The following is a 55,844-nucleotide window of genomic DNA, read 5'->3' on the forward strand; positions in this document are numbered from 1 at the left end:
TGCAGCAGCTCCAGTGTGCAATTTCCAGATCCATGAGTGTCTAGTGGAATGGGTGGCAGAGGGAGTGGAGGTGGCATCTGATCCCTGGATTACAGCTGTGGTGGTGAATTCTCAAACCAAGCCGCCTCACCAGTAGCCTCCTGCTTATGGAGGAGTTACAGTTGCCCTGGAAGGTCACTTTTGTGATACTCTGGTAACTCAGTCCAAGAGGGAGCTCAGTTCCCAATCCTTGTGATAATTGTAAAATTATTAATTTCCTTTTTGATTAAAATATCTTGGGTAGCTCTTGTTTCCTGCTCTGAACTTTGACTTCTGCAGCAAGAGACATGAAAGGGTAGCTTTTCAGCAAATAGACCCTCAAAAAAAATATTCTTATGGTTGGCACCCAAACTATGATGAATTACAGGGGGGGTCTGGAATCACCCATCTCTTAGTTCATTTTCCTAGGATAATGTTCCCAAAGTGTGACACATATACCTCTAGGAGTACATGGGAGGATTTTAGATAGTACATGAATGAACACTGATGCAATTTCAGTAAGTGTTGAACTTATTGAATAAGTGTGTACTAGGAAAAAATTTATAGGTAGCATATCAGACCTGATTTCATGAATCAGCGACTTCATGGATATTGTTATTTATGGCAAGGCTAAAGTGGACAGTGATTACTCCAGCAAAAACATGTTAATTAATGTAATGAAAAATATTAAATAAAGAACAGATGGATGGCATGCAGACTTGGCAAAAATTATGAGGACAGTATTCAAATGACTGAAGTTTGGGAAATTCTTTCCTAGTTACTCATTCTTACAAGTCCCCTCACTGTAGAAACAGGGAGGTGCAAGTTGGGACCATAATTCCTGTTCTCCCACCTGTACCAGACCCCCACTCCCAAAGACCATCATGCTTTTTAACTCCAGCTATTACTGAAAAGTCAACACTCTTCTGCAGTGTCCTGGAGAGAACACCCAGAACCTGCAGGTTGTCACATGCCGAGGCTGGATGAGCCCAGCAGCAGGGTGGAGATGGGAGGAGAAAATGTAACACGAGCTTGGCTCCAGGAACAGCGTGTATTCAGCACACAGCCATAAGTTCAGAAACACCAGACTTGGGTGTGTTTGTTATGGAGACTTACTATACTGAAAGGGAGGATAAGAACCCAGGGTTATTGTCCTCAGGGGAAAAGCTGACAAAGTCATCTCCCGAGAGTCCTTGTCAAAAGCCACAAGCCCCAGACACACTAACAAAATAAGGGGACAGCTAGCAGCCACCATACCTCTCTGTCCTTGTTTTCATCCCAAAGACCTCAGAAGAGATCCTGCAGATACATGACTCTAAATGTAATGAGTACAAATTACAAGTACTCAAAAGCTATTCTTTGCTAATGCTTCACTGAGACAGCAGAGAGATAAGACAAGAAACTGGACTAGAGGACATTCGGAAAGAAAAGGTCTAATGGGTCAGTGGTTTCCAAATGCCCGTCTACAGACCAGTGTCCAGCTGGCTACAGAATAATCACCTCTATGGAGGATAGCTGTGTGTTTTAAAATGATAGTGTCCCAGTCACCACCCACAGAAGATTCTGGTGCAGGTTGGAGCTGGACTCCTTGGATCAGATGGTTCTAATGCTACTTGCAAACTACTTTTCGGGCCGTTGTGCCACATGTCTAGTTGCTTCCTTCCATTCCCTGCCAGCCCAGCCTGGTTCATTCTCTCCATGCTGGTTGACTCTAACAGCTTCCTAACACATCTCCTGCCTGCCCCCTTCTCTTTAAACACTGCAGCCAAACCAATGCTTCTAAAGGACAGGAAAATCATATAATAAAAAGAAACAGGACTTAGTGTCCAAAGAGAGTTTTACTTCTTAGGAAAAGTCGTTAAACCTCTCAAAACTTCAATTTCCTCATCTTCAAAAATAAGGGTTAATAAATGTGCCCACATCACCGGGGTGTTGTAAGGATCAAACAAGACTATTGATCCAAGCACCTAGTGACATATGACCTAAGCTAATCACATCAATTCTGTGCTCAGAAATGTCCAGTAGCTACTAGAGCAGATATGTCATGTCTGTCTGGCTAGCATCTGTTCCTCCGGAATCTGTCTCCCCTTCTCTGTTGTGCAGAATTCTGGAGGACAGTGAGTCCCAGGTCCTAAGAGGGGAGTACATGACCCAAGCTAAGCCAATCAGACTCTCCCCTGGGAATCTGAAATTTGAACAGGGATGAGAGGTTTGAAGGTGAGTCATGAGTTCCCCTGGAGATCCCCTCTTGCTTGGTCAGTTCTTCCTCCATTTCTGTAAACTCCCCAATATCCTTCCAACAGATTGTCTCTTCTTTTTTCTGTTAACCTGGAATTGGTTCCTGTCTCCTGAAACCATAGAACCCTAATTGATATATCTCCCCATTGTCCCTAGAAGGAAACATACGAAGTTCTCATCTTGTATTACAGATTCTCACATTCTGTTTATATCTCATTTAATGCCTCTGCCCTAACTAAGCTGTAAGTTCCTATATGATAATCCCCTGTGAGCTAGCTATTAGACTGTTTGCTTTGTATAGGCAAGGAGGATATCTAACTCATTTCTATAAGCCCTCGAGGTCCCGTGCTAGATGGCTTATATGTTTCAATCAGATCTAATTAAGAACTGGCTGTGACATTTAAAAATAAGAAAAGGCATCTGCCATTTTTCAAGGTTGCCAGAGACTAAGATTACAGACAACCTGAGTGTAAAATAAGTTCTGGGGGTATTTTTAAAAGTATATTCTGAAGAGTATTTTCTATTCCTTTGGCTAGATATGGAAGTTTAAGATAGAGGGTCCAAACTACCAGCCCACTGACTCTCAATGAATCCAAACCCCTCTGGGTTGTGCACTGTGGTGTTCAGAAAGGTTATGTGTACCCTTGGGACATCCTAATGACCCAGGAAATCTTACAGGTGCTACATTCTGGGAACTTAAGTCAAGCAGACTATATGTATTTGCAAAAAGGAGTGAAAATTCTTAACTGAACACAAATAAAATGAAGAAACAAGGTTGATTTTAGATTGATGGCAAGACTATTAGTAAATTCTCTTTCCTTTCCTTATCTGCCCAGCTTCCTCTGCCAATGTTATTAGCTCTAGTTGCCAATTAGCCATTGATATCTGGGGCCACATTCACCAGAGGTTTTTTATTCCCTGATAGTGGAGAGAGATAATGATTAAGGTAATTTCCCCTTCAAGAATGATGCAATGAACAAGATGGCCTTAGAGTCCAATAAACTCAAGTCTATATCCTGCTCTGGCACTCATTAGTAGTTTAACTTCAGGCAAGTTATTTGTTCTCTCTAATCTCCGTTTCTTTATCTGTAGAATGGGGACAATACTGCCGGCCCCCCATCCCCAAGATTCTGATTCTGTTGGGCCATGGTGGCTTGGATCCCTGGACTCTTGTTTACAGTGGCCAGTGGGTTGTTGTGAGGATCAAGTGCATGAAAAGCTCTAGAATAGTGACTCAGTGCCAAGGCTCAGTCAGCGTTCCTTTCCCTTCTCCTTCCATGCCTTATTCCCTAGAACCATCTGTCCATTTCCACTCCTGTCCTCTAATCATATTATACCAGGTATATGTATATGCCTGTGTACACAAAAACACATAATTTTAATATACAAACATTCCATGTATATATTCACTCATTTGTTCAGTAGCTAGTTATTAAAAATTCACGTGTGTCAGGCACTGTGACAAACCAGTTAGACAACTTCCCTGTTCTCACGGAACTTGTTTTCTAGCAAGAAGTATTCCAGGTGATGTGAAGGGGAGGGGAGGGGGAAGGAGTGCCGGGTGGACTAGGCAGGTGAGGGAAAGCTTCTCTGGAAAGGAGGCCTCTGAGATCTGGAGGATGAGGAAGCGCCAGCCATGAACTAGGCTGGGAAAGAATACCCAGGCAGAGGGCACAGCAGGTGCAAAGGCCCCGGGGCAAGAACAGCTGGGTATGTTTCAGGAACAGAAAGGTTCTAGCGGTGGGAGGGGTAAGGACAGGGGTCAAGGGTAAGGGAGACTGAGGTCACACAGCATCCTGTTGCCGTGGTGACAGCAATGGGGACTGCAGTGTGGCACACTAAAGATGCTGAGGTGGGGAGGGGATGGGATCCGATTTGTGTTGAAAGGCATCACTCTGGCTGCTGTGCCTCAAAGAGAGGATGGCAAGGGGCCAGGATGGAAGCAAGTCCATGTGGTTACAACACACACATCATACCAGACACGTGGACTCCTACAGCAACAACAGCACAGAGGAGCTCTGGTCTCGAGGCACAGGGATGCCTGGGGAACACTGGTCCTCACTCATCCGCCTCTGCACAACGTGGTCACCTGGGGCATGGTTAACAAAATCCCAACAATCTACACCTACCACGAACCAACAGAACCAGGATCTTCTAGATGGGGGCCAGGCTAATGGTATTTTTACAAAACTCCTGGGATATTTTATGTGTGTCCAGAGTGGAGAACCATAGTGTCCAGGTGGACCGTCCAGGGGCCAGTCTCCCACTGCTGCCTGAGACACCTTTCCAGTGTGGGACATCCCATTACTACAACGTCCTTTCCCAGAGTGGGCGGAAGTCAGCCTCCCTGTACCTTTTCTGCAAACACACTCTTGTGGAGCCAGACAGCTCCACAAGGGGAGGAGGGAATGAGGACACAGGGAACTTGGATGGAGAAGGGAGGAGCTGCCAGGCTTCTGGGCATCCCCTCTAACATGCCTGTATCTGGCAGGACACTGGCACGTGCTTGCTCAGAGAGTGCAGCCTCGCAGTGGCAGTGGCCACCAAGTCCCTAGGAGGTGAACTGGCTGTCTTCTCCCCCCCAGTCTACTCGTATTACCAGAGATTTTTAGAACTTTAGGGACTTTAGCATAAACAGTTTCATTCTAATTTAACCATAGGCTGGTGGGGGAAGGAGCCAGACACTAAATATAGTCAGTCCTGTATTTCTGGGGCATTCCTGGAAGCTGGAGTGTGGGGAAGGGAGCTTGATCACCTACATTCTGGCAGGCTCTGTGTTATATAATTTACAGTCCTCACAAACTCATAAACAGATGTTTCACAACATTTATGAAACAGATGTTGCTCTACTCACTTAGAGATCAGGCAACTGTGGCTCAGAGAGGTAAAGTAATTTGACCCAGGTCACACAGCAAGTCAGTGCCAAGGGCCCCGTGAAAACCAAGGGTACCTCGCACCAAAGCTCACGCTCGGTCTGGTGCTCTGCTCCCTCTGGGCGTCCTTCACTGGAATCTTCCTTCAGTAGAGGGATAATCAATGTTACCTCTTTCCCCATGTTGTCCCATTTGTGGCCCAGTGGGCAGCTGGCCCAGACCTACAATTCCTGCTACCCCCTTGCCCGTCACTCTGCGCCCCTATCCCCACTCCCCGGTGCCTTTTACCATTGCCCACTCCCTTCCTGCCCTCTTCATTCCTGTGTTTCCTACAAACCCGGGCCAGAGCACAAAAGAACCCTAAAGTATTAAGAAAGAAACAAACACTAGGCCGGGGCACAATGGCTCATGCCTGTAACCCTAGCACTCTGGGAGGCCGAGGCAGGCGGATCGTTTGAGCTCAGGAGTTCAAGACCAGCCTGAGCAAGAGCAAGACCCCGTCTCTACTCAAAATAGAAAGAAATTATATGAACAACTAAAAATATACACAGAAAAAATTAGCCAGACATGGTGGCGTATGCCTGTAGTCCCAGCTATTCAGGAGGCTGAGGCAGGAGGATTACTTGAGCCCAGGAGTTTGAGGTTGCTGTGAGCTAAGCTGACACCATGGCACTCTAGCCAGGGCAGCAGAATGAGACTCTGTCTCAAAAAAATAAATAAAATAAAATTAAAGAAAAAAAAGAAGCAAACACTAGGTTTAAAGGGTGTCCCTTTTGGTTGCTTGTTTTGACGGAAGGGCAGAGGGAGGGAACTGCGGTTATTCTCTGTGTCTTGATATGTCGATGATTGCTTTGCCTGGGTTGCTGTGATTTTGCATGCTGACTCCTCAGCAGTGAGAAATTTCCCAACTACTCCAGGCCTGCAGTGAGCTCTGCTTTTTAGGCTGTGCAAACAGAACTAGCATTTACCTAGGAAAACGAGTCCCATAATGTTCTTTTGTTGTATATGGATATATTACAACTAACCACCCTCCCATCACCCACTCACCCCAGTTAAATTAAAGGGTTAGGTTGTATACTTCATTTGTGATCCTCACATTATCCAATACAGTGCCCAATACTTCAATTTTTAATGCATTCTTGTTGACTGACTGATGGGCTGACCCTGTGGTTCACAGGACCACTCAATTTCTACATATGAGGTGGCGCCATATCTACTCTTGGCTCCTAGAGCTATTGTCCCTATCTCAGGCGCTCTGCTACGCCCTTTATGGATCTTATCTTAGTTAATCCTCACAGCAAACCTAGATAGCATTATTGCCATTTCATAGCTAAGGAAATTTAAGACGATAAAGGGTAAGTAACTTGCTCCCAGGTGAGACAGTAAGTAAACAGCAGAAATGGGATTAGGATGCAGTGTGTGCGGCCATAAGGCACAGGGCATCTGACACTCACTGTGTGCTTCATCTCTACCAGACTTGAGTCGCCTCAAGGTGGAGACCAGGTTTAGGTTCCCTCCAGGCCTTAGCACAGAACCCTACACCGGGCAGTTGCATGGTGAATGTTTGCTTGGTAAATTGTCAGAGGAAGTTTACCCTGATTACCAATTGTGAATTGGAGAAAGAGGAAGTGTTTGCACTGTGATAAGGGCCATGTGCCTGATGGCACACCCCATGCCTGCGCCAGTAACAAGAGTGAGATGCATGCCCTGCCGGGGCAGAGGGAAGGACTGGGGTGGCCAAGAGACCTGGGCATTAGTGGGGATGGGAGAGGCATCCCGAAAGTTGACTGATGTTGGCTTCCCTGGCATCTAGGCCTTCAGGTTTCTCTCACCAGAAGGAACTACAGAGACAGGAAAGTAAGAGGGAGGCGGCCTCTCAACAGACCCAGGGTCACCTGGGGGCTGTGGGGGAAGCCAGCCAGAGCGGCTGTGTGGGAGGGGAGGACTCTGTACGGTGGGGGGGGGGGGGGAGGTGCAAGGGGGAAGGATTTGGGTTGGGGAGACCCTTGGGTAGATGTAGGATTTAAAGGAGCTCTACAGGAAAATGGAGAACTATGGTTTGATTTAACACCTAGAAGAAGAGCACATTTTCTTGGAGCGCCCAGATCAAGAAGGTAATGGAAAAGCATAGTTTCAAAGGATCAGAAAAGACGGAACTTGATGTGACAGAGCTGTGTGAGGGGAGGTTTAGGAAGCTGGTTCAGAGAGATGGCTGGGCCAGATGACAGTACAGGGGGTGCCTTCAGGGAGACTCAGAAGTGCAGAAGAGCAGCAAAGGTGAGGACCAAGGTGAAAGTACACATCCCACCTCCTGCCTGCTGACTGTAGGACTTTGGGCAAATTCCTTAACCTGTACCCTCAGTTCTCCTATTCATAACATGGGAGATAATAATATCGTATGCCTTATACTATTGTAAGGATGAAACAGGGATAAGGCAGAAACCAGAAGGCCTAGATGTCAGGAAGCCAACAGCAGCCAACCCTCAGGATGCCTCTCCATCCCCACTAAATCCCAGGTCTCTTAGCCTGTACTGAGGTTATTACAGTGCCTGGAAGACAAAAAGATCCCATCAATGTTAGCAAAAATTAATGATGGTAGAAAGATCAGGGTATATTCCCAAAAGGGAGGGATCTAGGAATATAGCGAATAATAATAATAGTGAAAAAATAAGCCACTGCCAACCTGTTGTGTTTCATGACAGCTTAAATCTACTGGGTGCATCCCACGTGACAGATGCTGTTCTAAGCATTTTACATGCTTTATTTCATTTAATCCTCACCACAGCCTTGCAAAGTAGGCACTGTAATTATCCTCATTTACACGAGGAGGCAGAGACACAGCACAGAGAGTTCAGGTAACTAGCCTGAAGTCACACAGTTAGTGAATAGCAGAGCTTGGATTTGGTTGTGTCTTAGTCCATATTGTGTCGCTATAGCAAAATACCACATGCTGGGTAATTTATAATGAACAGAAATTTATTGGGCTCATGGTGCTGGAGGCCAGGAAGTCCAAGAGTGTGCCACCAGCCTCTAATGAGGGCTTTCCTGCTGCGTCTTCCCATGGCAGAAGGCGGAAGGTGGAAGGGCAAGCAAGGGTGAGAGAGCGAGAGACAGAGAGGGCCAAACTCACTTTTTTAACAACCCACTTATGACAATAAACCCACTTCTATGATAACAACATTAATCCAGTCATGAGGGTAAAGCCCTCATGGCCTAATCACCTCTTAGCAGTCCTATCTCTGCCCACCATCACAATAGCAATTAAATTTCAACATGAGCTTTGGAGAGGACATTCCAACCATAGCATTCTGCCCCTGGCCCCCCAAAACTCATGTCTTTCTCACATACAAAGTACACTCATTTCATCCCTGTACCCGCCAACGTCTTAACTCACTCCAGCACCAGCTCAAAAGTTCACAGTCCAAAGTCTCACCTGGATCAGATATAGGGGAGATGCAAGGAACAATTTATCCCAAGGCAAATTCCTCACCAGTTATGAGCCTGTGAAATTAACAAGTTATGTGTTTCCAAAATATAGTGATGAAACAAGAATAGGATAGACATTCCATTCCAAAAGGGAGAAATAAAGAAGAAGAAATTTGTGCCAAGTAAATCCAAAACCTGTAATCCTAGCACTCTGAGAGGCCGAGGTGGGAAGATCGCTTGCGGTCAGGAGTTCAAATCCAGCTTCAACAAGAGTGAAACCCTGTCTCTCTTAAAAAAAAAAAAAAAAAAAACGTAGCCACACAGCTCCTTCAATATTTTGCTTAGAAAGTTCTTCTGCCAGACATCCTAGTTCATTGCTCTTAAATTCCACCTCCTATAAAGCCCTCAGGCACGGCCACAATTCAGCCAAGTTCTTTGCCATTTCATAACAAGGATGGCCTTTACTCCAGTTTCCAATACCTTATTCCTCATTTCCATCTGAGACCTCATCAGAATGGCCTTTGTCCATATGTCTACCAACATTCTGATTATAACCACGTAAGTCATCTCTTAAGAAGTTCCAGACCTTCCCTACAACTTTCCTATTCTTCTAAGCCCTCACCCAGAGTTGCCCTTAATACTCCATTTATGACAATCTAGGCTTTTTCTATTTTGTTCCTCCAGCCTCTACCCATTTCCCAGGTCCAAATCTGCTTCCACATTTTCAGACACTTTTTATGGCAACAGTCCTTTTCAGTACCAGTTTTCTGTCTTAGTCTGTTGTGTGTTACCATAACAAAATATCACAGACTGAGTAATTTATAAAGAAAAGAAATTTATTTCTTACGGCTCCAGAGATTGTGAAGTCCAGAGTCAAGGGGGTGGCATCTGGCCTTCTTGCTACAACATCTGATGGTGGAAGGGAGAGGGGCAAGAGAGGGGTGAGGGCATGAGAGCAAGAGGGGGCTGACCTCACTTTTCTAACAAACCCCCACTCCCACCATAATAACATCAATCCACTCATGAGGGCAGAGCCTGCCTGACCTAATCACTTCTTTTCTTTTGTTTAATACAAAGTGGGGGGAGTGAGGAGGGGATTCAGTTTCTTTTTTTTTTTTATCTTTTTTTTTTTTGAGACACAGTATCACTCTGTTATGCTGGGCTAGAGTACGGTGGGGTCATCATAGCTCACAGCAACTTCAAACTCCTGGGCTCAAGCCATCCTCCTGCCTTAGCCTCTTGACTAGCTGGGACTACAGGTTCATGCCACGATGTCCTGCTAATTTTTCTATGTTTAGTGAGACAGGTTTCTCACTCTTGCTCAGGCTGGTCTCAAATTCCTGAGCTCCAGCAATCCTCCTGCCTTCCCCTCCCAGAGTGCTAGGATGACAGGTGTGAGCTAGTGCACCTGGCCCCTACCTAATCACTTCTTATCAGGCCTCACCTTTCAATACCTGCATTGGGGATTAAGTGTCCAACACATGAACTTTGGGGAACATATTCAAACCATAGCAGGCTGATAGCATGACCCAGGCATCCTGACTCCAAGGCTACACACTTAAATCCTGCCTCCTATCAACTCGAATAACTGTAAGACATCTAAGGATACAGCAGAAAACCAGTCACTGAGTCCACAGCATGGCATAGTGGTACTGAAGAGTCAGGTGCATCAGAGTCTCCCAGGGAGATGATTTAAAATGCACACTATTGGTCCCTGTGCCCGGAAAGCCTGATTCATTGGCAGCAGTGACAGTGGGGACTAGGGAATGAAGGACAGAAATTTGCATTTCTAACCAGCTCCTGAGGTAATTCTGATGCAGGTGGCCCAGAGGTAGAGGGAGAAGAAGATCTGGACGGTACAAGAGTAACTAGATGGTCTGGTGGAAGATTTCGGGTCTGTGAGGCGTGACGTGGCAAGGCCTCCTGCAAGTGGTAGCATTTGGCATAAACTGGCAAGGCTTCCTGGGCATCCCCCTACCGTTTTCCATTTGAAGGCTATATCGGGTTGAACTGTGACCCACAAAAAGACGTAGTGAAGTCCTAACTCCTAGAACCTGTGGCAAAGTTTCCTAGAATCTGGAAAAAGGGTCCTTGTGGAGGTAACTAAGTTAAGGATGTTGAGACCACCCTGGATTACCTGAGTGGGTCTAACTCGTCATTGGATGAGACACACAGAGAAGAGAGAAGGCCGTGGGAAAACGGAAGCAGAGATTGGGGTGACGCGGCCACAAGCCAAGGCATGCCTGGAGCCCCCAGAAGCTGGAAGAGGCCAGGAAGGATTCTCCCCATGACCTTCAGAGGGAGTGTGGCCCTGCCAATGCCTGGATTTCAGACTTCTGGCCTCCAGGACTGGGAGACAATAAATTTCTGTTGTTCCAATTGTCGCTGCAGCTCTAGGAAACTAATACAAAGGCTTTCATCCTAGTCACAAAGGCTGCTCTGGGGAGGTCTTTGTGATTAGACTCTGAGCGGTGGAGGTCATAGCCCACAGACAGTTCGGCTGCACTTGTGAAATCCCCCGCAGGGACACTAGGCTCTGAAGGAGGATGGTGAGGCACAACTGTTGGTGATGCAGTATCCTCGCCTTTGTGAACTTGCTGCTTCTCTACTTCTCTCTGGATGCAGGTTTGTAGGAAGTCAAAGAAAGGCTCTGCCATCAGGCGCTGGCTTCACCCTTTACAAGAGAGGAGGCCAATACCTCAAACATGTAAATAGCAGCCCAAGGTCACCCAGTGAGTGGGTGGCAGGGCAGAGCCAGGACCCCCAGCTAGAGTCCACATCTCCTGTGGGATTTCTAGTCAATGCCATTAAGCCCTGGTTGTGATAATGCTGTAATGATCCTTTAATTTTACTCCCCAAAAGTTGGATGCCTCTAATGCCTTTGCTTGGCGGTCCGTCTTCCTGCCCCTGACCAACATGTGGGTAGCGGCTTTTGACCTCTGGCTTAGAGACGTGAATGGTTCCCTTCCCCACAGTTGGGTCTTCTGCTTTAGGGATGCGAGCTGAGCTATCTTCAGAAGCCGTCATCCAAAATGCGGAAGTTGGCCATCTGTAGAACTGACAGCACTGATTGTGGTCTGTGAAACACCAAATGTTGGAGAAGTATGTCTTTAGAAAGTTTATTAATACTTCCTTTGTCCACGTGCCACATGATTTTCTGCAAGGGAGAAGAAAAATGCTCCCTCATATGCCTGTGCAGAGAGCTTCCTCCTCCTTTGAAGCCTTCACTTCCCATTCCTCCCTCTTTGCTAACGCTTGAGCTGGTAACACGTGGCCAGCGGGGAGGAATGGACCTGGTCCCCAAGCTGCTATTGCTGGTATCGCAGGAATTCTACTTACCAGAGTACACATTTCCTATTGTGTTCTAGGTGGAAGGGTGGCAGTGCTTCAGCAGGAAAACAAAGGATGCAAATCAAACTAAGAAAATATTTATTGACCCAACGCGGTGGCTCACACCTGTAATTCTAACATTCTAGGAGGGCTGAGAGGCCAAGGCGAGAGGATAGCTTGAGCTCAGGAGTTCGAGGCCAGCCTGAACTAGAGTGAGACCCCATCTCTACTAAAAATAGAAAAAAATAACCAGACATGGTGGCGCATGCCTGTAGTCCCAGCTACTCGGGAGGCTAAGGCAGGAGGATCACTTGAGCCCAGGAGTTTGAGGTTGCTGTGAGCTAGGCTGTCGTGGCACTCTAGCCCAGGCAATAGAGCAAGACTCTGCCTCAAACAAAAAGAAAAGAAAAAGAAAAGAAAAACAGAAATATTTATTGAGAGCATGCTACTCAGAAGGCATTGATATGTTAGGTGCTAGGTTAGGTTGGCATGTTGGTTTTCAACCCTGGATGCACATTGGACCACAGGGGAGTTTTCCTTTTCTTTCTTTCTTTCTTTCTCTCTCTCTCTCTTTCTTTCTTTCTTTCTTTCTTTCTTTCTTTCTTTCTTTCTTTCTTTCTTTCTTTCTTTCTTTCTCTCCCTTTTTCTTTCTTTCTTTCTTTCTTTCTCTCCCTCTTTCTTTCTCTCCCTCTTTCTTTCTTTCTTTCTTTCTTTCTTTCTTTCTTTCTTTCTTTCTTTCTTTCTTTCTTTCTTTCTTTTCTTTCTTTTGTAATAGCACTGACTTGCTTTAGTTGTTAGAAGTCACAGGGGAGTTCTTAAAAATTCTGATGCCCAGGTTGCATCACATGCCAATTACATCAGCATGTCTGGGAGTGGGAGCCAGACATCAGTATTTTCTAAAGATTCCAGATGATTCCAACGTGCAGCAAAGTTAGGGAATCACTAAAATATACTATTTCCAGGTGCCACACCCAGATACTCTGTTTTCATTCATGTAGGATGGTAGTTTTTTAAAAAAACTGCTCAGGTGATTCTTCTATGCAGAGGCTATTCCAGTAGATAATAAAGAAAAGCTGTCATACAGACATTATCAAAGTGTCTGCAGCTGGTGCTATTTTTCCACTTGTATGGTCCATTGCTCTCACACGATGGAGTTTTATTGAAGGAGAACGAGTTTGGGCAGACTTCAGAGATAGCCAGTGATAGTGGATGCCAGATACTGGCCAACTTAATGGCCTGGCAAGGAATATGCATTGGAGAGGACACCCAAAACTTGCTCAGAATCAGGAGTAAAGACCTATAACAGTGTAGTCCTCCACTCTAGGCCACCAACCCTTAAGATCTCAGAGCCCTTTTGAAGTAATCCCAAGCCCTCTGAGGATCTGCATGTGGGCAGGCTTCAGGCATGGCTGTGTCCAGGTACAGAGTATAGCTAATGTTTGGGGGTAGATGTCTTTTGATTCTTCATTAATTCTCCTTAAGAGGATCTTAACTCTGGGGCTACTTCATAAAGTTCCAAGCAATTTTTCTATTTCTTTCTTTCACAATGCTTTTTTTTTCCTTCTTTGTAGCATAAGTGGCTACGGACATCAACTGAACAACAGGCCCCTGCAGTTCCCATCTGCCCTCCCTGATCCTCTTTCTTTTTCCCCTAGAATCCCATCTTTACAATCCTTATGTTCTTCCTTTATGTCCCTTACCTCCTCCACTCCAACTGGTCCAGTGGATTTCTGTTTTTTTCATTTCTGTCTTGAGACATTGCCTTCCTGGCCTCGAGGACTTCACCTCTCTGCATCAGGACCTGGGGTGCAGAGCAAACAGTGCTTAAGGGGCAAAAGGGAGGCCTCCCCTATTCTAGTCCTGTCCTTTTCAACTTTGGTTTGTTCTAAAGGCTTGTGAGTAGTGATGATAGTTCCTGTGATGGTTCTTATGTTTCCTGAAATTTGCACTTTTGGTACACATTTTGTATCCTTTGCTTGCGTCATCTCTAAGATTCTTCCTAATAAATTTTTTTTTGTTAAATCCAGACTCTTAATGCTCTCTGCCCACATCTATCACTGGAAGAGCTTTGATCCTGGCAATCAGGACTTACAGGCTAGAGCATACAAGGCAGGGTCCTAATAGTTAATTGTGACAACGTTCTACAGAGAACATTGGTGATGGGCATTAAATGAGGAGCTGCAGAGAGCTTTATCTTTGCCACCTAAGAAGACAAAGATATAGCACCACGGGAATCTGAAAAGGAAGACAAATCTTGTTTCTTCAAGCAAAATAAATTGAGGGGAAATGCTAGTGTATTAACAAGTTTCAGTATCAACTAGTAACGTCTTCATGGATGTTCTGGAAAACTCAAATTCACTTATGAACCACAAAAGTTGTATTATGAATATAAGTGAGGATAGGGAAAGACTACCCAGGAATCTAAAATTTGTTAGTAGAGTAGGAGCTAAACAGATACCAGGTTTTATCAGATGAGAGGACAAAAACTGGTCTGCATTTAGGAGCTCTCAGTTCTATTTTCAGCTCTCACACTGACTCACTGTATGGCTTGAGGCAAGTCACTTAACAGTTTTGGACCTCAGCTTCTCCATACGAAAAATGGCAACTAAAATGCTGTGTTTACTAGATAGAGGAACTATCACTTATTGAGCAACTGCTCTATGTTCATCTTGCACTAGGCACTTTATATTACGTTACAGTATTTCGTTCAATCATTCAACAAATATTTGTTGAGCACCCGCTCTGTACAGGGTATTGTGCCTGGTCTCAGGGATCTATCAGGCAAAAACCAAAGTCCTTGCTCTTCTGGAGTTTAAATTCCAGTGGCATAGGGTGATGGTAATAAACAGGAAAAGAAATAGACGAGATACTCTCAAATAGTGGTAAGTACTATGTAGATAATGTGATACAAATAACCTGGGGATGGAGTTACTTATGTAGGGTGGAATCTCTGAACCTGACATTCAGCTGGGACCTGAATGGTGAGGAACAGTCTGCAGAGTCCAGAGTCCACGAGACAAGACCTGAGAAGGAGAGCTCCAGGTAGATAGTAAGTACAAAGCTTCTGATGCAGGTAGGAGCTTAAACTTTTTGGGAGGCCGGGTAAGTCATCATTGGGTAGGATGAGATTAAAGAGGTAGGCAAGAGTCAGACTGCCGTGGCCTTTTGGGCTGTGGTAAGGTGTTTGGGTTTTCTTCTAATTGATCTGATTTACATTTTTAAAAAAATCATTCTGCATGTATTAATGAGTATGGTTATTGTCAGGCAAGAATGAAAGCAGAGATACCAGTCAGGAGGCTGTTGTCTTCTTTGCTTAGTGAGAGAAGCAAACTTTTTCTGTGAAAGGTCGGATAGTAAATATTTCAGGCTTTGCAGCCCACATAAGCTCTCTGTCACACATTCTCCTCCTCTTTCTCCTGCGCCTGCTCCTCCTCTTTTTTTTAACAACCCTACAAAAAAATGTAAAAACCATTCTTAGCTCTCGGGCAATACAAAAACAGGAGGTTGCATGCCAGCTATGGCCTGCCTAGCTGAGCGGTAGTTTGTGGACCCCTAGTTTAGAGATAAGTAGAAACTGATCAGTGTATATTTTAGGACTCAGAACTGATAGGACTTGTTGATGAACTGGCTCTGTGTGGGGAGGGGATAAGAGAAAGAGGAAACAAAGATGGCCTCAGTGACTGGGTGGAAGGTGGTGCCATTGACTGAACTGGAGAAGAAGTAGATTTGGGAGTAGGGAGAGGAGTGTGGGGGGGAGAAAGGAGTTAAGTATGAGTTCACTGTTAGTCACCCAAGTGAAGATATCAAGTAGGAAGCTCGATTTAGACTCTGGAACTCAGGGGAGAGGTCAGGGCTGGAGATCCATGTTTGAGAGTTATTGGCCTAGGAATGCATTTAAAGTTGTGGGATTGGATGACATCACCTGGAATGCAGCACCAGTTTCCAGGATCAGGTCCTGGGGGACTCCAACATTTAGAGGACCCATTGAAGAGACCCTTGGAATCCTCTCTGGGTTAAAGAGTATAGCACAAGGTAAATACTGCCAAATTGCTTTCCGAAGGGGTCCTTTGTATCTTCACGGAACCCATCTTGTCTTAGCTATGTAAATACACACTGAGAGTGGGACGGTACACATGAATGGGCAGGGACACTGGAGTTAGGAATCCTTGATGGCTTTTGCTTTGGAGCTGGGGAGCCTCATGCCACACTGGAGGATCAGGCTGGTTAACGAAGGTGTCAGGAAGGTGCCCAAGCACTTCCAAGGACTCCCAACCACAAAATCACCCAGCAAGCTTGTTACAAATGCAGATTTTTAATAAGAGCTTCTGATTCACTGTCTGGGATGAGGTGTGTTTTAAATATCCTCCTTCCTATACAAAAGAAACCTGTGGCTGAAGGATAGACTGGGTAGAGGGAGTGTCCTCATGACATTTCTTCACCTCCAGAGGCTCCCACAGCTCAGGAATCTTAGGTGAGTCTGGCTGGGGAAGTTTCATGATGACGGGATGGCAGAAGATTACTGGCCAGGGAGCAGCATTTGCTCTAGTTATGGGACACTTTCCATCTGCTCTTCAATTCCAAACGAGACCTTTTCCCCGTAAAGATGTAAAATGGTACCTTCTTTAATGCAGGTGCAAGTTTAAAAGTTTCAGTTTCCTAGGAGCATCTACCCTGTCCTCCAGTTCCACAGCACAGAGAGAACTGCTGTGTTTTCTTTTCTGTGTCCTTATATGAAAACAAGAATACATTTTCCAATTTATGGATTAAGTTAATTTGTGTGAAAACAGCTAAAGAATAATGGAAGGAATTTGCTGTTAGGCCTTCTAAGGAAACAGTCTTATTACATTGAACAATTACTTATTTGATCTAAGTGCCAGGCACTTTTTTAGGTTTGGGAGATAAAGCAGTTAACAAAATAGACAAAAATCCCTGCCATCACAAAACACACATTCTAATTAGGGAGACAGATGAATAAACACAATAAATAAGTAAAATATATGCATATTAGAAAGTGGTGAGTGCTAAGGAGAAAACTATAAAGGAGGAAAGGGAGACAGCAGGTGTTGGAGGTTGCTGAAAAGTGAGACTACAGGACAAGAAAGGACTTGAGGGCTGTGACATAGGAAAGTAACTCAACTTCTCTAAGTCCCAGTTTCTTCATCTGTAAAATAAGAAATAATAGCACCTTCCTGAGGAAAGCTCATGCCTTCAGACTGCCTTTGTCACTTTTAAGATACGGGATTTGAGCTGTGTATGGTGGCACAAGCCTGTAGTCCTAGCTACTTGGGAGGCTGAGGCGTGAGGATGGCTTGAGCCCAGGAGTTCGAGACCAGCCTGGGCACTATAGTGAGACCCCCATCTCTTAAAAAAAAAAAAAAGATATGGGATTTGGGATACTAACAAAGATTCTCTCCTTGACCAAACTATATTCAGGCTATTCTGAAGTGTCTTCTAAACTAGCCCTTGACTTTTAGACTTCCTTGTCTCTGCATTGTCCAATTTTAGAAAGAATCCTGCTAAGTTAGTTTTGCCAGAATCTCCCCTTTCCCCCAACAGTTCCTCTTAGTAATTTTTTATCTACTGACTCTCATCCTGATCCTTGGCTATAAATTCCTACTTTTCTTTGTGTTCACAGTTGAGTCCAATCTCCCTCCCCTACTACGAAACCCCATTGTAGTAGTCCCCTGTATACCTATCTTGATGGTCTCCCTTGAATAAAGAAGGTCTGCTTTACAGTTCTCTGGCAGGTGTTATGAATAATTTTTTCTTTAACAGTACAAAAGTTCTTTGGCCTCTCAGAACCTCAGTTTCCTCATCTGTAAAATGAACAGACTTACCTAGACTATTTCACAGTGTTTTTGAAAACGTCAAATGAGATCATTCAGATGTGTAAAAGTATTTCAAAATACATGATCTATTATGCAAATGTAAAATGTAAGGTAGAACTTGTAAAGAAAACACAAGTTTTTGGTTTTGTTTTTGTCTTTTTTTAGAGACAGGGTCTCCCTCTATTGCCCACCCAGGCTGGAGTGCAGTGGCCTGACTATATCTCACTGTAACCTTGAACTTCTGGGCTCAAGTGGTCCTCTGGCCTCTGCCTCAAAAAGTGCTGGGATTACAGACATGAGCCACCACACCTGGCCTAATACACAGTTTTTTAATGGGCTGCAAAACTCTTGCTATTGGTCAACAGAGCCTCTGGAATGCAAGTAAACAATGAATTAGACAACTGCTTATACTGATTCCCTGCACTGGCAGGGAAAAGGCCAATGCAAATGATCAGGATGTACTGAGCAGACTAACAATCTTATCTTAGATGAGGGATAAAACAATCAAACTAAATGTTCCTAAGTGGACACCTCATAAAATAATTATTGTATGGCATTTATCAAAATTTTAATGTTCTATAGTTCTTGTTTTGTTTGTGGGACTTCAGTTCCAGGAAAAGAACTAGATGGACTGAAAGGAGTAATTAAAAAAAGAACAATCATTTAAATTACTAAGAGCAGACAGTCCATCTTTTGGGTACTTCTGTAGTTGCTCAATAAACATTAATCAAAGTATATAATGATTCCAAACATAGGCTGCTTTCCATGTTTATTTTCATATATTCTTCAGTTCTGAATATTTGATAGCCTCCCAATAATGGTTTGTTAAATCAATAAACATGTTGGTATACATGCAGTGTCTGGCACACAGTAGGTACTCAATAAATATTTGTTGAATGAATGCATGAATGATGACTGTGTGAATTTGCTTACTATAGATAGTCAATTGATCACTAAAGTGTGCATTTAAAACCTACAAATATTCGATTACCTAGTAAAGCCTTAATTATGGTCATCTCTCAGACTGGACCAAAACGTGGTATTTTATTCCACTTAAATCAATTCAAATTTAGTTTGAATATAACTTAGCATAGAAGATGCTCACTCTTTGCTAAAAAATAATAAGATGCACATTCAGAAAGCCAGTTATTCCAGCCCAAATACCCTAGTCGGGGGCACGAACTGGACGCCTGTGGTGTGATTGTCACAGCTTCTTCTGATCCACACTCGCTAATAACCATATTAAGATCTCTCCTCGAAATTTTCCTCTTGGGTGCCTCAATGTCACAACTGTCACCAAGGTGTCAAGGCGCTCTGCGTGGCTGCAAGATACTCCAGCCCGGGGAAACACAGACTCAACCTCCGCCTCCGCCCGCGCAGCCAGGCGGCCGGTGGGCGGGCCCAGTGAAAGGCCTTGTGGCTGTTTCCTATTGGGGCTTGGTTGCTATGGTGTCACCGACCTCAAAACTCGCGGGTACATCTTCCGGAAGTTAAAGGAGAATTACTTCCGGGGGTGCCCATACTTGCCATGGCCGACTCAATGGCCACTAACCTCAACAAAAATAAAACTTTTGCAATAATTTCCTAGAAAAATCTTATTTAACCACTTAAACTTGTGACATGGTGTCACATGCTTTCTTCCTTTTAAAAAGATTCGCTATATAGTCTGCTTCTATTTGCCAGACTCCAAAATGGCGTGGGCGGCAACAGTGGGTCAGAGGTGAGTCACGTGGGTCCTCCCGGTTCCGGCGCTGTAGAGGCCCAGGGAGGTGAACGAATCTCCAGCACCATGTCTGTTTTGACTGGCCCACTAGCCTGGAGTGGCCCTTGCCCGTTGGCGTTGCTACTTTTGTTCCTGCTCGGCCCCAGCTTGGTCTTCACCATCTCTTTCCATTTGCCCATTAACTCTCGCAAGTGCCTCCGCGAGGAGATCCACAAGGACCTGCTAGTGACCGGCGCGTACGAGATCTCCGACCAGTCTGGAGGCGCGGGCGGCCTGCGCAGCCACCTCAAGGTGCGGCACTGGGCGGCGTAGGGCCGGGAGGGAAGACCACAGGTTTAGGCGAGGGGAGGCCCGGGTACGGGGGAGTCGGGCAACGAAGGCCTGGGGGTTGGCCTGGCCTCCCCGGACGCGAAGGACGTGCGGTGGAGACCGCCCCCTCACCCCGTTCGTTACCATTCACGGGGCGGGGCTGGGCACCAATGCCTGGGAGCCCATAGAAAGGCCTTGAGGCCGTGGCGGATGTGATGACAGCGGAGCTGGGGTGGCCATTGTCAGGGTCCTGTACCTGTTTTGGTCTCAGGTACTTTGAACTTCTCCAAAGAAGTCTTTCGATGTTGAGTATTTATGGGGATTGGTGTCATAAGACACAACGCTACCTGTAGGAAAATAATGGAGACAGTAAAGCTGACAGTGATTAATAAAATCTGCTGTTTTGAGCATCTGCTGTGTCAGTTCCTGTGCTACTTTACATACATTACTATTTAGTTCGTGCATTATCCTTCGGAGTAGGTAGGTACTGTTAGCCCCATTTTACGAATGAAGAAACTGATGCTTAGAGAGGCAGCCTAAACTAGTAAGTGTCACACGTGGAACTGATTTCTTAGTTTGGTAGCTAAGTATGTTGAGAGAAAAGTACTGCAATCTCATTCTCTCCTCGTTTTAAATTTGTAATTCTTGCAATTGATTAAAGTTGATTATTGGTTACAGAAGGGTCTCAGTTTCTAGTTCCTTTTCCTTAGTATGCCATAGTCTGGACTTGGCCAAATTTTATGTAAATGTTAGCTATACTCTTGGATGGTGACAACTATTACCAGAATACCAGTTTGGTCCCATTTTGCAGTTAAAGAGTGGCCTTCTGGCCTGGTCTTTGAGACGTTAATATAGTTTTATATCAGTCAGGATTTGATTGCATTTTAGATAATCTTATTCAATCACAATAGGTCTGGTGGTGGTCTTTTTTTTTTTTTCTCTCTCGTTTTTAAGACAATGGTACTCTTTTTAGACTAAATGGGAAGAAACATTTTTACTTTTTTTTTTAAGACAGGGTCTCACTCTGTCACCCTGTCTAAAGTGCAGTGGTGTCATCATAGCTCACTGCCATCTTGGACTCCTGGGCTCAAGCAACCCTTCTGCCTCAGCCTCCCAAGTAGCTGGGACTACAGATGCGCACCACCATGCCTCAACAGTTTTTCTGTTTTTTGTAGAGATAGGGTCTCACTCTTCCTCAGGCTGGTCTAAAACTCCTTACCTCAAGCAGTCCTCCTACCTGGGCCTCCCAAAGTGCTAGGATTACAGGTGAGCCACCATGCTCGGCCATTTTTACTTTTTAATAAAGCTTCAGATATAATGGGACCATAACTTACATTTAAGGTACTGGAACTCACTAGTGGTAATAGATGTAATTTATTTCCACTTTTTTTGGAAGGTATAAACTATTTTCAGTGTATGTAGCATGGCCTTATGGGAATTATATTAGATCTATGGCTGCTGAAGGAACCTCAAGCAGGAGTTTGCATCTACACGTTAGCATTTTGCTATCACTCAGTTGTTCTTCCGTGTCTATTCTGTTCTCTTGCCTGCTAACCAGCTTAATCAAACAGGGTTCTAAACCCAAGTGCCAAGTAGGTAACATAAATGAATTGGGCCAGATGTTTAAAAAAAAAAATAATGATGATGATAAGTGTCCACTGTTCTAAATTATCCCCCATTTTGCCACATCTGATTTTTCAAATGAAGTCAGAAATCCAGATTTTGAGGTGAAAGCCCCAGATTTTTAAATGTCACCAGTTAGTTCCAATTGATTTTGGCATTGGTTTGTTTTCAGTGTTACAGAGAATAGTACAGTGAGTCTATCTTTGTACCCATTACCCAGATTTAGCAATTATCAAGATCTTCACGCTTGTGTCATCTTAACTGCTTCCCTCTTATCATTTTATGCTAAATTGTTTTAAAGTAAATCCCGATGTCATGGTATTTCAGTCCTGAATACTTCAGAATGCATCTCTTTTAAAATACGAACATAACCATAGTATTTTTTGGGTATAATCACACCTCACAAAATTGACAGTGATTTCTTTTTTTTTTTTTTTGAGTCAGAGTCTCACTGTGTTGCCCGGGCTAGAGTGAGTGCCGTGGCGTCAGCCTAGCTTACAGCAACCTCAAACTCCTGGGCTTAAGCGATCCTACTGCCTCAGCCTCCCCAGTAGCTAGGACTACAGGCATGTGCCACCATGCCCGGCTAATATTTTTCTCTCTATATATTTTTAGTTGTCCAGCTAATTTCTTTCTATTTTTAGTAGAGACGGGGTCTCCTCTTGCTGAGGCTGGTCTTGAACTCCTGACCTCGAGCAATCCACCTGCCTCGGCCTCCCAGAGTACTAGACAGTGATTTCTTGATATCATCTAATACTCAGTTCATATTCAGATTTTCCCACTTGTCTCAAAAATATCTATTTAAAATTAATTTTTTGTATTTCTCAAGTCTTTAATCAGTCTACTCTTTGACTCATCTTTTTTTTTTTTTTTGGCTTACAATTGAATTATTGGAGTCAATTGCCCTCAGAGAATGTCCTACATTTTGGATCTGTCTGTTTGCTTCCTAGAGGTGTCTTTTAACCAGTTCTTCTCCAATATTTCTTGTAAAAGGAATCAGCTATAAGATTGTAATTAGATTTAGGTTTATCTTTCTGTTGAGGGTACTCCATGTGGCATCACGGCAGGAACACACAGTACTTTTTGTGCCCCAGTAAGCTGCTAAGATTGAGCTGTGGGATCAGGTGTGTATTAGTGTCCTGCTGCTGTTAACAAATTACCACAAATTTAGTGGCTTAAAACAACAGACATTTATCTTAACGGTTCTGGAAGTCAGAAGTCCTAAAATCAAGGTGTCAGCAGGGCTGTGTTCTTTGTGGAAGCTGGGGTGCCGGTGGGGGTAGGAATCAGTGTTCTTGGTTTCCTAGCTTCTAGAGGCCACTTGCATTCTTTGCCTCATGTCCCCTTCCTCCATCTTCAAAGCCAGTAGCACAATGTCTTCAACTCTTCTCTCCCTTTCCCTCCTCTTTCCCCCTTACCTCTTCCGTCTCTGCCCTCTCTCTTCTTCCCTCCCTCCCTCCTCTGCTATCATCCATTTCATCTCATTCTCTTACTCTCCTGCCTCCTCCTTTCCCTTATAAGGACCCTAGTGATAATCTCCTCATCTCAAGACCATTAGTTTAATGTAATCACTTCAAAGTCCCTTTTGCCATGTAAAATTACAAAGTCATAGGTTCTGGGGATGTAGACATCTTGGGGTGGGGGTGTATTTTTCTGTCTAGCCAGGTAGTAAGAGCCTAAAGCTTCCATTGTAAAGCTTCCCATTAATCTTTCACTTATGAATCCCCTCATGACTACTGTATGAATTTATTATTTCATTAAAGTGGCAAAGTGATGATTTTCTAATTTTGTTATTCCTTCCATATTTATTAGCTAAAATTATTCTTAAGGAATTCATAAATTAAGACTAATTACCCTAAAATTTATAATTCATGTAGGCTGGATAAATGGAGAATTTATTTCTTCTGACAATTTTCAGTGTAAGGAATTGCTGCGTGTGTTATTTCTAGTGCAGTCCAATGAGGGTTTTTTTTTTTTTTAAGTATTACAGTGAATTCATTGCTTTGTTTCAGTTTTTAGATTCATTATGTTTTAGTCAGTTGTATCCATTCTTTATGCTCAATTTGTCCTTTTGGCTGCTTCATATTGGCTCCTGTATCCTTTGACACAATCCTGCTATGCTGTGATAGCCGCCTTGTTTTCTGGTGCACTGAGGTGGTGTTCTGGGCTTATCTTGTGTATGTCTATCCGCTGACCTCAGAGCAGCTATTTCCAAGGAGTTCTGATTCCTTTTTCTGTGGGGAATAGTATTTAGAGACCACAAGCTGGGTGTCATTTTTTAAAAATATAATATACTCTGCAGGCCACAGAACACGTTTGTGAGCTATGCAATCTTGTTCATAGTGTCTGTTCACTTCCGCTTTTTCTTATACTTTGACCACTCAGGCCTCAGACTCTGCCTCAAGGATTCTGTGCATCATTTTGGCTTCTGAAGTGCAACTGCTGAGTGCAAGAGCTCCTCTTTATATGCCAGGCCATATTTAGGTCTCTGATCAGCCTATGGATTGTCTTCTCTTTGGTCACATGTCTTCCCCTGATTCAAGCAGCTGTGGTTTGGTTTGAGGTAGAAAGAGAACTGGGGACTTTCTATAGTGCAAACCTGCCAGCAGGGCTTGGCATTTGGTGGTTGTAGTGAATGAGGTATTCTCTCTGAGAAGGATCTCTGAGTGTAGTGCCTTGATTAACCTGATTTCACCTTTTTGCCGTCTAGGAGAATCTTAATATCCAGTGAACACACCTGTGTTATCGTGTATCAGTCTGTTGCAAGTGTGTGTTTACCAATTTCCTGGGATAGACTATAAGCTCCTTGGCTATGTCTCATTCATCTTTGCAATGCTTGTCTAATATAGTGGTTGACACACAGTAGGACTTCATCATAAGCAATGAGTGAACAAAGGAATAGGCACTATCCTTGCCTCATCTCTGATCTTTCCCTCTTCCTCTTTATTTCCTTCCTTCCACTCTGACTCTAGCCATACTAAGCACCTTGCAGTTCTTTGAACATAATGTTCTCTTAACCTAGATCAGTCTCTGCTTTTTCCACACCTCTTATGTGCTTCCATCAATCCTTTTTTACATGGCATTTTTCATGTAGTGTAGTGCTTACTTTGTGAACTCTTTAGTGTCTTGTTCATATTTGTGACTTCAGTTTAACGTACACATTGTAGTACAACAGAGTTAAATATCGTAGTCTTCTTGAGAAGCCCTGTGCTGTAGTGGAAAGAGCCTAGATCTGGAGTCAGGTAGATTTGGTTCAAATCCCAGCAACTCCACCACTTAAAGGGTGTATGGTCTTGGAGGACTTATTTACCTTTCTCCTCTGGTCCTTTATCTGTAAGGTGGAGATGATAGAGCTCATAGAATTGTTAGAAGGACTGATTGAGATGGGTGAGTTCTTTATTGTGTAGGGTGCATTGTGGTGTTCTATAGATGTTAGTACTCTTTTCTTTCCTCTCTGTCAAATTAAAATTGAATTGCTGCCAGGTGTGGTGGCTCACATCTGTAATCCTAGTTCTGTGGGTGGATGACCTGATGTCAGGAGTTCAAGACCAGCCTGAGCAAAAGCGAGACACCCCCCCCACCCCCAATCTCTACAAAAAGTAGAAAAATTAGCTAGGTGTAGTGTTGTGCACCTGTAGTCCCAGCTACTTGGGAGGCTGAGGTAGGAGGATTGCTTGAGCCAAGGAGTTTGGGGTTGCAGTAAGCTATGATGGTGCTGCTGTACTCTAGACAGGTCGATCGAGCAAGACCGTGTCTCCAAAAAAAAATGCTAATCTGAGCCCCTTGCCCTCTATGTCATTGAAATAACCAGATATCGGCTGGCACGGTGGCTCACGCCTGTAATCCTAGCACTCTGGGAGGCTGAGGCGGGTGGATCGTTTGAGCTCAGGAGTTCGAGAACAGCCTGAGCAAGCTGAGCAAGTGCGAGACCCCGTCTCTACTAAAAATAGAAAGAAATTAGCTGGACAACTAAAAATATATAGAAAAAATTAGCTGGGCATGGTGGTGCATGCCTGTAGTCCCAGCTACTCAGGAGGCTGAGGCAGAAGGATTGCTTGAGCCCAGGAGTTTGAAGTTGCTGTGAGCTAGGCTGACGCCACGGCACTCTAGCCCAGGCAACAGAGTGAGACTCTGTCTCAAAAAAAAAGAAAAAAGAAAGAAAGAAATAATCAGATATGGAATATTTATGAGAGGAATTCTGAGTATTTTGTTTGTGATTCTTCATTCATTCAACAAATATTTAATATTTAGTATGTGCCAGCCCTGGCTAGGGATATAGGATGAACAGGGAACAAGGTTCTTGAGCTCTCTTGGGGAACAAAAACAAAAAACAAGTTAAAAAACACAAATTCAGGTAGTGATAAGTCCTTTAAGGAAAGATCAGGCGGAAGGGGTAGAGGGTGATTGATAGGGTTAAGAGTATTTGAGTGGTCAGGGGAAGTGTCTCTGAACAGACAGAAATGGATTGAAATGATGGATGGGCCTCTGCTGCAAAGATACCTGCTTTAGGCCTATATTGACATTTTGTGTTGAGATTTCCAGTTGAGTCTATCCCATACCCCTCTTCCCTACTCATTTCACAAGATGAGGCTAAATCCGGCTATATAGTATCAGATATAAAGACTTTGCTGCACAGAATTGAAGCAGGAAATATCAACTCATCATTCATAGTGAATATGGAAGTTTCCCCATTATTTCAGGTCCATAATAAAAGCCTGTTGGAAGGACTCAAAATTTTAAGTCATCTATAAACACCTTTTCAGCTTTTTCCAAATAATCTAATTGGTCTAACATTTTTTTGTTGTCATTTTTCAAGAGTGCTAATGCTAATTAACAATTTATTTTGCTAAATGAGATTTTCTAAAATTTGGATATTATACCCAGTTATAGTCTCAATCCTTCCCAGCTAGTTTATAGATAAGAAAGCCAAACAGATCATTTGAAGAGTTCAACCTTGAGTCATATAGTCCTACCAAACTTTAAGCCTAAAAATTATGAGGAAGCAACTTGGCAGTTGGGAAACCATTGTCTTATAATTTTTTTTCCCCTCACCAAAAGCTGTATGAAAATATACTATACATGCTATAGTTTTCAGATTATTTTATTTGGAATGATTATATTTCAGCTTTTTATAAATGGTATCTGTACTGAGGGCTGTTCTGTGCTGGAAAGGAGAAAGAATAGGATGCTTGTTGCTCATTCCTCAAACATAGCCATCCTTTTTTTAATCAATAACTATCCTATGGGCCTTACTTAGGCTGATCTTTTTCTATTGGGAAAAATATGACCGTTTCAATTTGTATTTAGCGGGACTAGTGTCCACTGTGTTAGCAACAGGTCAATAAGTAGATGGTTCAGTACAGGAGGCTAATTGGTATATTAGCTTTTATTTTTATTTTATTTTATTTTATTTTATTTTATCTTGAGACAGAGTCTTGCTCTGTTGCCCAGGCTAGAGTGCCATGGCATCAGCTTAGCTTACAGCAACCTTAAACTCCTGGGCTCAAGTGATTCCCCTGCCTCAGCCTCCCGAGTAGCTGGGCCTATAGGCTTGTGCCACCACACCTGGCTAATTTTTTATATTTTTAGTTGCCTGGCTTATTTCTTTATATTTTCAGTAGAGATGGGGTTTTGCTCTTGCTCAGGCTGGTCTCTAACTCCTGACCTCAAGCGATCCTCCTGCCTTGGCCACCCAGAATGCTAAGATTACAGGCGTGAGCCACCACGGCCAGCCTGGTACATTAGCTTTTAAAAGCATAAATCTAGATTCTTTTTGTATTATATATAAAATTTCTAGCTTTTTATTAAAACTTGACCTTGTGTTTCCTTCTCCATAGAAGTTGAGATATGTCACTTATTCAATAAACAGTTTTCTACAGTCTCCTCTGTTTTGAACTGATCTAAGGAAGGGAGCTAGTTAGAGTTTGAAATTGCCACACCATATCTTTATGATGACTTCTGAAGACAGTCTAGTTTTTAGGAAAATGGAACAAATTTTTAAAGGTAACCTAGTGGGGTGCAATGACTTCTATGCTGTTTCTTGTGTGAATTGTGGATTGCTGACTGGTGGTTGATCCTGAGCCATTGCCCCCATATGCATACACAGCCTGGCAGCCTGGACAGTAGGGCCCTCTGTGAAATCAGCCAGCTGGCCACAGACCAGAATTTGGGTTCCCAAACAAGCCTCCGACTTGAGGAAAGTTGATGTCATCTGCTTTATCCTGTGCCCCCAATCTCATTGTTCAACATGAAGTGTGGGAAATCAAGGGACTAGTTGTTAAGAAAGAACAAGGCTTTGTTTGTGCCTAAAAGGGTCACATTGGAGGTTTTACCGTAAATAACTTTGGAACAGTATGAAAAAAAACATTTGATCTGGCTTCACCCCCGCAGTAGTATTGTTAAGGCAGCCGCCCGTCTTTCATTCTCATTCCCCTCTTTCTCCCCTTTTCATTCCCCCACCTCCTCCTCCTCCAAGTCAAGCATGACGTATTGCCTATGTTAAGTTAATGTAGCAAATGCTGATAGAAGCAGGAAGAGAGCATCTATCCATTATCATGCCAGTGCCTGGAAATTTTCTATTTCTGGTTTCAACACTTCTACAAAAAGTCTCCCAGCCTCCTTGATCATATTTTAGCTTAAGCAATACTTCTGTACTGTGCTATACCATCACTGAATTGTGTTGGAAATTTGAAAGAATTTAGTGTTGCTAAATACTGCTCGTGGCCTTTTTAAGTTTGACTTTGTTCTGGGTAAAATATAGATGTGATCCTTTGATTTCAGGAATACAGTTGATAGACTTGATACTTGCTCTTGTTTATAAGATCAGGGTAAATTCATTTTATGCCCATTAAGCTTCTAAGCCATCAGAGTTGTCCATGTTCTTCTTTTTAAAGAGATACATTGGTGACTTGTAGCTTTTTGAAAGTGTTTCTGGCACTGTTTTTTCTAGTCTAAAACTACAGGATCTTTAATGCATTGGTGTTCTTTCTGCTTTTTTATATCTTAGGAGAAAAAGACCTATTGGCTCAAGTGTACTTGTGAACTCTTACCAAAGGAAGCATAGAGAACCACAACCCCTGATCATTATGTATGCAACCACAGTCCTTTCTTCCCCCTCCCTCCATACCCCTAATGTTGGATCCTTCATGTGGTTTATTCCTTATTAGGTTAAAAACCACAGGTAGGAATGCTGGCATCATCTTTGATTCCTTACTATCCCTTTTTATCAGCTAAAAGGATTGAATACGTACTCTGTTAGGCATTTTTGTTTATCTTTTCAGTTTCTAAATCTTGCTGCTGCTTTCTTGAGAATGTACCTATGTGTCCTTTTCTCTCTGTGTCCATGCAATAACCATTCAGGCCCCAGTCATCCCTGGGTTTAGTCAACATAGCATACTTCAGCTAGTTTCCCATCTGTTAGTACTGTTAGATTGGAAGTATGATTAGTGACCTAAATACAGGCAGTCCCTGGATTACTGATGAGATATATTCCTGAAAATGTCTTTAGATTGGATTTGTATGTAACTTGGATCCCTGATAAACAGTACATATATGGTAATAATAATAATAACAATACTATAATGGCTCAGATTTGGTAATGTACTACTGCAATGATAATACTCCCCCTGTACTGTAATAAGTTACAGAAACTAGTGTGCTTTTCCTTTTAATTCAAACAAACAGAACATAAAAACAAACTCATACAAAAAGTTTAGATAAGAGATAGGAGAAATTTCAAAAAAGAATATTAAAGGTTAACACCTAATATTGTATCAGTGTCTTGCTTACTGGAAGGGGCATTTTTGAGGCAAGAAGGTAGGTTAACATTAATTGGAATATGATGGAGATGATGGTGCTGGAGAGGATGGAGTGGGTGCTGGAGAATCAGGATTTGATTCTGTTGCTGGAGGAGAGGAGCTTACCACTGAAATCAGTTTCTTGAAAAAGGTACTTAGGGTTGTTTGCACAGCCTTTTTCTTTTTTTCATCATCAGTGGCCTTGTAGCAGCTGATATCTCACTAACTACATGTAAAACTTTGTAAACCACCAATGTTAGGATCTTGCTCCTCACGCTTAGCAGATCGTGCTTTAATGAGACAAAAGTTAATTCTTTTGTTGTCAACTTTTTTGTCTGGATTTTCTGATTGTTCATGTTCTTGTGTTTCTGTCAGTTGCTTCTCTATCTGTGAGACTAGCTGCTAGTGTAAAGATGCTGCACGCCAACAAACCACTTATGCCATGCAGGTTTGTTTACATGCGTGGAAGAAACTAGTTCCCAAATCATTAATTTAATTATAAATTATCCTTAGGGAGAGCCTTGGGGGCCCATTTGTAAATACAGAATGCCGTAAGTTGGGTCGTCCATAGCTGGGGGACTGCCTATATTTACAGAGTTCTGAGTTATCACCAACAAACATAAAAGCAATGATGTTAACAATAATAGTAACATTTATTTGCTATGTGACAAACACTTTTCCAAGCACTTTACCTGTGTTACATCTAATCCTCCCAATAACCTTATGAAGTATGTACAATTGTACTTGTTTTACAAATGAGGCACAGAGAGGTTAAGGAGCATGACCAAGGCTTTGCAGCTAAGTGGCGTTAACTGTGATTTGAGCACAGACCTGAGTCTAACTCTACAACCTTCCATCTTAATTACTATGCTGTACTGTCTCTCAAAGAGAGAAAAGGCCAACTATTTCTGTTTCAGTTCATTTCTGTTCAATATATAGGGCTTTTACAAGGGAGTTGCTATTTCTAAATTCCTGAGTTAGGAACTACAAGGTGTGTTTGACTTCATCCTTCTGGATAGTATTTTTTTCAAATAAACTTTTTATTTTAGAACAGTTTCAGATTTACAGAAAAATAATTAAGATAGTATAGATCCCATATACTCCACACCCAGTTCCCGCTATTGTTAATATATTACTACCATACATTTGTCACAATGAATGAACCAGTATCGATACATTATTATAAACTAACTGAAGTCCATATTTTATTCATATCTCCATAGTTTTTTTTTTACCTAATGTCCTTTGTTCTGTTCCAGGATCCCATTCGGGATACATTATATTCAGTCATGTCTATTTGGGCTCCTCTAGTTTGTGACGGTTTCTCAGACCTTCCTTGTTTTTGATGACCTTGAAAGTTTTGAGTGTTTTGTAGCATGCCCCTTTACTGGGATTTGTCTGATGTTTTTCTCATGATAAGACTGGGGTTATGGGTTTTGGGGAGAAAGACCACAGAGGTAAAGTGTCATTTCATCACATCATATCAACGTGATTTATCACTGGTCATACTACCCTTGATCATCTGGCTGAGTGAGTGTCTGTCAGGGTTCTCCACTTATAAAGTTACTTTTTCCCCCCTTTCTATACTGTGTTCTTTAGAAGGAAGTCACTTTATGCATTGCACACTTCAGGAGTGAGGAGTTATGCATCACCTCCTTAGGGGTACATTGTCTATATAAATTATTTGAGAGTCTTCTCCCTGGGAGATTTGTCTTCTCCCCATTTATGTATTCAATCATTTATATCAGTATCGATTCATGAATATTTATTGTATATTTTGGATTATAATCCAATACTACTTTATTTTGTTGCTCAAATTGTTTCAGCTTTGGCTATTGTATGCCTTTTAGGTTGGCTGCTATGGCTCTTTGACAAACTCCCATTCTTGTGTTTTTTTGTTCTTGTTTTTGAGCACGTCCTTACTTTCTGGCACTACAAGATGCTCCAGGCTCATTTTATACAGTTCCTGCCTCAGTCCTAGGATCAACCGTTTCTCCAAGGAGCCCTGGTTCCTTTTATTGGAGGAAGGGTATTAGAAACCAATCTGGGTGAATAGTAATATTTTTAAGACACTTTTCCTGGTGCTTTTTTGTTTGTTTGTTTTTTAACACAATTGTGGTAGCAGCAGGTGGCCAAAAATAATCTCATCCTTCTTGCAACTTTAGAGAGTAAGGCTGGAATTCTGTGAGCAGCAAGAGTGGGCTATGATGGGGAGAAAAGTGGTAGTGTTGGGGGGCAGAGCAGAGAACCAGGTCCTACCTCTTGACTAGGTCAGGCCATTCATCATTAGGGAGGGTCACTAAAAGCACCCATTTTAACTGTATTATATCTTTAGCGTGACCGTGGTTGAAGATGAAGAGTCTAATACTGGTCACAGTCCTTTTACAAGGACCTTCCTGATAAATTGTTGTTCGTGGTTAGTTCCAGGAAAATTGTCCCTGAGATAAATTTGTGAGCTTTCGTTAGAAAACAAATGATGTGTAACCCAACTTATTTCTCTTTTGGCCTTTTAATCTTGTGTTCCAGAAAACTTAGAGCCAAATTTATTGTGCGAATATCGTTTGCTGAATTCAGGTTCTTCATGACACATATGTTTCTTCCTTCAGGTGACCTCTATTCTGTTTTATTCCTAATTGCTTTTATTGGTCTAAGTTACTTGAGACCCTTTTGAAGTAGGCAGGGTATTATCTTAAATGTTTGGTAAAGGAATGGGGGCAGGCTTCGGGAGCAGGGGAGCAGGATCTACTCAAGAACCTGTTTCCAGCCACTGCCTAGAATGGTCCAAGAAAATCCGATTCTGAGTGAGTTTTATTTTCCCAGTGACCTGTCTTCTCACTTATTTGACAGTTTCAGTGTGAGTATTCACATATTCTTGACATCAGCTACTCTGCATGTACAATTAACACTTTTTTCTTCCAACTTTTTAAGTTGTGAACTTTGGTTTGCTTTCTTCAGAAGGTGTTATCTAGAAATAAATCTTTATTACTTCCCATGCATTGATGTCATATGGACAAACTTTATAGCTTGATATTACCTTTGTTTAATTAAATAACTTTATGGTAAATATACGTATTTTTATTGTTAAAAGGGAAGAAAAGAATCCTTTAAGGGCTTCCTAAGCCCTTAAAGGTAAAACCAGCAGTTATGTAGAATATTACCAAGGTGGTTCTCTAGTAGAATTTAAGCAGGGGGAGGAACCTCTCATTTCCTGAGAAACCAAATGATCTTTTAAGGTGATCTGTAATCAGAACATTTTAAGTAAAGGAAATTAAAATCTGTCATTTCAGCCTATTAGACTTTGCCAGCTCTGGTTAGTCATTGAGCTTGGCCCACTTTCCTATTCCCTCATTTTAGCTACCTGCTGGTTTATGTAATGATGTTGGGGTTAGGGGATGTGATTTTTTTTTTTTTCCCTTTTAAGACTAATGGCTTGGCCCCTAAATAACTGCAAAGTTATAGGAGCTAGATAGGAAATCTGCTGATTTTCAGAAAAACCTAAGGATCTTTTCGAATGCCCTATAGTCCATATGAGTTAGCCCAACCTAAAAGTTCAGGTGTCAAGTTGCGTGCCTGGATTTCCAAATATCCAGATAGATACCCTTGTGTAGTTGTGTCATCTGAAGGTTATAGGGAGTATAGACATGTGGAGGCTCCAAGGGAACTGCGAAGCATCATCACACACCGTTTCTGGGAGGAAAATTTCATTCTGATAAAAGATGCAGGCTGCAGTTGTGGGTCCTTTGCCCTCAGCCTCTTAAAATGCATTTGAGTCTTTGGCCTAGAATGAATTTTTAATAATTTTTCAGATGTTATAGACAGAAGAGACAAAGCAAATAGTTCTTCCAGGATTCCTCAGTACAATGTGGTAGAGCACTATTTAAATAATAATTTACCCCTTCTGAGTACCTGTTGGAGGTGTGGATTTTTCTGGAATCTTTCAGAAAAACGTGGCAGATTTCTTAATTCATTTGCAAAGTAACTCAATGAAAGATTTTTACCAGTGCCTTAATAAGAATGTTACTACCTACATTAAGCCCCTTTATGATGTGAAGAGACTCCTCTCCTTAAATTAAAAAAAATTTTTTTTTGAAGGACATTTTTAATGTCTTAGGAGAAAATAAAGAGATCATAATCTGCTCTTCCAGGAAATAAGGTGGTTGGACAAATGTGTGCCACATCTTGTAAGCCCTGTTAAATTGAGTTGTTTGTCCTAGACCAATGACCTAGTCTCTTTCCTTGCCTTAGTGTAGAGATGATGAAATCTGTGATGACTCCTAGGTTCAGTGCTGTAGCCTTGATGATTATTCCCTGCTGTCCTCTACCGGTTTCACTTATATTTAAACATTTCTAGCAACCTATAATTCTTACCTTCTCCCTTTAGAATTAAATAGTGCAGTGAGCAAATCTGGAAACTTATTTTAAACCAAATTCACCTTAGAGAAGTTATGTTGTCTGCAACTTTATTCCTTGGAGTCAAGTCCAAATTAGGGTTTTTAGAGCAGCTTGGAATGTGAAAATCTGTTATTCCTGCTGTCTACCTTTTTGAACTTCCTCTTTGCCCTTGAGAATTGTCATTTTGTTTTTGAGGGATTGGGGAATGGAGAAGTGGGTATCTGAGTGGTATGAACTGATTCTGAAAAAAGGAAGAGTGGCACCATACTGGTGACTACAATGTGGTGACACTTTGGGATTTGATTAGTTCCCAGACCCTTTTGCCTTATAATATATGCACATCCAAGGTTCTAAAGTCATCTTTTTTTATGCTTTTTCTTTGAGTTGGTGATTCAGAAAAAGTGTCACATGAACAAGAGGCCTTTAGGAATCTTCAGGGCTAAATTGCCCTTGATGGTTGTTTAGCTGTTGCTGACTTCAGGGTCTTTACCTTGTGGTTGTGTGCTGATCTCTCTGAGGTGGAGAATGTGCACTGAACATTGCTGTGTCCCACTTGAGAGGACTCTCAGCTCTCTGATTTGCACTGATCCACAGAATCCAAAGATTCTGTTAGTCTTTCTTGCTTCTGTGCATTCCACTTCTTTCAGACATTCCTTTTGCCAAGGGGCAACATGGAATATAGAAAGAGCATGAGTTCTAGACTTTCTCAAATCCACATATCATGATTTATTAATTGTAATAATGGACAAATTACTAAGTTTCCTCCTCAGTAAAATGGGGATAATAAGCCTGATCTCCATGGGGTTGTTGAGAGAATTGAAGATTATAAGGTATATAGCATGATTCCTTAATCCTTTTCCAAACCACTCAGTATGGAACCCCAGGCTTAGATCAGTTAACGCATGTGCCTTTTCTTTGCTCCTGCATTCTGGCTGCTAGATGTTACCACTAGAAATTTGTGGTTCATTATCTTAGCTAAGACCTCAGTACTGCCCAGTTTTTCTGTGATTTTAGTCAGCTTTTTTGGGGCTTATGCAGAGGTTAAAATTGTTGGCCCAGAAGAACTTGGTTCGATAGGCGTGTTTCATTTGGCCTTGAGATTGTTTTTCAAATGTTGAGGTTGGTTGTGAAGATTTAAAAATTAGATTTCAAATAAAAGTTAAAATGTCTAGTTTCTCTTGAAAAATTGGGTGATCTGAAAGCCTTGAGTGCCATGGCCTTCCTGGCTTCTCCAGTTTGCCATAGTGCCCACCACCCCCTGTTATTTATGCTGCTCTATTAGACTCAGTATGTTTCTCACTTAATCCCTGTGGGCATTTACTTTCTGACTTTGTCCTGTAAATTCCACCTCCTTAAAATCCCTCGTATCTGTCCCCTTCTCACTATACCCAAGGCCTTCCTCGTTTCTCAACTGGAGGACTGGAGTAGTGTCCTGACCCATCTGCTTATCTCTGGTGTTGTCCCTCTTTAGTCTGTCTTTACAGTACCTCAGATTCATCTTTCTAAATTGTACATTGAATCACATTATTCTCTAGCTTCAAATTCTTTATTGCCTCTCCACTTTGTACTAACGAAATTTAAACTCATTAGCTTGGTATTAACTTGGTAGTTCTGCATGATCTGGCCAGTACTTCTCCAGCTACTTAACCTTTCTGTGCCTCAGTTTCCTCCTGTAGAACATGGGGGAAATAATTCTTACCTATAGGGTTATAGTGAGAATTAAATTTAAAACACAGGCCAAGCTCAGTGGCTCACGCCTGTAATTCCTGCACTTTCGTGGCCAAGCCGGGAGGATCGCTTGAGGCCAGGAGTATAAGACCAGCCTGAGCACAATAGTGAGACCCTGTCTCTACAAAAAAATAAAAAAATTGCTGGATGTGGTGGTGTATGGCTGTAATCCCGGCTACTCAAGAGGCTGAGGCAGGAGGATCACTTGAGCCCAGGAATAAGATGTTACAGTGAGCTATGATCATGCCATGCACTCCAGGCTAGGCAACAGAACAAAGCTCTGTCTCAAAAAAAAAAAAAAGCATATGAAGCAGTGGTACAGTACTTCACACTTAGTAAGTGTTTAGTAACTATTAGCTATTAGTGTTACGAGGATGCCATATTTTTGTTTGTTTTTTCTAGATTCCAGGCCTTCATATTTACCATATTCACTTCTTCTACCCTGAATGTTTTTGCCCCTATTCTCCTCTTGATTGAGATTTATCCTTTAGAACTCGTCACATGTTACTCCCTCCTGTACACCCACCTTGACCCTCCATACCATGGCACCTGTGCATACCCTCTAGTGGCAAGCTTTTCACATTGCAGTGAAGCTGTCTCATTTTTTTTTTAGCTTTATTAAGGTATTAATATAATTGACAAAAATTCTGTGTATTCAAGATAATATGTTTTGATATGCATAGGCATTGTGAAATGATTACCACAATCAAGTTAATTAGCATATTTCATCACCTCATACGAATGGCTAACATATATGAAAAAGTGCTTGATATCACTAATCATCAGGGAAATGCTAATCAAATCCACAATGAAGGTGTCTCATTTCTTATCCCTCCGCTCATATAGACTCATAGCCCTGCCTTTGAAGACAGGAACAATCTTACTCATCCTTGCATCCCCAGTGACAGCACAGATCTAGATATCTTAAATGCTTGACAAATTAATGAAAGATGTTGGATGGCAGAAGACACTTGTTTAATATTAACTGCTGTTATTAGGAAATTTAGAAGATGTACCATAAAACCTTTTTTACTAACCCATCATTTCAAATTTATCTAGTATTGATAACTTTCTTTAGTTATTACAGTTTTTTCCAAAGTGAAATAGCTTTATTATTATTTTGGCCATAAATGAACATGCCTTTGTAGAAAGTTGAAAGAAAGTAAAATATAAAGAGGAAATTTCACCCCTCAGAAATAACTACTATTATAAAGTGCTTTTAAATACATAAGTACAAACATATGCTACTTAATTTCCTGTTTAAAATTTCACCTATAAAAGACTTCTGTTTTAACAAATAGCATTAGCACATCCAGATTAATATAGCGAAGCTACTACTTTTTGTGTTCCATGTTGTAAAATAGCTTCTTGTTTTAGATGATGAAATGTGTCTTCATCACCTTTCTGACAGCCATGTGCTCTAGAAAAGAAGCCTGAGATCCTGTATGTTAAGTTACCATGTTGTTCCCTTGTTTTGTATGTGGCCATTCACTTACACCAACATATGCCCCTTCGTTTGTGCTTGTAGGCCATTCTCTAGTAAATGGAGCAGTTTAAATTTGAAGAAATAAAGCTGAGGACCTAGAAAAGAATAACTACTTATGGAAACCAAGAATATCTTTTTTAGGAGAAATATTTTGTTTATCTCCCATGTTTTGTTCCCACCCCATGCAGCTGTGGACAAAATTAACATGAAATTTGCAGGAACAGATCTCCCAGATTTTTTTCTCTATGCATGCCTTCTTTTCCTTCTGTCCTTCTGTAAGGTATCCTGATTCTATTCTTTACCCCTACCCCCTGCCCCATCAGATTTGTTCTATAGAAGAAATGTGTTTTTACATGTCTTTCTCCCTCTTGTATAATCTTTTAGTAATTGGCCACTTCCATTTTTGTGATATGTCCCTCTGTAGGGAATGAAAGAAACTAAGTCTATGTTCTATAAGGTTGAGTTTTTGCTGATAAACCCCAATTTATGTAACGTAGAGCATTGCCTGGATCAACTTTTTGGTGTGTCTTAGCAGCAACAGATTTTAGCCTGCAGTGTGGTTAGGCTGTTTGAATGAATAAAATTTGTTGTACTTGGGTTTCATCTTCTAATCCAGTTCCTGTCTTTGGGGATGTTGTAACATAGTCATCATAATGAGAACTATCAACTGTCTTTTATCGATAGTGTCTCTATCTCTCCAGTTTCTCTAAGTTCTCTTCCTGGGTGTTATTAGCTGCCTATTCTCACATAAGTTTTTACTTTAGATCACAGATTCTGCTGGCCATATTCTCTACTCCAAGGAGGATGCAACCAAGGGGAAATTTGCCTTTACCACTGAAGATTATGACATGTTTGAAGTGTGTTTTGAGAGCAAGGGTAAGTAGTCAGAGTGTTTTCCCTGGATTAAGCATCTTCCCCACCTTTAGTGCCCCCTACTATAGTCAGCACTCAAAATCTGGTTTCATTTGTGTTCTTTTTTTCATTCTGATATGGAGACCTGATATCTTGTAGTCTTTGAAGCACCTTTTGAAAGATTGTCTAGGCAGAGTAAAAGATTAGGTGGAACACAGAGGATAATAGTATCTGTGTGATACTCTAATGGTAGATACATGTCAGTGTACATTTGTCCCAACATTACATTTGGAATGTACACCAAAAGTGAACCCTGATGTAATCTGTGGACTTTGGTGATAAGGGGGTGTGAATGTAGGTTCAGCATTTGTAAGAACCCTACCACTCTGGTGGGAGATGATGATGGGGGAGGCTATACACATATGGGGGTAAGAGGGATATGGGAAGTGTTTGTTTGTTCCTCTCAATTTTGCTGTGAACCTAAAACGGCTCTAACAAAATAAAATCTTAAAAAAAAAAAAAAAAGGATTGTCTATTTGCCAGGCAAATGCAGAGAGAAATTACTGAAGGGTATTTTTCACAAAGGAGACCCTTTAGGGCCATGTTATCAGCTAGGAGGATAGGCTGACTTTTCTATGCAAGAGACTACATAGTCTGGACTCTGACCAGCCAGAGATCTGTGGTTTTGAGGTTTCAGTTGGGCTTGAATAATGCTAATGCAGTCATATGTCTACAATGGGAATATATTCTGAGAAGTGGTCCTTAGGCAATTTTGTTGTTGTGTAAGCACCAAGTGTACTTACACAAACCTGGATGGTATGCCTACCTACTATGCTCCTGGGCTATATGGTATAGCCTATTGCTCCTAGGCTACAAAGCTGTACAGCATGGTACTGTATTGAATACTGTAGGCAACAGGAACACAATGGTAAGTATTTGTGTATCTAAACATTGAAAAGATACAGTAAAAAAACTAGTATAATCTCATGAGACTGGAGTTGCGTATGCAGTCTGTCATTGTTAGGCAGCGCATGACTGCAGTGCGCTATGACAAATGGAAATAGCTGGAAGACTCTGTTAGGAAGAGGGTGTCTTGATCATTTGGACTAGGTCAGGTTATGAGCTGCTTAGGTTTCACAACTTTTTAAGTGATGAAGGAAAAGCAAAAATTTGCATTACATCTCCTATGGGAAATGTCATAATCACAATTACACATTGAATTTGGGAGAGCAGACCATGCTGAGTGGCACATTTTGTTTTGTTTTGCTTGGAGATTTGTTGGTTTAATGCTCAGAAGACATATGTAACTTGTCTTTGTTTGTTCTTAATCTTACCTATGCAAACTATTTCTCTTGCTTTCAAATTAATCTTTCTAGTCTATCCAAAAGAAGTTATTTACTGTTTTTTAAACATGCCGTATTCATTTCAGTATCTGAGCCTTTGCCCATGCTTTGCCTTTTGCCTAGAGTACTTTGCCCAAGTCCTGCCTTTAGGTGCTCCCTCTTTAGTGAAGTCTGTCCACAACTAATCTCTTCCTTCCTCTTCCCTTTGCTCCATAGCCGGGATTATCTGAACCAGTTGTTTTGGCTTAAAATTTTACACTGCTTTGCATTTTCACTGTAATTGTTATGTACGTCTGACATAACTATGTATGTATGTATGTCTTAGATCCCCACTGAATTATTTGAAGGCAGATTGTACCCTGTCTTAGGGTACCCTCCATTTTATGCTGCTATAACAGAACACCACACACTGGGTAATTTATACACAGTGAAAGTTTATCTGGAGGCTGGGAAGTCTGGGATTGAGAAGGCCACATCTGGTGAGGGTTTTGTTACTGTGTCACAGTAACATGGTGGAAGGCATCACATGGTGATAGTGTGTGCAAGAGAGCAAGCAGGGAGTAAACTCACTTTTGTAACACATCCACTCCCTTGCTAACAGCACTAATCCATTCATGATGTTAAGGCCCCTCTTAAATGTGATCATGACCTAATCACCTCTTAAAGGTCCCGCCTCTCAGTGCTGTTGCATTGATAATAAATTTTTCAACACATGAACTTTGAGTGGCACAGTTAAACCATAGCATAACCCTTGAAAATCTCTAACACAGTTCTAGTACACAGTGAGTTTGAATGAGTAGTTATTGAACTGACTTCAGTTCATTTCAGAAAACCTCCAATGTCTCTCAGTCCTCATAGAGTGAGTGCATTACCATTCCCTGTGACTTCTGGTCTCAGGAACCCCAGTGCTTAAGTGGCACCAAGTTTCCCAAAACTCCTAAATTTCATGCAGGCAGCTTTTAATTTTATAAGTAGGTAACTTCCAGGAGATTGGAGCCGAACAGTTTTCTCGGGCTCTTTGGGTCTTTCCCATTCTCCTACTTGATAATTTAAGATTAGAGTTCCTTTTTGATCAAGTTGAATCAGATTAACTTTTCTAATATGAACACTGCTTTGTTGGCCCTACTATCCCAAATAGACATTTTTCTTTCCAAGATTCATGCCTGAGATTTGTACTCCTATTGTAAAGTTTTTTCCTTGAGCTGTTTCAAGGGCTTAGTGGGAATAGCCCTATAACATTTTATTCACCTATTAAAATAGACCATACATTGATCATAATATTTGAATTAAAGTGGAATATTAGATAAAACCTATATCCTTTTCAGTACTCAAGTTTGTATTAAGTAAATCCAAACTTAGCATATACTCAATTATCCTAATTGGGCATGACCTTCTTTCAAAATTTGACAAGGCAACCTTTTCAGATGTGGAAATACGCATTTTCAGCCTAAGTTGGTGCCTACTATCTGTTGATCTATATGCCACTCACTTTCACACTGGTTGGACTTTTATTTTCCAATATCATAAGCCTACATGTTTTCTCTTCTCCTATTTTATTCTTCTGTAGTACCAGTTGCAGTGTCTTGTGTCCTGCCTGCTCAGATATGTTTGCCAGTAGCATGTTCGCATTGCTTTCCGGCATCCCACACAGACAGAGGCTTTGTTTGGAATGTTTGTGATTTTAGCCAGAGCCAGGAATTTTTTGCAGCTGAGTAGGGGGAGGAGTTGTGGCTGTTTCCCTCTATTGAGAGGGTAGGGGTTAGGGAGAGGGAGGGTGGGTGAGTGATTTCCCGGAATTTTAAGTATTCCACACAATGAATCCTTTGATTTCTTTCTCAGGAACAGGGCGGGTACCTGACCAACTCGTGATCCTAGACATGAAGCATGGAGTGGAGGCAAAAAATTATGAAGAGGTATGTCCTGCTGTAACAGCCAGAGGAGGGAGTAGCGTGTTGTGCTGTGAGGTTTCTGTGACCTAATCGGGACAACAGGCTATGCTTTGCCCAGAAAGCTGTGGTTTTCTCAGCAGTCATGTGACAGCCAGCTGTGATCTTATTGATACAAAAAGTTGTATTAACAGCCTTGAACACTAATTCTGGCTGTGCTGTCAGCCAAAGGACTGAACCAGCTGTCCATAGAAATGTTGGTGTGATAAAACACTCAGAGGCCGGGCACCATGGCTCACGCCTGTAATCCTAGCACTCTGGGAGGCCAAGGCAAGAGGATCGCTTGAGCTCAGGAGTTTGAGACCAGCCTGAGCAAGAGTGACACTCTGTCTCTGTAAAAAATTTAAAAATTAGCCAGGCATGGTGATACGTGTACCTATAGTCCCAGCTACTTGGGAGGCTGAAGCAGGAGTACCACTTGAGCCCAGGAGTTTAAGGTTGCTGTGAGCTATGATCACACCACTGTACTCTAGCTCGGGTGACAGAGCAAGACCTTGTCTAAAAAAAAAAAAAAAGTGCCATTAGTTCTTCTGAGGCAGAAACTAGATAGATAAAGATAGATTTCTCTCTCTCTCTCTCTCTCTCTCTCTCTCTCTCTCTCTCTCTATATATATATATATATATATATATGCATACACACACACATATATAGAAAAATTTTTAAAGGTGGAATTCAGTTATGTGTTAATGTCCAAGGTTAAAAATGATTAGTTTTTATTCCTAAGACATTTTTTCTGAGACCAACAACTACATTCTCTCTCTCTCTCTCTCTCTCTCTCTTTCTCACATGAATTCAGTGCTCTGTAGTCTTGAACTGTGGCGTCTTTGAGAAACAATAATAGTCAAAAATAGCTTTTAGTTAAAATAATTTCAAACTTTTAAGGAAGAATGGAGAAAAAAGCTGCAAGAGACCAGGAATAGAGATAATAAATAAAAATTTGATGCTGACAGGGAGTATTATAGAGTAATAAAAACTGACATTTATTTGGGTGACAGGGAGGTGGAGGTGTGCAGATACTAAGGAGAAGAGAAACAACCTTTTTCATCTCTATGTGAGAGACTTTGGAGGCAGCACAAAATGGTTCTTCAATGAAGAGCACCTTTGAAAAACCACAAGAACTATATAAGACTGATCTTTACAGAATTGATCTTTACAGAAAGATAAGAATATTTTTACCCAGCAAAACAGTACCTGAGGGCATGAAGAAGAGGATGGGGTACAGGAAATGTAAATGGCTTTTGAAGAATGTAAACTAAATAAATGAAGCAAAGTTGTTTTAAGTGATTTAGGAGACTTGTCTAGGAATCATGGCACAGAAGTTGCTCTTTTTGGTCAGGACTTTGGAAGAAGATATCCTAAAATGGGAGAAGATTGAAAGTGACTAGTTAATTCTGCAGCAGGAAGTAGTACAACAATTGCAGCTCCTGGGGTCTTTCCTCTTTTTCCTTGTTCAAACATTCAATTAAATGAAAGTAGGTAGTGTTATTTAGAAGCAACAAGTAGGAGCAAGTGATACAGTAATGAATGAGAGACAATTCCTGGTAGAGACTTTCAATTGCTTGTTTTAGTCTCTAGGCTTGTTTAATTAAAAGAAATAAAACAAGAGATCTTCTTTATTTGATAAATTTAAGAGTAAATTGAAAAATCTTTTTATTTCATGAGTCAGAAGAATCTTAATATTTCAAATAGGTAATGTATGTTACAGTGCTTTTGTAAGGTATAAGACACTAAGAAAAATGTTGTAGTTACGAGGTGGGAGAATAGGTAAAATGATTTTCAGCATGTGTTTACTGTTCCCCCACTGGGGACCATTCTCTATGCAAGCATTCATTGTGGAATTTTACTTGTTATAACTTTTTTCTCCAAAATGATAGCTGTCATTAAGGGTATTTATTAAATAACAGGGCACCTGATGCCCTGTTAGACATTAGACATAGCTAGTTCCCCTCAAAAACAGATGACATTATTATTGGTTTACATAAAGAACGACTTGGACACAATTATTGTATAACATTTTAGAACCCCTTCCTGGAATTTTCATCATCCTCGGGCTTTATTGACATTGGGAAAGGGGCTTTATCTTTCCTGACCTTCTGCTTAACCTAAGAGGGGAATCCCTAGCCGAAAGGAAACCACAGTGCTTCCTTTGCCTGCTTCCTGCTTCAGATGTCTGGCACGTCCTAAGCCTTTCTTTACGCACATGGTTACAACATAGCTCTAAGGTTCTGCTTCTTAACCAAGAAACTCCTCCCCACTACTTTCTTTACTAACTCCCCTCTCTCCCGCAGACAGCACACCAGACTGAGGCAGAGGAGGAGTGGTTATAACACAGGCCAAAGACCAGCCCTTTTCTGTCTATGGCTAGGCTCTCTGGAACCTTGCTTAGAAATAGCTGTTAGTTGTCTCTGGGCTAATGCCTGTGACAAGAATTTGGATAACAGAAGCACTTTGTTCCCTGGGTAATTACCAGAGAGCGCTAAGCATTTGTAGAGTTTTTGAGACATTTAATTTCAGGCCCTTGAGATAATGGAGAGTCTTTATCTCCAGATGATTTGGAATCCTTGGCATCAGTATAAAGATTCAAGAAGATGGCACATTTCTTTAATTTTCCTCGCATCTAACACATCACTCCCTTATATTTGTGGACTCATAATTCTGAAATCCCATGTGGTCCTGTAAAATTCAATAGTAATTAGAGTGTTAATAGCTGGGCAGAGTACCACACTATCTGCTTAAATTGTTGTTAGTTAACACACATGAAATTGCAATGTAACACCATACAAATATAAGATGCTATTATTTGGAAGACAGAATGCTTGCCATATTGTACGAAAACATTAAGTCTTGTAGCTTGAATTCTTTAAAGAAAAAGAATGTTTATGTCCCCAGAAATAAAGGACTTTAGATTACCTGTGAGGTATTTTACAAACCTCTGGCCATTGTCTTGCTTTTGTCCTTCAGAAGGGGACATCTTTGTAGATTCAATATGTGAACTGAGCCATTTCTTTTTAATTTGTGGTCTGTGACTAGAGCAGCAGTTTGCAGGGACTGGTCATGCAGTCTGAGAGAATGAAGACAATTACTGTCCCACAAAGAAGGAGTTATCTGACATATCCTCAACTTCTGGGCTGTGTCTATCCTTTCTTTGCTGTGGATGTCAGCGTTTTCAACATGAGTAAAATCCTGTTCTGCCTAGGGATGCTTTTAGTCTGTCATTTGCTATCAACAGATACACCAGAAACAAAGTTGCCCTGATTGGAGCAATAGCTGAAGACTTTTCAAAAGTTCTATTTCTCTGAATGCCCTCAGGAAGGAAGAACTCTGGTTCCATGTACTAGATCCAAAATCCCCATCTTGACATAGGTTAAATGAAATAACATGAGTAAGGCACCTAACACGCTGTTGGTCAGTTCAATATATTTTAGCTCCCTACTCCTACCTGTTCTGGAAACTGCCAAAATGACTATGACAGAGTACATAGGATCTTTCTGAATTTCACTTAGCTCTAAGATTGGCAGTATTAACTGGACTTACTTTGGCACCCTGTTGACCTTTTGAACTTCTGTAACTAGGTCTGTGATTCATATATCCCCACCTTAGGTGCAAGTAGATTTGTCTTTGGATGTAGGTATGTCATCTTTATCTCAATTATGTTAGACTAGATGGTCTTCACATTTATTGCTGTTTCTGGAGTTTGGGAGGGCTGTGGGGGCAACAAACTAATTTGACTGAATTTGGCTTGTCACAAGAAGCTTCTCTCTTGGGTCTCAGTGCTCCACCAAGGAAACGAATCTAGAGATTTTCTAGAGGCTGGATTAATACCTCTGTTTAAGAAGCAGGTTTTCAGAGAGTTAATACCTTTTCTTGGTACAGTTACATATAAATAACTCTGTGAACCCTAGGTTGAAATCATTAGAATGGAAGATTTGAATATGGTTTAAGAAGAGTTTAATTTTACTGATATTTTGGAGGTGTCACAGGTATACAAAGAAAAGCTTTATAACATTTAGTTTTCCAAACAGTACCTACCAGGACAGATGAGAATGGTCAATATTGTAGAGAGGGCTTTCTCTTAGGCACTGGGCTTCATGAAATGAATGCTGAGCGAAGACAGATGCAGAGAGCTCTTAGCATAGGAGGAAGCACTTGCTTTAGGGGACTAGCTGCACTCACCTACTATGAGAAAGTTGGCTCCTTTCAAGAAGGCATAGAATGGACATAACAGGTTAGTCACAAGTGTTTACTATGCATCAGATATTTAGCATTACACAAACTAGAAATCGTTTTAATTTCCTTTTGTTCAGATTTTAGTGTGAGGGAAAAGGATAAAAATCAAAACAGTTTGTGAATACGACAGTGTATAATTGTTAATTGTGTGACACAGTCTAAGTGCTATAGGTCTTTAGGGACAAAGGAGTCAGTGGATGGGAGTGGTTGAAGGCGGCTTCATGGTTAAGTGTTGAAAGATAGGTAGGATTTAGGTACAGTGAGTATGCATGCTTCTGGAAGTCAGGAATTCTGTTCTTGCATTTTGCAACAGAGTTTTGCAGTTCAATGTTAAATAAATGCTTCAGTGACCTTAGATAGGGAGTTAAAAGACCATGGTGCTGCTGATCTTGGTTTGCACCCAAAGGCTGAGTAACTTTATGGCATCTTTAGTTTCCTAATTTGTAAAAGGGGGGGCATATTGTAAAATGAAGGCCCTTGTAGCTCTAACATGCTTTGATTATTAAACAGCTACGTGCAGCCTACCAAGGGAGTGCCACCCCCTAGTGGGGAACTTATGGTACATCTTGTCATATAGACTGCTTTTTTCAAGCTGTTGGCAAAATATACCTCATGCTTCCAGCCATACAGGAGAGAAGTGGACTGGAAAAATGCCAGCCTGCCTTCATGAAGCATGTATAATCTGGCATTCTTACAGATAGTCTGAATAGTAAATCAAATGTTTAGAAGAGCAAAACAAAAGTTAGTAGGGATTTTGATACTGAGGCTTTCATTTTTAGCTTTTTATACTGACTATGATGATAGTCATTGAATGCTTCATCCTGAGCAAGTAAAGAGGATCTTCTTGAGAAAACTTAAAATTTGTTTAAAAAATTTACTCTGTTGCCTGCAAAAGTAATAGCAGTAGGAAACCCAGTATGTTTATTAGTCAGACAAACTGGACTACTTATCCAGATCCTTGTTGCCTAGACTAGCTTGTTCATTTCACCTTTGATTCAGGAAAAACTTAGTGTAGTCATCTGGTTTTCTTCATCAGATTTCTAGTACCTACAAAAAGAGCATAAACTCAGATAGACTTGGACTCTAGGCTCAACTCCACTGAGCTGTGAGACCTTGGGTAAATTATCTAACATCTCCAAGCCTTAGTTTCCTCATCTGAAAAACATTAAGGATAATAATACTCACCATATTGGGTTATGAGGATTAAATGAGATTATAAAGAATAAAATACATACCACATTCTGAGCATATACAAATAGGTCTCATTCATTTATACTACCTTTTTCATCTCCTTCCCTAATTTAGCTTCAGTCTAACTTCAGCTTGAGCTTTTCATTTGCTATCATCCACCACCCTCCCCCAGCACTAGCGTTGGCACATATTTGTGTATGCACACACACACACCCTCTAGTCTAGCTTCTAGCACATCAGACCACTTATGTCTAGACTATTCATAGTCTCCTAAAGATGGCCTGTACTTTTCTCCCTCCGTGTTTTGGTTTATAGGTTCCCCCCCAGCCTTCAATGTCTTCTTATCTCTTTCAAAGTCATACCCAACTTGTAAGACGCAGCTCGCCCACTTCCTGTTAAGCTGCCCTTTATCCTCCCAACTAGAATTAATCTCTCACTGCTTGCTTTCCATTCTTTCAATGTGTATCTTTGTTGTAGAAGTTAATGCATAATGCCTTATAGGCCGGTTGCGGTGGCTCACACCTGTAATCCTAGCACTCTGGGAGGCCGAGGCGGGAGGATCACTTGAGCTCAGGAGATTGAGACCAGCCTGAACAAGAGTGAGATTCCGTCTCTACTAAAAACACAGAAATTAGCTGGCCATCATTGTGGTGTGTGCCTGTAGTCTGAGCTACTCAGAAGGCTGAGGCAGGAGGATCACTTGAGCCCAGGAGTTGTATATCTTATTTAGAAGATATACACTATTTATGTGTGGAAAGTTACACATCAAGTTTATAACAATAGTCACCTCTGAAAAGGAATGTGGGGATGTGGGAATTAAGGAACTATGAAGGTGGACCTCTGTTTCTGAATAGTTTAAATTTTTAGCAGGAGAATATGTTTATGTGTTGCTTTATACAACTACAAAATAATACTGGGAAGGGATTGGGAACAGATTTTTTGTAGATTTTTAATCTACAAAGTCCATCCTCACTGCCAGGTTTAATTCTGTCATCATTTTTTGTGTTTTAGACCTTTGGGCTGTTGTCATTTAACTAAAAGTGGGGGAGGGACTAGAAGTAGTCTTCAAACTAATTTTTAAAATATTTTCAGCTGGCAGAGGCACAGCCATAGTTTCACTTCCAGTTTCTTTTGCAAGTCTCTATTTAGGCAGCCTTAAATAATTTATCTCTAAGAAGTGTCATGCCATTTCCCTTATACTATCTGATTCAGGAAGCTTTGGAGGAGGAAGTATAGAGCGGAAGGGAAGATGTTAACAGACAAAGATTCAGTTTATTGTGTATCTCTTGTATTTTTCTTGGCAAATTTTTTTTGCTCTCTAGCTCCATATGAAATCTATCAACAGATATATATTCTGGGCTAATGGCAAAACCCGGCATTTGGGCATTCAGCTAGGAAAGTTAGCTCAATGCATTAACCAACCATTGGTTATATTCTATACCCAAAAGCTGTTCTGCAGCTGCCAGTCACACCATTAACTCAAGCCATGATTTTACAAATGTAAGAAAATGTGCATCCAGTGAAAGAAAATTTAGTTGTATCATCACAAATCCATTGCCACACTTTATATACTTTAAATATAAACTGAATTTTTATAGCCCTATCTTAACAGCAGTTTCTGGTTTTATTCTAAATAACTTTTGACTTGTTCTTTCCACATGCAGGGAAGAATATAGATAAGCAAAGAGAAGGTAAAAATCATCCTTAAACTCCTCCCTTTCATCCCATGTTCAGTATTTCATCTCTGTTAATATTTAACAGAGAAAGAACAAGGATGGTGAATTGAACAAAAGAGAAGAAAAGGTGGGGAATTCTATAGAGAATGTATGGTAAATAGGGAATAAAGAAGCAGATACAGAAAAAGAATTATTGAAGAATTCCCTATGTGGAAACTTAAGAGCAGCTGGTATATAAGAGTTTTAAAATTTGGAAAGCTCTGGTGGTTTATCGCATTTTAAAGCAAATCATTTTCTAAGATTTATAAGAAAAAGGCAGAATAATGAAATCCTTGTTTGTGTGATATATGTCTCTGGTTACTAGATACTCTTAGAAGTTTCACGGTGGTCTAAGATGAGAAGGGAGGACAGTTCATTTCTTTCGCCCATAATTCCTCAGCATATGGGGAAGACCTTGAAGATTCCTTTTGATAACTGGCTGTGTTATTCTTAAAAAAAAAAAAAAAAAAAAAAAACAGAAAAACAACTCAGTGGAATTTTTTGAGCAAACCACAGATTCATCTGAGCTCTGATACAAACCTTAAAGTTGTGAGTCTGGCTCTCACTGCTCCCGTCACTTTCCCCCACCCCCATGCTTCCTTACTTCCCCCTTAAAAAATATAAATATAAATTAAAAAATTGTTGTGGGATATATGTGAGCAAACCAGAATTCACTGTGTAGTTTTGAATTATGCCCTTGCCCATCTCTATTGATATGGGGAAGAAAAAAAAAGAAAAAGAAATAAATTATGCCTTAATGCTACAATAATACATGCTCTCATACTCTGTGTACTATTGGGAATTCAGTGGTTTCCCTTCTATTAATAAAATCAAGCCGGGCACGGTGGCTCACGCCTGTAATCCTAGCACTCTAGGAGGCCGAGGTGGGTGGATCGTTTGAGCTCAGGAGTTTGAAACCAGCCTGAGCAAGAGCGAGACCCTAAAAAAAAAAAATCGGAAGAAATTATCTGGACAACTAAAAATATATAAAAAAAATTAGCCGGGCATGGTGGCGCATGCCTGTAGTCCCAGCTACTCGGGAGGCTGAGGCAGGAGGATCACTTGAGCCCAGGAGTTTGAGGTTGCTGTGAGCTAGGCTGACGCCATGGCACTCTAGCCTGGGCAACAGAGTGAGACTCTGTCTCAAAAAAATAAATAAAATCAGGTTTGTCCTAATATGACTCTTACAGTTATGTTATTAATAATATTGTTTATTTCTTAAACATGAGTGGAAGGGCAAGGTGTAAAGTGCTTTATTAAAGTAAAAAGTCTTGGGAAAATAGTGTATCTTACTTTACACCCTATTGTATATACTTCTAAAGAGATTTTAATCAAAATTAAAGTATAAGAAAAGGTGTGAGACAGAAAGATATAAATAGTTTGTAGGGAAAGGAAGAAGCCCAAGTTTTAAAATACATTAGGGTGATCAACAGGAGAAAATATAAATCTGGTAATACTTTTTTCTAAAAAGATTCTTCTTGCCTTGTGTTCTTGACCAGAGCAATTTTTTCAGGGACCGGGTTCCTAATTTCTTTCTTTTCCAGATTGCAAAAGTTGAGAAGCTCAAACCATTAGAGGTGGAGCTACGTCGCCTAGAAGACCTTTCAGAATCTATTGTTAATGATTTTGCCTACATGAAGAAGAGAGAGGAAGAGATGCGTGATACTAACGGTGAGGGCAGGGCAGTTCTTTTTTCTCAACAAGTGACCCATAAAGGAGACAGAGCCCCAAAATTTAAATTCTGGTTATACCTTTTTCTCAGTTTTGGCAAAGATTTGGGGGGATGGCGTGGGAGGAAAATTGCTTGCTTCTCTGCTATTGCTGCTGAAGGTAAATGAGCCTTCCTAGATTTTCAGGAGAACAGAAATTTTTTTCTTTGCTGTGCAGTTAACCATTCTCAGCTTATAAGCATATCCAACCGATAGCACTAATCTTTGTAATTGTTAACATTTATATATAGAATAATGAACTTTTAAAAAAAATTATCTGAGATCCTACCATTAGACCTAGGGACGGAGTGAAGTTGATTAATTGCCTCCCTCTGTCCCCCCACCCCAGTTGTTTCAGCGGCTGAAGAGACTCACTTCATTATATTTACAATGCTTTTGTTTTTTAGAGTCAACAAACACTCGGGTCCTGTACTTCAGCATCTTTTCAATGTTCTGCCTCATTGGACTAGCCACCTGGCAGGTCTTCTACCTGCGTCGCTTCTTCAAGGCCAAGAAGTTGATTGAGTAATGAATGAGGTGCAGTCTCCTCCCACCTTGTATCTCAGCCAGCAGAACATCGCTGGGACGTGCCTGGCCTCAGGCATCCTACCAATGGCACCATCGAGGCACATTGGAGCTTTCTTGCCAGAACTGATCTCTTTTGTTGTGGGAGGACACAGGGTACCAACTTACACCCAATAAGTCAATGAGGGACTTCTTTTAACTTGGTAGGATTTGGACTGGTTTTGTGACAATAGGAGTATTGTTAGAGTCACCTATGGCAAAAAATAGGGGTCACCTAGATAATGCCAAAGCCAGCATTTGTACTGGGTTTCCTCGTGTGATCTGTTTGAACCATGTTTTCTTTCCTTCTCCCACTTGCTCATCAGCTTGGGCTTCCACTCTAGTTCTTTCACCAAAATTTGTATGACCATGTTGAACTTGTTTCATTCTGATTGTCCTCTTTGGTTTTCTTATGAAAACACCTTTAACTTTCTCTTGGCCCTTAGCTGAAATGTTTACGTAGCTTCTGGTGATATCTTTTCATAATTTTATTTTTCTTTAAAGAGTGATGGATGTGACACCTCATAAAAGTGAACTTTAAACTGTAGATAACTCTTAAAATTTCATTTTAGACAATTAAAATATTTGTGCTCAACTGCTTGAACTTTTTCTTTTCGTGTATATGTATTTGGTTCTGTGCAATGTTATCACATGTGTACATTCATGTGACTACTATCCAAGAGACAGAACAGTTCCATCACACAGGTCTCCCCTGTTGCCCTTTTACAGGCACAGCCACCTCCCTTCCTTACCACCTCACCCCAGCCTCTGGATACCATTTCTTTTTTTCTTTTCTTTTCTCTTCTTCTTCTTCTTCTTTTTTTTTTTTTTTTTTTTTAGAAACAGGGTCTTACTCTGTCACCCAGGCTAGAGTGCAGTGACATCATCATAGCTCACTGCAACCTCAAACTCCTGGGCTCAAGTCTGGGAGTTAGCCTCCTGAGTACCTGAGACCACAGGCATGCACCACCATACCTGGCTAATTTTTTTTTTTTTTTTTTTTGTAGAGATGGGGTTTTGCTGTGTTGCTCAGGCTGGTCTCAAACTCCTGACCTCAAGCAATCTCCTGCATCAGCCTCCCTAAGTGCTAGGATTACAGGTGTGAGCTACCATGCCTGGCCTAATTTTATCATTTCAAGAGCGTTACATAAATGGAATCCTATAGGATGTAACCTTTTGAGGTCGATTTTTTCACTCAGCATAATTCCCTTGAAATCCATCCAAGTTGGACATACTGATAGTTGGTTCCTTTTGATTACTGAGTAATATTCCATAGTATGGATGTACCACAGTTTGTTTAACCTTACACCCACTGATGGACATATGGTTTGTTTTCAGTTTTGGGCCCTTACTAATTAAGCTGCTGTGAACTTTCATGTACAGGTTTTTATGTGAACATAAATTTTCATTTGTCTGAGATAAATGCCCAAAAGGGCAGTTGCTGGGCTGTGTTGTAAACACATTTATTTTTGTAAGAAACTGTCCTTTTCCAAGTGGTTGTACCAATTTACGTTTCACCAGCAATGTATGACTGATCCAGTTTCTTCACATCCTCTACATCCTTACCAGCATTTGGTATTATTACTTTTTTTTTTAATATTAGCTATTGGGATAGGCATGTGTAATGATATCTCATATGGTTTTACTTTGCATTTTTCAGTGGCTAATGATGTTGAATATCTTATCATTTGTTCATTTGCCATCTACATATCCTCTTCAGTGAAATACCTATTCATGTCTTTGCCTATTTTCTAGTTAGATCATTTGGATTTTGAGAGTTTCTTATATATCCTAGATACAAGTCCTCAGTATGTGGTTGCTTGAATTTTTAACATAATTTCTACCAAGGAAAAATAAGTAAAATTTGCCAACTCTTCTCGCATGGCCAGTCACTGACTTAATTGCTGTTCTTATGTGTTCCATCTAGAGAATTAAGATGTGTGAGGTATAAAATAGACATCTGGGAGAGTCATAGAGTAAATACTTGAAAATACATGTTGAATGTAAATAAGAGAAGATATGGATACAAATGACCATGTTCATAAAGTTATGAAAAATACTGTCACTTGAAATCTTTCCCTCATTTCCTAGGAAAGTAGGTAAGAGTTTATCTTCTTTGTAATCTCTTTTAAACCATGCTATTTATAAGGCTTGTCTAATGACAGTGGCAAGAATTACATGTAGCTTGCAGTGAAGAAGTAGAATATTGGAATTATAGAGAACACTTGTGTTGACATGGATGAAGTACAAAGGTGAAAGAGGGAGTGAGTTGTGTGGTTAAAATCTCAGGCTATTCTGGCAATGTTCCAGCTACTGTGAATGCAAAAGCCTTTTTTGTTTTTCTTTTTGACTCCCTGTATATTCATTCCTCTTGTGTGGTATGAAAGTGGTTCTGTCTTTAACTTGTGTAACATTGCCATCTGCTGTTGAGAATTGATTAGGTTCTGCTCTGAGAACCAGGCAGTAGAATCCTTTCCAAAGTGGGGCAGCAGATGTTGAGAAAGTCTGTCTTTAGTATTTTATATACTAAATGACAGAGGATGCGTCCAAGTAGGGAAAAGAATAAACAAATTTGTGGGTTAAGATCCATACTTAGACTTTTAAATGTGGAATTCTGTTCTGTTCCATTGGCCTAACAAGATACTCTTTCCTATTTCTAACCGGTGCCTTTCCCCTTTTTAGGAACAATGAAAGCTACTCTGTTAGTTATGGTCTTCTGATCTGATATAATGTCAAGAAGATAGGAGAAGAGAATATTTTATTTTGTTGATGTTTTTTTCCCTAGGTGTGACTCTAAGCTTTGTGGAACTGAAATTATTTCATGTCCCTTCCTTTTATTCATGCTAAAACTATCAACTTGGACATTTTTGTGCTTTTGGTTTAAAGGTTAATCGATATTATACCTTGATTTTGTCTAAAAAGTAAAAGTATTTGCCTTTGACAAAAAGCTAATACAAGAGCAAATCAGCTTTAAAAATAGAGATGTTATCTGCTTTCCTCCATTGTTGAGCATATTATTCAAAATGCTATGTATAATATAAATGAGAATGATACAGTTGAAGTAAGTTTTGTTTTACCATTGTCATGCACCCCTGTCATGAAGCCATTTTTCTGTTTAATGGCAACAGGCATGTGAGATTTATACAGATTTACTTGTAAATGTTGGATTGGGGATTTTTGTGTAAATTTTCTCAAATAAAAGCTAGCAGAAACCATTTTAGGTATATTCTTCTGTTACTCTTGAGTATTTATTTATATGTCTGGATTAGGAACAATTTCTCCATATTCCTTAGTTTTTGTTGTTGTTTTGTTTTTTGAGACAGAGTCTCGCTGTCACCCAGGCTGGAGTGCAGTGGCATGATCATAGCCCATTGTAACCTGGAACCCCTGGCTGAAGGGATCCTCCTGCCCCAACCTCCCAAGTAGCTAGGACTACAGGTACACACCATCACACCCAGCTAATTTTTTAAATTTTTGTAGAGATGGGAGTCTTGGTATGTTGCCCAGGCTGAGCTCGAACTCCTAGCTTCAACTGATCCTCCCATCTTGGCCTCCCTAAGTGTTGAGATTACAGGTATGAACCACCATGCCCAGCCATATTCCTTAGTTTTCAAGTATGGCAAATGACACTCTTGAATAAGAGAAAAAATATTGTTGTCCTTAATTTACTCCAGATAGATAAAGTTTATGTAAGCCAGTACAAGTTTATTATATTTTACATAAATTATATATATGTGTATATATACAGCTAATAATCCTTAATTATATATCCTCAAAACAAATAGGGTTCTATAAGCCAGGCATTTCATTCTCTGTATCTTCTCCCTTTTGAAAACTGCTGCTGGAATTATTCCTACAGAGAGCCTTCTCCTTGCCCTTCATTCCTAAAATATCCCTCCCAATTTAGAACCGCTTGGGACTTGCTTTTTTGGCCCATCATATCTATGCAAAATCTCACCCCAGGAAATAAAAGGCCATTTTCTCTCTTACTTAAGTTGAACGTTTTTCACAAAGCTTTTTTCCAAGAGCCAACATGAAGTGCTTTGCATAATCACTGGCTGGCCTCTTATTTATCAACTATGTCCATTCTCAAAAAAAACAGGTAAAGTATATTAGTGAATTCATAATCTGTAAAGTAGTGGTTCCCATTATTTGGGTATAAATATTTTAACATCAAAAGTGTTTTGTTTCTCACTGATGTTTTACTTTTAGAGAGCATAAATAATGAATGAATTCAGCAAAACTTACAAATGAATTTAGTAGTCTCAATAGTATCATAAACTTGTTAAGTGGTAAAACATGTTTCATAAATTATTCAGTCTGCTGCAGTGGTGTCCCATATAATGTGAGCTGCGTGTATAATTTTAAATTTTCTAGTGACACATTAAAGAAGTAAAACATAAAATTAATTTTAATAATATATTTAGCCGAATGTACTAAAAATATTTCAACGTGTAGTCAATATAAAAGTGATTAATGAGATGTTTTACATTCTATTTTGCATATCACATCTTTGAAATGCAGTGTGCATTTTACAACTATAGCACATTCTCATTCAGCCATAATTCAAATGTGTCGTAGCTACATGTAGCTAGTAGCTACTGTAGCAGATAGTGAAGATACAGACTTTGCTTAGTCTTTGGTAGATTCTTTCATCTTTACAGTAACTCCATGGTGCCTGAGAAGATGCCGTTCACAGATTGGGAACTTCTGCTAGCATTCTAATATCCACTTGTTAAAATGTGGAAATGGTTTGTTTTTGACCAAAGGCACTTTAAAATCAGTTACACCTTCAGAATAAATGTTGAATCTGGACTTATGAATATTTAAAGGTCAGATGATTATCAATATTTTCTTTTATATCCAATAAAATGAAAAATTTAGCATGAGTGTTTGTTCTGTAATGGGACGTATATCTGTTAAGCTTATAATATCTGTGCATTGTAACTAGAACAATTCAATTTCAGGTTAACCAAGTTATAGAAAGCTATCTAGTTCCTCATTGCAAAGGTGCCAGAAAAAGGAATATTTAAGCTTTGGCTGAAATCTGTTCAGCCTCTCTGAATGAAACTCCACAGTTCTGATATTAAGTAATTGCTCTTTCCATTTAACTGAAAAAAAAATTATTGAGTATTCTGTTTAACAGAATTAACAGTTAACCGAATTAACATTTAAGCCAAGCTAAATTCTGGAGTATATCCATATAAATAAGAGGCAATACCTGTCCTCACAGTCCCTTTTAATTAATAGGAGTTAGTAGATGAAAAGGCCTCTATCTGGAATGATCTCTTTGTTTAGCTGGACTTAACATTTTGGATATTCCTTCAGAAAGCCTTCACTCATCCAGCATGTTTAACTTGGAAAGATTGGCCCCTCCTAAAATGCCTTTCTAGAATCTTACAATTTAATAGCCTTTATACAAACTGTTGTCGTTGCCTAGTTATTTTCTTTTATATGGATTGTAAGCTTCATGCAAATAGGAAACTTGTTTACTTCTTTTCCCTGTTGGTAACCTAACACCTGGCA

At 40.8% G+C, this 55,844-nt stretch overlaps 1 protein-coding gene across 1 annotated transcript; it reads left to right on the forward strand.

Annotated features, from left to right (window-relative positions):
• Positions 1–19,435: 19,435 nt before the first annotated feature.
• On the forward strand, positions 19,436–50,922 carry TMED10 (transmembrane p24 trafficking protein 10). The gene is made up of 5 exons (XM_045563656.1): positions 19,436–19,727; positions 37,535–37,646; positions 40,805–40,878; positions 49,590–49,716; positions 50,162–50,922. The coding sequence occupies exons 1-5, from the start codon at positions 19,503–19,505 to the stop codon at positions 50,281–50,283; spliced, it is 660 nt and encodes a 219-aa protein (XP_045419612.1). The 5' UTR covers positions 19,436–19,502; the 3' UTR covers positions 50,284–50,922.
• Positions 50,923–55,844: the final 4,922 nt, after the last annotated feature.

The sequence above is a fragment of the Lemur catta genome, chromosome 1, assembly GCF_020740605.2.
Source record: "Lemur catta isolate mLemCat1 chromosome 1, mLemCat1.pri, whole genome shotgun sequence".
In the NCBI taxonomy this organism is placed as follows: domain Eukaryota; kingdom Metazoa; phylum Chordata; class Mammalia; order Primates; family Lemuridae; genus Lemur; species Lemur catta.

Excerpts from the sequence above, each read along its gene's own strand:
- TMED10 (XM_045563656.1), top strand. The coding sequence starts at position 19,503 with ATGTCTGTTTTGACTGGCCCACTAGCCTGGAGTGGCCCTTGCCCGTTG. Across the intron at positions 37,647-40,804 it reads AGTGTGTTTTGAGAGCAAGG|GAACAGGGCGGGTACCTGAC; the intron begins GTAAGTAGTCAG and ends TTTCTTTCTCAG. Across the intron at positions 40,879-49,589 it reads AGGCAAAAAATTATGAAGAG|ATTGCAAAAGTTGAGAAGCT; the intron begins GTATGTCCTGCT and ends TTTCTTTTCCAG.